Raw genomic sequence first — 72,089 nt, 5'->3', positions numbered from 1 at the left:
TGATAGGTACAAGTGCAACATTCAAGTTGAAATTGATTTTAGAGAACTTGAAATACTCAAACAGAAGGAGAATGAAGGTTTCACTTCTTTCTTCAACAAATGGAGAGAAACCACTGCTAAGATGATTGAAGTATCAAGCGAGAAAGAATCTGTGAGGTTGTTTATCAAGAAAATTCAAGAGAAGTACTCCAAGCATCTCAAATATCAGAATAATCTGCATACCTTCAAGGTCGTCTATGACATTGGAATTAATATTGAAGACAACCTGGCTAAGCTGAAATCTTCTAACAGTAACTCCAACAGTGGTTGGAAAGGCAAGAAGTACGACAATCCTTCTTCTTCCAAAACCACCCACTCAAACAATGTTAGCACCTTTAATTTGAGTGAAGTCCTTGCTATGAATAAGCAAGGACAAAATAAACCATTTAGGAGGAACTTTACTCCTATAGGTATGAGTTATGACACTGCATTTGACCAACTAAATGCAAAAGGTCTTATAACTCCTATTGGACCATTTGGGGACCCACCAGTCGAGAAGAGGACAGCTAACAGGAACCCCAATGCACATTGTAAATATCACCAAGGTAGGGGGCCATCTTACTGAAAATTGTTGGAAGCTTAACGAAGCTATCTAAGATTTAATTGATAATAACAAACTGCCATTACCTCCTACCAGTAAGAAGCCAAGCATTGATAATGGGCCTCTCGCTCATTCCTTAGCCATCTCTGATGAAGGAAATGAGGTTGATCCCTCATCTCTCATTAAACCTATTGAAGAAATTCATGCTACGGAAGAAGAGGAGAAGATATTTTTTGATGCAATGGATGACTTTCCTGAACCAGCAAGCAAAGAGGATGTACAGCTGCTTATATGGTCCATGTGGGAGGGATCAAGCTTGCTACGTGAATGGTTACAAATAAACAACTAGAAGAGCTTTAGAAAAAGTGTGATAAGGGTCCACCCACGAAGAAGAAACCCTTCTCTCTACAAGTAACTGACAGACCCAAGAAGAGTAATAAACTTTATACTCCAATTGGGATTTCATATGCCAAAATGTTAAACATGCTCTCCGAGAGTGGAAAAGTCTAACCTCTCTAACCTAGACCATTTGAATCGCTAAAAAGGACAAATAGGTTCTATTGTCGATACCATCAATCAGGGGGTCACACTATTGAAAACTGTTTTAAATTTATAGATTTAATTCAGAAAATGATTGATGATAAAAAGCTTATCCAAATTCCACAAGAAGAAGACATTAGTATCAATGAGGTTCGGGACAACGCGGTCAAGCTTGGACCTTAAGCAAGCATTTCTCGAGAAGTAACCCGTGCTTTAGATTAGATTTTCATTTGCTTTTTAGAATACATTTTCTCTCATGGAAATGTTTGTGTACCTTTTGCTAGGTACATGACTTGATATACTTTGGTGCTTCGACTTGGATCAAGAATCAAGGAAGTTTGACTCCTATTTTTGCTAGCATATGGAAGGCAAGGTTCAATTATTGAGGAAATTAGTTTTGAAAAATTAATTTGGGTCATTTGCGGGTATTTACACCCACCTAAGTCCGGTAATATCTTTCCTTGCTCTCTCTCTCTCATGGTTGATGCCTTGTTGGACATGTGTTGGTATTGTTAGATAATTCTCCTTGTTTTCCCCTCCCATCAATTATTTGATTTATGTTTGAGTGTAATGTCTCATTCAAGTTTGGGGGAGGGTATTATATCATGTTTGATGGGATGTTGATTTATATATGTCATGCACCTTTGTATATGCTTTTCCATGTTCTTTAATTTTGAAAACTCCAAAAAGATTTTTGTTTCTATCAAGGCAAATTAGCAATGTGTCTTGTTTTGTTCTTGCTTTGGACATAATAACATTTGGACTTGTATACTTGAATGCTTTTCTTCCTAAATGGTAGTGGTGTGCACGGTTTGAGATTACGTTTGGTTGATTCTAGGATAAAGCATGCTAAGGTAGTTATCAAGAACTAGGGGGATCATGAAGCCGAATTCTACTTGTTTGTGGCATGTTCGGTAGTTGCTCCCTATCTTCGATTTGACAACCTTAGTGAGTTTTTGCTACAACCATGTGAGATTCATACTTTTACAAGCTTTCAACATATTCTTGTATGAGCGGCGTGGATCCTTGAATTCACAAACCTAATCTAGAATATTAATGTATGATTCCTAAGACCGAGACCGAACCACCTAGGGAGGACAAAGGCATCTTTCCAGGGAGGTATTTTTCCTTTTTCTAGGATAGTGTCCTTTTTACTTTTGGTTTTTGGGATACATTTGCCTACTTCCTAGCCCTTTAAGCCTTTTTCCCTTCTTTTCATGCCACATCTTTAGATCTTGAGCCTTTTGTTTCATTTTCGTTTTCATCTTTGGGTTTTTGTGAAGCAAATGGTCATCTTTGGAGATTGTGGTATATAAGTTTGGTTATTGGTTCAAAATGAAAGCAAGATCGTGTTTTGTGTATATTTTGTGAATAATGGCAAGTGAATAAATGAAAAAGGCGTCCAAAGTAAAAAAAAAAAAAAAAAAAGGCAAGGACAAAGCAAGTGCAAAGTTGAAAAAGCCGTCCAAAGTTAAAAGAGGCGAGGACAAAGCACTAATAAAGAAAAATGAAAAAATAAGTGAAAAATGCAAAAAAAAAAATTTATGTGAGTATTCTCCCTTTTTTAGCATTGAGGAAAATGCTCCATTTATGCTTGGGGGGAAGCGTTCTCACGCTTTTTGTGTATATGTTTGTGATCTTAGCTTTGAACAAGCTTGGGGGTGTTGGTGCTTTTGTTTGGTGCTTACTTGATTATGGTGATGAGGTTTGATCACCCTTTGCTTCCCTAATTAGAAAAACCACCAAATTTTAAATTTTAGCCTACCTTAACCCTTTTTGCCTTACGTTACAATCTTTGAGAAGACCTTTTGACCTAGGGGTTGAGTCATTTATCGGTGGAGGGAATCATGGGTTATAGCCTAAGGAAAGGGGATGCGAAGTCAAGATGTCGAGTAGACCAAAAATTTGATCTTTTTCCGGTTCCTTCGCGTAATCTATGAGATGCTCACTAAGGGGAGATATGAGATTAGTAGGGGGAACGCGGTAAGACCGCTTGGGATGAAAGTGAAGTGTGATAAATAGTTCTTATGCTTAGCGTATTTATGTTTCAATCAACCTTAGGTATCTTTGAGCGTGCACTCCCTTACTTGCTTAGAAAGATTTGCACTCACTTGTGCTTGTACATTTGCAAAAGCCCTTTCATGAACATTTGCTTGCTTTTCTTGTATTTTGGTTTCTTTTTCATGCTTTGCCTTGTTTGTATTAATATGAGATTTATAGGTTAATCTCTAAGGAAACCTTTACGAGAGCATCACTCGTCCTCTAGGGCGATCTAGGGGTTTAAATGGCTTGTCTTTAGTTGCTAAAATTGACCGTGATTCCTACTAAAGATAGTTAGTGTATATTCCCATCTTCTCTAGTTTTCTTAATTCTTTCATTGCTTGAATAATGTATTAATTTTTCCCTTGGGTTGGATTTGTTTTGCTCGAGGACGAGCAAAAGTTTAGCTTGGGGAAATTTGATCCGTGCCATTTATGGCACCTTTAGGCTAAGTTTTCTTTATATTTTAGGGAATAATGCTTGATTTGCGTGTTTGTGTGTTAGTTTAGAGAAATGCGTGCTTTTAATGATTTTCTTATTATTTTATTAATTTCTCGGCTATTTCCCTCGCTTCTCCGTTTGTTTGACTTGTTTTGTAGGTTTGTCGAGATTTCTGGGATTTAATCATCAAGGATGGAGCTCAAGTGCATTCAAGGAATTTAACGGAGCAAAGTTAGGGAAGCCAAGCACGCAAGTCAAGCCAATCCAAGAAACAAAGGAAAATGAAGGTGTTTTGGGTGTTTTTGTCACTTGGGAGAGTTACAACACGAAGACTGATCCGCAGTTAGTTGTACCTGCAAAACAAACGGAGACACCGGTTGGGTGGTGCTCCGCCTCCGACGCACAAGTCAGTAAATTGAAACGGAATAGAGAGAACGGAAATTTAGGTGGGTATCTGCTCGGATTCCAAGCTCAGGTCTTTCTCTGATGTAAGAGAATAAGGGTGTAATTAATGATTCAATGTGTCCCTCAAAGTGGGGAAATATCTCCCTATTTATAGGGTCGTTGGAAAATGCGCCCCTATCTAGGTCACTTGACCTAGATTTTAGTGGGTTGCACCGTTTTACGGCGTGCTTAGAAATATGGGCCTTTGAAGGCCGCCATTTTGGAAACATATCTGAGGGAGCCAAGTGTCAAGAGGATGTTGGGCCACATGGGCCATCCTAAGCTCGACACGTGGCGACCTCTTATTGGTCCACATGTCTAGGGTAAAAATACCCTAAACATTTGCCCCTCACGGGTCGCACGTGCATGTCACGTGGGGCCTGTGACACGTTTCCACCTTTCATAGGTGAACAGTAACGAGTAAAATTTTGAATTTCAAATCAAAATTTCCCCCCACTTTTACTTTCTATAAATAGAAAGTTACCCCCCTCCTTTTCACTCTTAACGTTCATATTGACTTTTTAGAGAGAGAAAAAGAGAGATTTCTAGAGAGAGAATTTTCTCTGCTCCCGCTTATCATAACAGCAACTTTCAAGCTTCCGAGTGCTAGAAGTTCATCACCCAGCTCACCGGTTGTAGTGGTTTTCAAATTTTCCAGAGTTAAAGCAAGGTAATCGCCTGTACCATTTTAGCTTTTCTCCCTTTCAATTTGCATACCGTTTTTCGCCTGTATACCCGGCTTTCTTAATAGAACATAAATGAGTTCCCAATCCACCCACTCGGCACTGCCTAGGACACTCAGCCGATCCCCAGGAACGGCTGAGTCTAGAACAGGGGGTGCCTCTTCTGGACTGTCGGAACCAATATGCTCATCTCCAAATTCCTCTCTCTCTGTGTCTGTGCAGGACACAATAGCAATAATGAAACAAACGGCCAGGCGGTCTAAGAGCCGGCGCACCATGAGAGTGCGTGCCGATGAGGTTTTCCCGGAAGGGGATCCGAGGAATTTGGAGGAGAGCGGATCTGACGAGGAGGCTCCCTCTACCTCCAGGAGCTAGGGAGTAAGAGAGGTGGTCGGCGAAGGAGCCGCCTCCTCAAATGAAGCCGGCCAGGGATCAAGAGCGGAATCCTCCGGCTCTGACCAAGGAGATTTTGCGGCTGACTATCAGCAACCGCCCAAAGTTGCTGACCATCCCAACCCCAAAAGAACCCGGATGCTGCCGAGTAACATTGCCCTTCTTAATAGAGGGTTCAGGGCTTTTAAAGAGAAACATCCATTTGGAAAGGGTTGGGAAGTTATTGTCCCTCCGGCTGATGCTGTGATGGCCTGGGGGATGACATTGACCATGCAGATGACTACTTCATCTACTATGAGGCGGTAATAGAAGCCGGCCTCCGGTTCCCCCTCCACCCCGGGATTAGGAAAATCCTTAAGGGGTATGATCTGGGGGTTTGGCAGCTCACCCCTAATTCGTGGGTGAACATATTAAGTTACATTGCCGCCTGCGAGTTCCAAAACTTGAACCCCATCTTCTCTGCCTTTGCTCATATGCACTACTTGAGCAAGGCTCCAGGCGGCCATGGGGCATGGTATACGCTAACTACCCTGCCCCAATATCTAATGACTTTGGACAAAGTGTCCAAGTGGTCCGGGTGGAAGGACAAGTTCTATTTGATTTCCTCTCCAACCCTAAGACACAACCGGACACTACGCCGGTACAACACTAAGCCGGCTCTTCTTGGACGTAAATGCCCTCTCCCGGAACTATCTACTAAAGCCCGGGAGCAAATCATGGAGCCGGGATTTTTTGAGACAACAACTAAGCCCATAGGGGATGGGACTCACATCATAGTTCCCCAGAACTGGATCCCCCATCCGGACTTCTTCAAAGATGAGTGCTTCTTGTCCGCCTGCGGGCTGAGTATGATGTTTTCCAGGGGTAGAATACTTCTCATCCGGAATGATTGTCATTTTATTTTTTATTGCAATCTTGCCTTAATTCTTTCTAACTTGACCTTCTTGTTTTTGCAGAAGAAGCCCTGAGGATGGTTGACCAGAATAAGATTCCTGCTAAATCTGCGGCGCTACTGCGCAAGGAGGCGGCCCTTTTCTAAAAGGCAGCCGTCGAGGCTACGAAGAAAGGCGGGGTAAGACCGCTTGACTTTATGTTTGCATTTTTTTTATTTTTTTTTTATATACCGGTTGGGTATACTTATATTTTGCTTCTTTCTCAGGAGTCCGCCAAGAGAATACCTCGATCATTCTCCAAGCTTCTCAAAAGGCAGGGAGATGATCTAGAGAAGGCTCCGGCTGCCAAAGCCGCAAGGAAGGATCCCCCCCAAAAGCAAAGTTCTGCCCAATCTGGTCGTCCAACGACTGGGGGCAAATCCCCTGTTGTTCCTAAGAAACTGAGTGAAAGCTCAGAACAGCAGAAAGCGCCGGAGGCCTCTACGGCTTCGAAGGGTGGCGAGCCACCTAAGGTTGCAGATGGTGCGGCAACCGCTAGGGGGGAGGACAAGCCGGACACCCATCCGGAAGTTCACGGTAAGAAACAAACTGAAATACCTTGGCCACTTAATTTTATGAGAATTAAGACTAAGGTTGATTCTTCAAAAGGGTCAGCCAGCAGCCGGCAACGGATGAATGCCAGCTACGCTGCTTCTATCTCACAAAGACCTACTTTTGATGCAGATCTGCTTCCTAACCCGCCGGATCTCGCCGGCTTCGCGAAGCGGATGGTGAGGACCCTCACCCGGTCTGAGAAGGCCTCCATACCTGATCTGCAGGTCGTGGACTTTGACCGGATAATGGGCTCTCTGGATGAGGTACATGATTTCTCTACCTTGATGTCTTTAATCTTTATTCAGACTAAGTAACTCATAAACCGGCTGTTATTGATTCAGTCCATGGTGAGAGTGGACAGTCTCCGAGGCCCCTTCAGGAGGAAACAGGAAGAGGTAAATGACGCCAAACGGAGGGCCCTAGAAAACCTTAACTTTGCTGAACATTCTGATTATATGTGTAATTTAAAGATTTAAGTAGTAGAGTTGAAAAAGGAGGAGCTGATCCGGAGTTTAACGGCTGCAAACGATGAAGCTAACAGCCGGGCTAATAACCTTGACAAGTAGCTGAAGGATGCCAAGTCTGATCTCAAGGCATTAGAGGATGCTGAGAAAGAGAATGCCCAACTCCGGACGTACAATGACCGCCTGAAGCTCGAGCTCATGACCCTGCGCAACAAGTAGGCGGATGAGCTGGCCAAGGAGCAAACCCGGCTGACCGAGGAGAATGAGCAGGACAACTTGGCCCAGCTGAAGATCACCTGGGGCCTCCTCTACCCAGAAATAGACTTTGAGGTCTATAAGCTGAGGTATGATTATGCCACTAAGGTATATGATGCCCAGCAACTAGGTGATGCTCCTCCGCCTCGCTTCCAAGACTGGGCTGCTGAGCAGGGATATGAAGTCTCGGATGATGAGGAGCCAGCGGATGATCATCAAGAGGGCCAAGCCAGCCAAACTTAGCCGGAGAAGACTCCGCCTCAGCCATAGGCGAGCCTACCACCTTTCTGCGGCAATATGCCAATCAATGTTGTTTACCGGCTTGCATGCCATGTTTTGTTTTATCTTTTTACCAACCATGGGTTTGGATTAACATTTCCACTTTCTTTCTTCACCGGATGTGTCCGGTTAACAATTATTCTGGCCTTTGTGCCATTTTATATGAATGAAGTATTCCGACTTAGTCGGATTTTATATACGTCTTGAGTTTTTTCGATTTGAATTTTTATTACTCTGTTTACAATTCTATAGTATTTTGCCTAACTTAAAAAAGCAGCCGGCAATTTGCAATCCGGGTGCTCTTGCCCCTGGGCGGCTGTGTGATTGGTTTTATGTCAGGCTCATTGATTGGCTTGAAAACACTCGATACTTGGAGAATGATGGAGTGTTTTTAGGCCAATCAATCACAATGGTGATTGCCCCAAACCAAGTGCACAACCGGCCATAAAAGCTGGTGCTCTGAGCTTCTTACCCAGACGGTTATATTCCGTCTGGGGTTAACGCGTAGCCATTACACAATCCTTTGTCCCAATAGGGGAAGTGAGTGCAACTTTGGAATAAATAACCCAAGAATCTCTATCAATGACCGACTGATGCCTATGGGTATCCAGTATCTGGAAACTTATTCGTTCTTTCTAGGTTATTTTGGTCAGACGGCTATGAGTTGACCAATTTGGTCGTTCAATTTTTGTCGTCTGCATGGGTAGAACCGACAAATAGTCCGTTCTCTGTGACGATTGCACCCGGAGGGGTGTCGCCGGACGCCTTTGTCCATGTTGGGACATGCGATTTTATAAAATGAGCAACCATCCGTCCATTTTGGCCTCTGGCCTTGTTTGAGACCGATTGTATAGCCACTAAACGTTTTTGCGCTTATTTTTTAGTCAGAGTATTGAATTTACACTAAGTATTGAACTTAGTTTTTAAAGCAAACGAGTCTGTCTGGGTATTACACAGACAAACTGATTATATTTGATCATACTAAGTATCAAACTTAGTTAGATGAATAGAGAATCCGTCTGAGTATTACCCAGGCGGATAGTCAGGCAGTTGAATAAACAAAGTATTAAACTTAAATAAACAAGAGATCCGAGTATTACCCAGGCGGATAAACAAATGTAACCTTCACTAAGTGTCTAACTCAGTTAGGTAAATGGGGAATCCGCCTGGATATTACCCGGATGGATAATCAAACGATAACTCAATTTTGCAAACAAATTCTGAATCTTCATTAATTGACTCACTGTTTACAAAAAGTTTACATTCTCAGAAGTAGTACTTTTTTAGATTGTCTGCGTTCCAAGTTCTAGGCAGGCGCCTGCCTTCTGGAGTTTCCAGGCGGTAGGTGCCATCCCTTACTTCTTCATAGATCCGGTAGGGGCCTTCCCAATTTGGAGTTAGCTTTCCCAGCTCATTGGCCCTACCGGTTGCCTCCATTTTCTGTAACACTAAGTCGTCAACTTTCAAAGGACGCTTGTGCACTCTCTTGTTATAGGCTCTGGTCATCCTCAGGCGGTATATCTCATGGCGCAGGACAGCATTGCCCCTACGCTCCGGGAGGGAGTCCAATGCCTGCCGCATGGCCTCCCAATTTGCCTCTTCATCATAGAGCAAAACTCTGAGAGTAGGCTCATAATTCTCAATAGGCAAAACGGCTTCAGCACCGTATACCATGAGAAATGGGGTTTCGCCGGTTGCCCCCTTCGCTGTTGTCCGGATGGCCCATAGGACATGGATTAATTCTTCTGCCCATAAGCCACCAGCTCTTTCTATTTTCTTTTTAATGTCGTCTGAGATGAGTTTGTTGAAGGCTTCAACTTGGCCGTTTGCCTGGGGCCGGCCAACAGATGCAAAATAGCTTGACATCCCCTGATCTCCCAACCAAGTTTTTAGCTGAGGCGTCTCAAACTGAGGACCATTATCAAACACCATAGACATAGGTACCCCGTACCGGGTGATAATGTTCTTCCAAATGAAGGAAATTACGTCTGAGGTCTTGATGTTTTTGACCGCCTCAGCCTCCACCCACTTGGTGAAGTAATCCACAGCCACCAAGATGTAGCGCTTTCCGCCTGGAGCAGGCGTGTAAGGACCTAGAATGTCCATTCCCCATTTTGCTAACGGGATTGGGCTGTTGATGGCCGTCAGATCAGTAGCCGGTCGGTGAATAAGTTTGCCAAATTTTTGGCACTTGTCACATTTCTTCACCTACTCTTTTGCGTCTGCCTCAAGAGTGGGCCAAAAGTAATGTCGTCTGGCTCTGACGGCTAGGGACCTTCCGCCTATATGAGAGGCGCAGAATCCCAAGTGTAATTCTTTGAGAACTTCCTTCCCCTTTTCTGGGGTGACACACTTCAACAGGGGTTTAAGAAATCCCGCTTTGAAGAGTTCTCCATTTTTCAACTCGAAGCTTGCGGCTCGCTTTTTCAGGACGGCTGCTTCCTGTGGTGAGTCAGGGAGTGTGCCGTCCGAAAGGTAAGCCCGGATGGCATCCATCCAAGTGGAGCCTCGGTCTAAGGTTCCAATGGGCTCTTCATGTATGCTTCTTTTTTCAAGAACTTCCCAAAAAACCGACCGAGGAGTATCACAGCAGGCGGATGAAGCTAATTTGGACAAGGCATCCTCCTGGTTATTACCTGACCTGGGCACTTGATTAAGACGGAATTCCTCAAGTGCCCCAGCCTCTTCCTTGACTGCCTGCAGATATTTAATCATAGACGGATGAGTTACCTCATATGTTCCCTCATACTGGCTAACGACCAACTGTGAATCAGAATAGGCGTCAATCTTCATTGCCCCTGCCGCCTTACACATGCGGATTCCAGCTAGCAGGGCTTCATATTCTGCCTCATTATTTGAGGCTTGAAACTTAAACCGTAGTGCATATTCAAATTTGTCCCCCTCTAGGGACTCATATATAATTCCTGCACCACAGCCGTTCTTTGTTGAGCTTCCGTCTACATACACTTTCCAAACCCGGTCAAGATTTTCCGGTTGCACCGGTCGAGTCATTTCAACAATGAAGTCAGCAAACGCCTCACCTTTCACTGCTTTCCTAGGTTTAAAAGTGATTTCAAGACTTTGCATTTCAATAGCCTATTTAAACATTCTTCCGGATGACTCCAGGGTAGACATTGGCCGCTTGAGGGGCTGGTCGGTGTAGATTACCATCGGATGGGCCAGGAAGTATGGCTTCAATTTCTAGAAAGTCATATACAGGGCAAGGCTAAATTTTTCTACCATGGGATACCGGAGCTCAGCATTTTTTAAGACATGGCTAATGAAATAGACCGGAAGCTGTACACCGTCTCTCTCAGCAAGGAGAACGGCACTGAGGGCATGGTCCGAGACAGCTAAGTACATGTATAACACCTCCCTAGGCAATGGACTAACAAGTCTTGGCAAAGAGTGGAGGTGTTCTTTCAGCCGTTGAAAGGCCGCCTCAGCCTCATCCCCCCATTCAAATCTGGTTTTCTTCCTGATTGCCTGGAAGAAGTAAAGGCATTTGTCACCTGACCGGCTGAGGAATCTCCCCAGAGCGGCCAGGCAACTAGTTAGTCTTTGTGCTTCCTTGACAGTGCGGGGTGACTACATGTCTATCACCGCCTGTATCTTCTCGGGGTTAGCCTCTATCCCCCTTTGATCAATCAGGAATCCGAGAAACTTCCCAGAATCAACACCAAAGACGCATTTCTTACGATTTAACATGACCTTATGCCGCTTGAGTGTGGTGAAGGTTTCTCGGAGATCAGCAAGGTGATTCGTCTGCTGTTTGGATTTGACTATCATGTCATCAATGTATGCCTCTACATTCCTCCCAATTTGATTAACAAAGACAGTGTTAATCATCCGTTGGAATGTAGCCGGCGCATTTTTCAAGTCAAACGGCATCACCGTGTAACAGAATAGCCCCTGATCAGTGACGAAGGCCGTCTTTTCTTGATCTTTCTTCCACAAGGGTATCTGATGGAAGCCGGAGTAGGCGTCCATGAAACTCATCAAGGCGTGACCGGCTGTAGAATCGACCAGACTGTCGATCTTTGGAAGCGGATAACTGTCCTTTGGACACGCCTTGTTGAGATCTGTGTAATCACCACACATGCGCCAGGTCCCATTCGGTTTCTTAACAAGGACCACATTGGCTACCCAGTCGGGAAAATTACAAGGCCGAATGAACCTGGCGTCTAGCAGCTTTTTTACTTCGGCAGCTACCGCCTGACTTCTTTCCTCGCCGTGGTTTCTTTTATTTTGCCGGATGGGCTTCTTTTTAGGGTCCACGGCGAGTTTATGGACAGCGAGATCCAGGCTGACACCTGGCATCTCTTCCACTTCAAAGGCAAAGATGTCTTTAAATTCCTTCAGCAAAAGGTGCAAGTTTGCACCCAAAGTAGCATGAGCAACCGTCCCAACCTTAACAGTACGTTCTGGACAGCTGTTATCCAGAACGAGATCAATGCTTTCTCCAGCCGGTTGGGGACGGAGCTCATCTGACCGCTCACCGGTCAGTGATTGCTATTTTTTCTCCTTCTTCACCTCCACCAGCAGAGGTGCCTTTCTTTTCTTACCGGCTGCTGGTGGGGCGGGTGCTGGATCGGCATCCTTGACATTGTCAAGGTCTTTTGGTTCCTGGACACTTGGGGTTACAGTGTCCCTGACGGCTGAGAGGTAGCACTCCCGATCCGTCTTATGATCCCCATTCAAGGAACCAACAGTGTCATCATCCTTCTCATACTTGATGAGCATGAGAGATGGGATGATTACTGCCTGGGTACGTTGAGGGTTGGACGGCCTAAAATAATGTTGTAGGCGGTCAGCTCCTTAACGACCAAGAATCTGACGACAATATGTCATCCCTGGCCTTTCTCCTCCAGCCGCATGGGTAAATCAATTCTTCCGGCTGGATAGACCATCCCACCCCCAAAACCAACCAAGGGGTGGGTGACCGGATGCATGCTGCTGATATTGTATTTCAGCTTCTGCAAGCACCGGAGGCTGATGATGTTTGATGAGCTGCCGGTGTCAATAAGGATTCGTCCAACCAGCTGGTTGGCAACCTTACATTCAATGACCACCGGGTCATCATGAGGGCGGCGGACGCTGCCCCTGTCCTTCTCAGTGATTAAAAGACGTCTGGGAAGGAGGAGCTGGCTTCCTCCTGCTCATCATCATCTTTGTCCATCTTTCGAAGATGGCTCTTGGTGCCCCTGATGATAGGGCCACCTCATGAAAACCCGCCTGCTATAGTGTAGACCGGCTCCTTGTCGGTATCCGAACTACTAGCAGGCTGGGGGGTAGTCTTGGAGGACTGACCCTTGTTTTTCTTTTTTGCCCCAGCTGGGGACTTGGAAATATAGGACTTCAGCATCCCCTTGTCAGCCAGACGGTCCAACGTCCACTCTAGGCTGAAGCAGTCGTTGGTGTCATGGCCAACTTCCTCATGATATTGGCAAAATTTATTTTTGTTCCTGGATTGAACGGAACTTTTCATTGGATTCGGCTTCTCAAGGGACAGCCGGTCCTTTATCTCCATGAGGATGGAGTTGCAGTCCTTGTTAAACTCGTACTTTGGGACGTACGGTTTAAATTCTTTCTTCTTCTTCTGGGACGGCTGGTCAGAGTCACTAACCGCCCAGACCTCTTTCCTTTCTTTTTTGCCAGCTGAGAAGGCCGGTTATCTCTCTGCTTGTCAGACTTCTTAGAGTCCGACTGGCTACCAGGCGAGCAGAAGTCGGTCGCTTGAATGTAGCTTTCCGCCTACCTCAGGGCCGCCTGTAGGGTGAAAGCCCCTTTTCTGACTAGGTCGAACTTAAAGGTCGACCCGTCTCTAAGACCTTTAAAAAAGTCTGTAAAAGCTACCTCATCAGACAGTCCCTGAATCTGAATTCTGATCAGGTTGAACCGCCTGACATATGAGCGCAGCCCTTCTCTCTCTCCCTGCTTAAGAGTGCTCAAATCAAGGCTTGTTTTCTTAGCAGGGATGTTCATTGAGAAGTTGGAAGCAAACAGGAAGGCAAGCTTCCTGAAGCTGTCTATGGACCCGGCTGGCAGGTTGCCAAACCATTGTTGGGAAATGCCCTTCAATGTAGCCGGGAAGCATCGACACCAAGTGGCATCATCCAACCCCTGCAGATACATAAGGATGGTGAAAGCCATGAGGTGATCTTCCGGATTGGTGGTACAATCATAGGTACCAACCAACACATTCTTAACCTTGGCCGGCTGAGCTGCCTCGGTTATCTCCCGAGTGAACGCAAAAGGTTGTTCACCCAGGCGCAGCAGGCAAAGCTGCCAGTCCCCCAAAGAAGGCCGGCTGCATGAAGTGAGGAGGATACTGCCTGTAAGCCTGAGTAGGCACATACGGGACGACTCCAATCATAAGAGGGCCAGAATGGACGGTATTACCGCCTGTCTGGCTCTCATGCAAGGAGGGTGCACTCCCTGCAGAGATGTTGTTGAAGCTGTCTGGAAAGTTCGACGTTGAAGCCGACTCAGACATCGATTGGTTTCTCTTCCGGTTAATAATCTCCCGGGCATCAAGAGTTGATTTCTTACTTCTCACCGGCTGCTGAGGCCGGCGAGTGTTACTGGTGTTCCCTCCAGGAAGGAGAATTTTTTACCAATCAATGGTCCCGGCTGCCTTCTCCTTTGGATGGGGAGTAGGCTGCCGGTTTCTGACTGACTTCCCCTTCTCTAGAGGAGTCTTCTTCGTCGATTGACCTTTACTTGGGTTAGCCCTGCTTTTGGTGATCAGCTCTGTAATTTCACCCTTGAAACTCGTCATGAACCTCATGAGTTCGTCTCGAGTGACATGGTCTGATCCAGCTGCCGTTTGGGTTGCCCCTTCCAGCTGCCCAGGGGGTCTGCTTGGACCCGCCTGGGAAGCACCCCGCTCAAGAGTGTCTCTGGGCCGGATGCGTTTAGTTCTGAGAGAGTCGTCTCCGGCTGTAAAAGTTTCAACCTGAGGATCTTCATCCTCATGGTCTGTAAAAACTTCTAGGTCTTCACCCAGACGATTAGGGGGTGGTACAGACTCTTGAACCATCTTCGAGGTACTCTCCCCACAAACGGCGCCAAATTTTTTGGGTGTTTTTGTCCCTTGGGAGAGTTGCAACACGAAGACTAATCCGCAGTGAGTTGTACCTGCAAAAAAAACGGAGACACCGGTTGGGTGGTGCTCCGCCTCCGACGCACAAGTTTGTAACTTGAAACGGAATAGAGAGAATGGAAATTTAGGTGGAGGCAGAGGCGGAGCACCACCCAACCGGTGTCTCCGTTTGTTTTGCAGGTACAGCTCACTACGGATCAGTCTTCGTGTTGTAACTCTCCCAAGGGACAAAAACACCCAAAACATTTGGCACCGTCTGGGTGAAGACCCAGAAGTTTTTACAGACCATGAGGATGAAGATCCTTAGGTCGAAACTTTTACAGCCGGTGAGCCGGGTGATGAACTTCTAGCACTCGGAAGCTTGAAACTTGCTGTTATGACAGGCGGGAGCAGAGAAAATTCTCTCTCTAGAAATCTCTCTTTTTCTCTCTCTAAAAAGTCAATATGAACGTTAAGAGTGAAAAGGAGGGGGGTAACTTTCTATTTATAGAAAGTAAAAGTGGGGGGAAATTTTGATTTGAAATTCAAAATTTTACCCGTTACTGTTCACCTATGAAAGGTGGACACGTGTCACAGGCCCCACGTGACATGCACGTGCGACCTGTGAGGGGCAAATGTTTAGGGTATTTTTACCCTAGACATGTGGACCAATGAGAGGTCGCCACGTGTCGAGCTTAGGATGGCCCATGTGGCCCAACATCCTCTTGACACTTGGCTCCCTCAGATATGTTTCCAAAATGGCGGCCTTCAAAGGCCCAGATTCCTAAGCACGCCGTAAAACGGCGCAGCCCACTAAAATCTAGGTCAAGTGACCTAGATAGGGGCGCATTTTCCAACGACCCTATAAATAGGGAGATATTTCCCCACTTTGAGGGACACATTGAATCATTAATTACACCCTTATTCTCTTACATCAGAGAAAGACCTGAGCTTGGAATCCGAACAGATACCCACCTAAATTTCTGTTCTCTCTATTCCGTTTCAAGTTACTGACTTGTGCGTCGGAGGCGGAGCACCACCCAACTGGTGTCTCCGTTTGTTTTACAGGTACAGCTCACTGCGGATCAGTCTTCGTGTTGTAACTCTCCCAAGGGACAAAAACACCCAAAACATTTTGAAAGTATCAAAAAGGACCTTTGTGTATTGTTTCGGCCATATCTCTATTTCTACAAATTGGATTGAGGTGATTATTGTTGGGTTGAAAACTAGACTTGAATAGCTTTCCAATGATAGGTCACACGCCTTCATACAATTCATAGATTGTGAGTTATATCCTTCCAAAGTTGCCCCTTTAAATCTGTTGCAACCTATTTCTGCCGATTTTAGGCAATAAGTCCCCGAGGGCTGGATGCGGGCTCCCCGCGGGCGCCGATTAGGGCCTCCGGCGCGGCTTTCGGGTGTCCGTTCTCCTCCGCGGGCGCGGCCGATTTTTCCGAGAGCGCGGGCTTCCGGGTCTTTTACGATTTTAAGCTTCTTTTCTCCTTTTGTTTATAGATAGTTTTTGGGGGGTTTTTGATGATTATTCATTCATGTAATTCTTATTCTTCGAATAGTTTTATCTCTCTTAGGTTGAGAGCTTATCTCTCTAGATTAGGCTAAATTTGGAGTAGTTTTAGAGAGAGAAAGTGAAGGATTTCAATGGTGATTGAGAGATTGAAGATACAAGGGTGAAAATTGTGTTCAAGATCTTCTCTATTATTAATGAGCATTCTTAACTCTATCTCACCTTATTGCTTTATTCAATTTCATGTTTGTTTTAATTGATTTTGATTTTTTATGCTTGTTTAGTGTATTTGTTCTTGATATTTTGTAAATTCTTTATTTCTTTAGTTGATTGTTTATTAGATGATGATGTTAAAGTAGTTATTGGCTAGTTATTGGGTGAAACTTGTATGATTGTTTAATTTGGGAATTGTTTTGATTGATTGTTGAGATTAAAGTGATTTATGTAGGTTTGCATGTGTGTAATTCAATTAGGCCTCAAGAATTATGCTTGATTGCATTGTAATTGCAAATGATACGAACAATTGATTTAGTAATTGCAATTATCGATTGGTTTTGATTGTGATTCTCTTAGTTTGTTATTCATAGTGAACCCTAGCTTAACAATTAGGAGATAGCTCTATGATTCCAATTGATTGCTCTTATTATTAGTTTTTCACAACCTTTGATTGACATGCTCTTCTCAAGTTGTTGCAATTGACATGGTTACTTGTTGATCCCTGTTCCTAGTGTTTTATTTTTTGGTTACTTGTTTCGTTAGTTGTTATTGTAACATCTTACCTTCAATTTCGACCTAGCTTAGGCGCTTAATTGAAAGTTCTTGAACATTATCGTTCCTTTGGGTTCAACCCTTGACTTGCATCTATACTCGTATTTAGGTTTGTTAAGTGTTTATAAATTTAATTTGACCGAGGGAAGATTTGATAACGACCTTGTTTTCCACTCGTCAACCCCCTTGTCAAGGAAGTATTGGTTGGGTTCCATGATGTTTTTTTCCGATGATCTCCCCCCCGGTTTGCCACCTATTAGGGGAATTGAGCATCAAATCAATCTTATTCCCGGATCACAACTCCTAATAGACCGGCTTATAGGTGTACCTCCGATGAAGCAAGAGAGCTTCAAAGACAAGTTGGTGAGTTGATTGACAGAGGATTTGTGAGTGAATCCCTTAGCCCTTGTTCGGTTCCGGCTCTTTTTGTTCCTAAAAAGGATGGTACATGGAGGATGTGTGTGGATAGTAGGGCCATCAATAACATCACCATCAATTATCGCTTCCCTATTCCCCGACTTGATGTTATGCTTGATGAGTTATATGGTTCCAAGGTGTTTTCGAAGATTGACTTGAGGATGGGGTACCATCAAATTCGCATGCGTGAAGGAGATGAGTGGAAGACTGCTTTCAAGACAAACCAAGGCTTGTATGAGTGGCTAGTCATGCCATTTGGGCTCTCTAATGCTCCTAGCACTTTTATGAGGCACATGAATGAGGTACTTCGCCCCTTCATTGGTAAATTTGTTGTTATTCATTTTGATGACATACTTGTTTATAGAAAATGTGAACTTGATCATGTTAAACATTTGAGGCAAGTATTTGAAATATTGAGAAGTAGGCGGCTTTTTGCCAAGTTGGAAATGTAAACTTTTATGGTGGATAGTATTGTTTTTCTTGGCTATGTAATTTCAAATGTAGGGATCTCAATGGACCCTAGTAAAGTGGAGGCCATTCAATCTTGGCATACTCCTACTACTCTCAATCAAGTTAGGAGTTTCCATGGACTAGCTTCCTTCTATCGAAGGTTTGTGAAGAATTTTAGCACTATTTTGGCCCCGGTGACCGAATGCATGAAGAAGGGTACTTTTTAGTGGACACCATCGGCTCAAAGGGCTTTTGAGACCCTCAAGAATAAATTGTATGAGGCTCTAATCTTATCTCTTCCGAATTTTGATCAACCCTTTGAAGTTGAATGTGATGCTAGTTGGGTTGGAGTTGGAACGGTTCTTGTGCAAGGAGGGAGGTCGGTTTCCTATTTTAGTGAGAATCTTGGTGGAGCAAGAATGAAGTATAGTACCTATGACAAGGAGTTCTATGCTATTGTGAGGGCTCTTGATCATTGGTCACATTTCTTGAGTCCTAGACCATTTGTACTACACTCCGATCATGAATCTCCCAAGTACATCAATGGTTCTCATAAACTGAATCCAAGGCATGCCAAATGGGTTGAATTCCTCCAATCATTCACTTTATCTTCTAAGTACAAGGAAGGGAAGAGCAATGTTGTTGTCGATGCTCTTTCAAGGAGGCATTGTATGATCACTATTCTTGATGCAAAGTTTTTATGGTTTGAGTTGCTAAAAGAGTTGTATCGCGATGATAAGGATTTTGGTGGGTTGATGAAGAAGTGTGAGGAAGGGGTCGATGGCTCTTTCATGGTGGAAAAGGTTTCCTTTTCAAGGGAAACAAGCTTTGTGTTCCGAAATGCTCTCATCGACAGTTGCTTGTTAAGGAAACTCATCAAGGAGGACTAGCCGAACACTTTCGGGTTGCAAAAACATATGAAATTCTTCGAGAGCACTTTTATTGGCCCAAGATGTTTAGTGATGTGAAAGATGTCGTAGCTCGTTGTTGGGCTTGTCACAAGGCAAAGAGTCAATACCGTGAAGGACTCTACTCTCCTTTTCCGGTCCCTAGTCACCCTTGGTATGATCTTAGTATTGATTTTGTGGTTGCTCTCCCTCGCACTCAAAGGCAAAATGATTCCGTGTTTGTTGTGGTTGATCGTTTTAGCAAGATGGCTCACTTCATTCCTTGCCACAAGACCGATGACGCTTCTCATGTGGCTACCTTGTTCTTTAGAGAAGTGGTGAAGCTTCATGGCATTCAAAAAAGTATTGTGTCGGACCGCGATCCAAAGTTCTTGAGCTACTTTTGGAAGACTTTATGGAAGTTTGTGGGAACCAAGCTCTTGTCTAGTACCTCTAGTCACCCTCAAACTGATGGCCAAACAGAGGTGACTAACTGTACCCTGTCCACCGTTCTCCGAGCTATCATTAGCAAACACATGAAATATTGGGATCTTAAGCTACCTCAAGTTGAATTTGCTTACAACCGGTCTCATTGCATAGCTACCGGGAAGACACCATTTGAAGTAGTGTATGGCTTCTATCCCCGCCTACCACTTGACTTGTTGCCTAGTATCCCTCAAGAGGAGTTGAGCTTTGAGGAAAAAGATAGAGTGGAAACGATGAAAAAGCTTCATGAAGATGTCAAGAAGAGAATTGAGAAGGCAAATGAGAGTTACAAGGCAAGAGCAAACAAATTCAAGAAGCCAAGGGAATTCCATGTAGGTGATCTTGTGTGGCTCCGTCTTTGGAAGGAATGATTCCCGGCTAAGAGAAAGAACAAGATCATGTCAAGATCCGAAGGCCCCTTTGAAGTTGTACAGAGAGTTGGACCTAATGCTTACAAGCTCAAACTACCGGGAGACTTTGGTGCTCATGCTACCATTAATGTTGGTGATCTTGCTCCTTTTCTTTTTGAAGATAATATTTGTGATGATGAACCGGAATTGAGGGCAATTCCTTTTGAAGAAGAGGGGTTTGACGTGGGTGCATGCAACTTAGTGGAAGAAGTGGAAGACTTGCCACTTGTCATGACACGAAGTCGGGCCAAGCTCCTTGGGGGTCACCTTTCGGGACTAACCATCATCACACTTGAAGAAGACAAGAAGAATTAAAGAGCTTCGACCGAACCTAGGAAGTCCGACCGAACCATTTTGCCAGTTTCCAACCTGATTTTCTCAGTTTTGCAGCAGCGGTCGAACTCCAAAGGTTCGACCGAACCAGGAGCAGGACAGTTTGACCGAACTTACCAAGAGTTCGGCCGAACCTACCCCCAAGTTCGACCGAACTTACCCAGAGTTTGGCCGAACCTTTTCCCGTTTTCTTCTCATTTTGTGCGAACTATTTAAGTAGTTTTAAGATGTTTTGTATCTCAATTAATGTTGAACTTTGCTTGATTTTGTAATCAAATAGACTTTCTCTCTTTACCATAATCTTTGTGATTATCTTGCTTTCTTTGTGATTGCTCCCTTGTAATCTTTTTGGTTACACCTTAATCCTAGCTTTACTTGGTGTTAGCTTTGACTAAGATCCCTATTTCATATATCTTGGTGATTGTTGAGATAGGTTTATCTTGTTTTGTTGGTTTGAACTTGTAGTTACTTGATTTCTCCTCCCTTTTTCTTGGGTTTTGTTGGTTATTTCATATCACCTATTGGAGTTAACAATCTCCTGGATTGTTAAGGGGTATAACCTTCCCCCTGTGAATGGTTTACAAGTTCCTAAAACTTGTTGGAGACTCTTTTGCTCTATCTTCCTTCCCTTTGGATGCCACCATGATTTAGTGTATGATCACAGTGGGGTCCAAGTTTGGGGTAATGCTTGAAATATTCCCTCCAACTGTCATTAAAAAACTCACTACCAAAATCAAACAATCCCAAATTTACACAATCACCACCAATTCAAATCAACAATTGCTTTCCAACCATACACCAATCACAATGAAACCAATACCTAATGCTCAACAATATCAATATCACACTACCAAAAATCCAACCTCAACAATTCTCAATAATCATGCCCAATTTATCTACAAAAACATCAAACAACACAATGTGAGGCAATAACAATCACCAACAATGTATATAATCAACCAAAATTCAACATCAATCTTCAAAATCACAAAAATTCATACTACTACTATTCACAACCATCAACAATCTAATACTTGCAACTATATGACATAATTATGAAATTAAGAGTAAAAGAAGATGTTTATACCATACAAGATGCAAGATTGAACAAGTTTTGGCCACCAATTCCCTCAAAAACGAAAAAGCCCCAATTTGCTTCAACAATGGATGAAAGAGATTGAAGGTTGAAATGGATGGAAGTAGTGTATTCTTTGTTGAAAAGGATGGAAAAGTGGGAAGATTTAATGTTTTAGATTGAAAATTGGTTGATTGTGTGATAAAATTTGATGAGAGAGGTTAGGGTTTGTGCGTTTTTGAGAGTGAGATGAGAGGGGATGCGTTTGAGTATGATAGGGAAGAAGGAGAAATGAGGAAAAGAAAGGGGAAAGAAGAAGGTAAAGGCACGGCTACAGGGGTGCGTGCCCGCGCGGCTGGGCTGTGCGCCTGCGCTCGTGTTGCGCGCGGCCACGCCTTCCCCTGGAGTGCCCGCGCCATACAGAGCAACTCGGCTTTTTGCTTCTTTGGTGTGTTCATTTGTAGGCTTATTGTTCAATATCATCTCGGGATTTTCGAACCCATCATAATGATAAGTTTCTAAACATGAAGAATGTGGGTTCAACATCTCTAAAATTTTGATAGCACCCCAATGAACTCACCAAATTCAAATTTTCTTCAAATTTTAGCACAATTTCCCTATCTTACCTCACTAATATTTCTTACCCTTGTTACCTCAAAATATGATAAAATCGAATATACATCACATTGAAAACCGCAAAACACCTATCCATTGCTCGTGCTCAATTTAACTAATCCATTTCCATGAATTTACCATATAATTCCAAAAGAAAAACAAGTGAAAGAAAAGAAAATAAAGGAAATAACATTAAGAAAATAGAAATTAAAAGAAAAAGGTTAGAAATCTCCGGGTTGCCTCCCGGGAAGCGCTTTCTTATGGTCCTAAGCTCGACCCTTCCTCCAAATTATAGAGGGTCAAAGGACACCACCTTACTCAAAGTGGCAGAAAGTACAAACTTCTCTTCAATTTGTAGCAACTCCTCGTTGTTGCTTGATGAAACCTCATTTGCTTGAACTTCAAAAACAACCTTCTCATTCTTCGACTTCAATCTCATTCGCTTCTTCCTAGAAGCCCTTGCCTTCTTCTTGGCCTTGTTCCTTCTTGTAGACAGGTTAACACCATCCACTTCCTTGGAACCATCTTCCTCCTCTTGAGGACAAAGCTCAAACCAATGTGGAATATCAATATTCTCTTCGTCCTTGGCCTTTGAAAGCTTTTCTTCTTCACTAACTTTCATGCCATCAAACTTCACAAGCACATCATCAAAAATCTCATGAACACCGTTAGTTGAAGAATTAATCACACACACATTATCCAATGAACAAAGAAAATTATCATTCATGACTCCTTTTACAAAAGACAAGGATTCATGCATCGGTTTTAGCTTAAAACTTTCTTTTTCATTATCAACTCTCAAAGTGATACGACCTCCTTTAACATCTATTAGAGCACCAGAAGTAGCTAAGAATGGTCTCCCTAGAATAATAGGAATGTGGTCATCCTCTTCAATTTCTAACACAATAAAATCTACGGGAATTGTGAAACCACCTATCCTAAGGGGAACTTCTTCAACTCTTCCTTTTTGGAACGTAATAGATCTATCCGCCAATTGCAAGGTCATGTTTGTAGGAAGAAGTTCTCCTAGTGTAAGCTTCTTGAACAACGAGTAAGGCATAATGCTAACACTAGCACATAAGTCACACAAAGCATTTTCAAATAACTTAATCCTGATTTTGCAAAGAATAGAGAAATTGCCCGGATCTTTCATCTTCTTTGGTAGGTCGTTGTGAATCAATGCACTACAACACTCAACAAGCACTATCGAATCTATCTCATTGCACTCTCTCTTGCCACTCAAAATATCCTTAAGGAATATGGAATATCTAGGCATTTGGGTCATAGCTTCGGTGAGAGGGATAGAAAGATGGACCTCCTTCAACATGTCAAGGAATCTCCCAAATTGTTCATCTAACTTGTTCCTCATAAACTTTTGGGGATATGGAAGGTCGGGTTTTCTTACTTCCTCTTGCACTCTCTAAACACTCTTCTTTTTCTCATGGACTTCCTCTTTGCTCACACTCTTTGACACATCTTTCTCTTTTTCCTTACTTGAATCACAATCACTCTTCTTCTCATCCTCCTCACTATTCCTAGAAACTCTCTCTTCAAGCACTTTTCCACTTCTTGTGGTGATAGAATAAACGAGTTTCTTAGGATCAAATCCTTGAGAGGGTAGTGAAGAAGAGCTAGCACAATCTTTTAAAGTGTTGGCTAGTTGAGTGATTTGGAATTCAAACATGTTGTTGTGTGTCATCATCTCATTGAACTTCTTATCACTCACCGACATGTAGGTGTTTAAAATCTTGGTTTGGTTCTCACTGATCTCCTTTAAGGTAGTCTTGGAAGATGGGGGTTGAGCATAAGAATTATCACCATTGCCTTGAGGTCTTGGAGCAAATCCGGGTGGGGGTCCCCTTTGGTTGTTGTTTTGAAAATTTCCCCTATTTTGATTGTTCCAATTACCTCGACCTTGATTGTTACCAAAATTTTGGTGTTGGCCACAAAAACCATGAGATTGGCCTTGATTCCCATACCCTTGGCTTTGGTTTTGATTATTATAACCTTTGTTTTTATAGTTACCTCGGAAACCTTGATTTCCTTGGTTCCTATATCCATCATTGTTGTAGTTATCAAAGCTACCTTGTTGGTGAGAATTCCTATTCCCAAAATTCCTTGGACCATCAAATATTTGTCCATTGTTATTATTAGAGACAAAATTCTATTTTATTTATTTTATTTTATTTTGTCCATTGTTGGACCATCAAATCTTTGTCCATTGTTGGTGAGAATTTATTTCTATTTTATTTATTTTATTTTATTTTGTCTTGATTTTTCCTCTCGGGTTTGCTTGTATGTAGGTGTGGTTTGGATCGAGGTATGTGTATTAATCTAAAGTAATGTTTGAAGTTTTGGGTCCCAATCAGGGAAACAATTGAGCAAGTAGCCCAAGAAGGAATCACCGAGCAGCCCAGCCGCGGACACGGGGTCTGCATCCGTGGGCACGGGATCGCGTACACCAAAGCAGCCAAAAATCAGGCAGTAAGCCCCCGAGGTCTGGCTGCGGGCTTACCGTGGGCGTGGAAGTCGTGCCCTGTTCCAGCCAATTCTCACTCACACATTTCCTCTGCTCCCGCATTTAACATACTTTTCACCTCCAAGCACCGCCCGCAATAATCACCACCTTCGCACCACCTTCCAGCCACTACCAGCTGTAACAAACACCACCTTTGGACCACCTTTAAACCGCAACTGACGCCTTCAACTAATTCACCACCAATTAGCCTCCAACATCAGATATTCGAAAGCAGCAACAACAACATTAAACTCCAATTGAAGACCCATATGTGCGCTCATCATGAGGGTGGTCAAAACCATTGTTGCTTGCGCACAAGCTAGGTGTAAATTGGTCGTTGATCAATTATAGCTGATGGGGATGAGCAGCTTTGATGGTGCGTGATAGAGGATGTGAGAAGCATGGGATTATTTCCTAACTAAGAGCACCAAAAATTGAAATCCACTGATTTCTTATTTTCGATTCTTTTTTTATTATTATTATTTTCCTTTTGTTTTCTTATTTTCATTTTACTTTCTTTTTCTTTTTCTTATTTATTTTATTTTCATTTATTTTATTTTCCTTTTCCTTTTTTTTTTCTTTTCTCTTTTATTTTTTCTTAACCTTGTAATTATAAATACCCATTTTTGTGTTAGAGAGAAAAACAATTAGAATTAGAATTAGACCACATATTTCTTAGCTAAGTTGAGAGCTTCTCTCTTTAGATCAAGGGTTAGTAATAGGAGTAGATTTTAGAGAAAGAAAGTGAGGAATTTTAATGGTTATTTAAGAGGTTGAAGGTTCAAGATGACAATTGTATTGAAGATCTCCATTATCAATCAATGAGGATTTCTTACTCTCTCTCCTCTTTATTGCATTATTCAATTTCATGTGTTGTTTGAATTGATTTTGATGTTTGATGCTTGATTAGTGTACTTGTTCTTGATATATTGTGAATTCTTTATTTCTTTAGTTATTTGTTGATAGAAGATGATATTTGAGTAGTTATTTGGCTAGGAATTGGGTGAAACTTGTATGATTGATTAATTGTGATTATTTTGGGAATTGTGTTGATTGATCGTTGAGATTAAAGTGATTAGTGAAGGTTTGCATGTGTGTAATTCAATTAGGCCTTGAGAACTATGCTAGATTGCATTGTAATTGCTAATGACACGAACAATTGATTCAGGAATCACAATTATCGATTGGTTTTGATTGCGATTCTCTTAGTTTGTTATTTATAGTGAACCCTAGCTTAACAATTAAGAAATAGCTCTTGATTCAAATTGATTTCTCTTATCATTAGTCTTCACAACCTTTGATTGGCATGTTCTTTCCAAGTTGTTGCAATTGACAAGATTACTTGTTTATCCCTGTTCCTAGTGTTTATTTCCTTTGTTACTTGTTTTGTTACTTGTTATTATTCTCTCTTACCTTCGTCTTCGACCTAGCTTAGGCACCCAAATCGAAAACATTTGAACATTACCGTTCCTTTAAGTTCAACCCTTGACTTGCCTCTATACTCGTATTTAGGTTTGTTAAGTATTTATAAATAAGTTTGACCGAGGGAAGATTAGATAACGACCTAGTTTTCCTCTCGTCACCTACGCCATACAATTTTACGTTGTATGATACGCCTTGCATTTTTACGCTGATGACGCCTTCCATTTTGTTGTGGACGTGAAAAAAGAAGAAAAGTCGGACATTTATAACGTAAGTACAGTAAAATGACAAACCTGTCTATGGGAGCTTTTACGTAAAGCACCACTATGGAACATCTTAAGACACTTTTACGAAAAACGTTCAAAACATATGCTTATGGAAGGCACAAAGCATGGTGTGCATGCAAAATGATGCAAAAATCTATCAAAGAAGAAAACAAATTACAAAATGCGAAGCAAGTAAAAAAAAAACTTTGATAATTTGTGTGCCATTACGTCTAATAACGAGCTAAAATCGTTGGAAAATAATCAAACGGATCAAAATCTGCATTCCAGTCATTTTAGTGACTAGTTTACACGCGCAACTCAGTGGGTCGCTGATATGTCTATTATATATGGTATTTTACCCCCGTCGTATGGTCACAATTAGTATTGTTTTTGGCTGGTTAGAGCCACTTTTATTACTAATTGGTGTTTTCTAGTGTTTTCGTAGTTTTGGTTGAGTTTTGTAGGGAAGTATGCTTTTGGAGCATTTTCCCAGGATTTTATGGAGCAACTACAGACATTGGAGGAGCTCGACATGTGAAATACGAGCATTGGGCCGAATGGTTAAAGCCCTTAAGTGAAAATCCAAAGATGGGTTAAGAAATAGCCCAATCAAAATCCAAGGTTCCAATTTAGGCCGGGCCCGATCGGGCAAGCATTGGCTCGATCGAGCGCGGCTGTTAGAAGCATGCTGCAAAGAAAAAGGTGCGCCCGATCAGGCGGCCCTTCACCCGATCGGGCGCGTGTTTCTGGGGACGCTTCTTCGAAGATTACTTAGTTCTTAATTGGGAATAATTAGAGATTTTTATATAAGTACGATTGAGTAGTTTTAATTTGTTTTACCTCTCTTCTTAGACTTTCTCTCTCTAATTACCCTCTCTCTACAAACTCCATACTTGGTTCTTGATTCAACTCCTTGTTTTCGATAACTTTGGAAACATTTTCCTCTTTATTAGTTTTAGTATTTCAATTTCTTTAATTCATCATGTCTCCTTTAATTGCTTTATTTAGTTTAGATTTAATTATGTGTGAATAGTTTAATTCTAGGGTTTTGGGAATCCGTAATTAATATGAAGGGCTAATTTATTATCATTGATTATTGACATTGCATGATAATTTCTTATTGAATTTTTTTAATTCTTTACAATTAGATTATGAATCGAGCAAATGTGATTTGATTGTAAAAGTATAGCAATATTGAATTAATAAATCGAGCATATGTTAATTTGATATTAAAGGCTAATTTCAATAGGAACTTAGACTTAGTAAATTGCGAGAGCCTGTTAACTCTTTGTTGATTAATAAATAGCGAGAGCCTGTTAATCATGTTACATGTGCAATGTTAATCTTTGGTTGATTTGTTTTATCCCGGATTATTAATTATTGGTGAACCTGTGACCCTAGGCTTCCTTATTATTGATTTGCTCATTAAACTTAATCTCCGTGGTATAGTTTCTTTTTACAACAACAATTTCGTTACTTGATAATTTAGATTATATTGATTAATTATGAATAGTTTCCCTGTGGTTCGACCCTTTTTCCCTATCTACATAGTTAGTGGATTTAGGTATTATCTTAGAATGGGTGATTACGATTTTAGCCTGTTAAAATTTGGCGCTGTTGTCCGGGAAACGGTTATATTTTTATTTTCTGATTATTTTTTTAGTCTAGATTATCCCCTCTTGTCTCAGAGAACGTTAGTTCTTTGAGGCAATTCTCATATTTATCTTTATTTCTTTGTTTTATACCCAGGTGTTCCAGATCAGGTTATATTCCATTCGATCCTGAGATAAATCCTAGCGGGCTTCGAGGACAACAATAATTGAAGAGACCCTCCAACTGATTCCAATGATTCAGAAATCCCTTAAGATTCAGAATCAGAGATGACAGCACCTAAGAAGCTTAGCGATTATTCGCAGCCATCCTTGACCAATTTTCCACACCTTACTCCTACACCGGCCCTTGATAGAGGGCAATTTTTTATCAAACCCTAATTTATCACAATGATAGAGAGGAAGCAATTCAGTGGAGCTAAGGGTGAAGATCCTAATCTTCACATTGCAGATTTCTGCCAGTATTGCAACACCATTAGATAAGTTGGGGTCACGCAACACAAAATCAGGGAGATTCTTTTTCCCTTTTCATTATGTGGAAAAGCTAAATTATAGTTTAATGATTTGAATAGAACTGCACTTGGTATTACTGACTAGGAAACTCTTGCCTTGAATTTTTATAATAAATATTACCCCACAGAGAGAACAACTTTACTAAGGAGCGTTATTCAGAACTTTGCCCAAGAGCCAGATGAAACTCTATATGAGGCTTGGGAGAGGTTCAAGGATCTATAGAGAGAATGACCCCACCATAATTTTACATAATGGCAGTTGATCCAAGCCTTTTACAATGGACTTGGAAATTCATCTAGATCATTTCTAGATTCTACAGCTAGTGGGAGATTCATGAATATTAAAGTGGAAGATGCAGGTCAGGTTATCAAAGATATGGCAATACACAATTCCCAATACAGGAATCTAAGAGGGTTTGCTAACAATGGAAAACATAATGTCGATTCCGTATCCTTTTTGCAACCTCAGTTAACATCTATTTGTCATAAACAAAATAATCTTACCGTTGTTCCTAACTTTGTAGCTAATGTTTCTATTGTTGCTAACAATGAAGCTTTTTGTGAAAATTGTTGAATTGTATGACACTGGGAGCAAGATTGTAGGAGTTCCATAGAGCAAGTTAATGCCTTTCAAACCTATAGGCAAAATAACCCATACTCCAAATCCTATAATCCTGTCCTCCGGAACCACCCATATTTTTTCTACCGGAGTACCAGTGTAAAAAACCCTCCACCTCCACAACAAACACAACAACAACCCCCACCACAGCAAAAATATTACCATCCTAATTTTGGCCAGAAAAACCAATCACAATCCTCCTCATCTTCTGACCCTGCTATGACAGAAATTAGAGCAATGTGTTCAAGCATGCAAAAGCACATGGACAGTAGGGATGCACAAATTAATTCAATTATAGCCTAGAATAAAAACATGGATAATCAAATTGTGCAAATTTCATCTACCCTACAAACCCGTCAGTAGGGAGCTCTACCATCGCAACCAATTCGTCTCACATATCATGCCAATGCAATCACTCTAAGGAGTGGTTCACATTATGATGGACCTCCTATGCCAAAGGAAGATGGATCTGTTCCTGATCCTGATTCCTTTATACCAAATGCTAATCCTATTAACCCTGTAGGGCCATAAAAAGATACTAACCCTTCTAATGTTTCATTGCAAGGTAATTCTCAGGATAAGGGAGGAGATGTGCAGAGCCCAGTTATCAAACTACCATTCCCCAAAATACAATTGAAGAGTAAGTTTGATAAACAATTCGGTATGTTTTTGGAGGTTGTGAAAAACTTGCAGGTAATAGTTCATTTCACTGATTTAATCACTCAGGTTCCTACATATGCTAAATTTATGAAAGATATCATGACTAGGAAAAGGGCCTTTGATGAGGTAGAAAATGTAGCTTTTACAGAGGAATGTAGTGCTTTATTTCAAAATAAATCCCCTCCTAAGTTAAAGGATCCTGGTAGTTTTTTTATCCCCTGTCATATCGGTAATGTATTTGTTGATAAAGCATTGTGTGATTTGGGTGCTACTGTTAGTGTTATGCCATCGTCTGTATGTTCTAAACTTAATATGGGTGATTTAAAAGTTACTAATATGACTTTGCAAATGGCAAATCGTTCTGTTAAGTACCCTTTAGGTATTTTAGAGGATGTCCCTGTCAGTGTAAGTAAATTTTTTATCCCTGTTGATTTTGTTGTTTTAGACGTGGCTGAGGATACACAAATTCCCATTATATTAAGTAGGCCTTTTCTCCATACTGCAGCATCCATTGTTGTGGTTAAAAATGGTAAACTAACCCTTTATGTTGGAGATGATAATATCACATTTGATATAGGGAAAGTTTTGAACGGACCTATGCTAGAGGAAGATTGTTGTTTAATTGATGTGATTGATATAATGGATGATATTTGTGATTAAAGCTTACCACAGGTGCTTGTATGGGATCCCTTGGAGGGAGTTCTTTGTGGAGATATATCTGCAGATAATGCAAGCGTCTGGGGTAATGAGGTGGATGTCATTGAAAAAGCTCTTTCACTAGAAGAGCTAGATCCCAAAGAGACCCTAAAGGTAGTGAAATTAGTTCTGGAATCAAAACCTACAGAGGTTAAGAAACCTGAGTTAAAACCTCTCCCTTCTCATTTAAAATATGTTTTTCTTAATTAGCAGGAACTATATCCTGTGATCATCAGTACTGCACTTAATGACCCACAAACTTCCCAACTTCTGGAGGTTCTTCGAACCCACAAAAGAGAAATTGGGTACAATATTGATGATCTTAAGGGTATTAGCCCTGACTTTTGTATGCAGTGGAGGTTCTTGCCATGGAGGTGGCTATCTAGGATGGATAGGGATGATGATGAGGAGTAGCTACTCCTAGCTACACTCCCAAGTCAACGAGGACATTGCTTTATTTGGCTTGGGGGAGATGATCTTGTACATATGGTAACCCTCTCTCTCTCTTCTGTATTTAATGCTTTCTAGTATAGATTAATTTGCTTTCTAGTGTAGTTTTATTTCTTTCCTATATAAAAAAATAAAAAAAAAAATTAATAAAAAAATACAAAAATACGTTCCAATGAATTGTAAATCATGCTTCCCTGTGCCCCATACTTGAAAAAATATTATTTTGATTCTTGGTATATGATGATGAGCATTGTGGATTTGTTGATCATGATTTGAAGTTTGATTGCTCGGATGCCTAGACATGCATCAATTTTGCCCAACTACTTGTGAATATAGTGCTTGAGTAGTTTATTGGGTTAGGAATTGTGTGATAGTTCCTGGTATGTCAATGAATTTGAGTATTGGTTTGCAACTATGAGTAATGTTTGTATGACTCATTATTATGCCCATTGAGGAGGACGAAGGCGTTCATTCTTTTAGGTAGCCTTCAGATAATTTAGATACATTTGTTCCCTTCTTGTAATCCATGTTGTTTCCTTGACCTTTTTGTTGTTTATTAGTCACATTACAAGCCTATTTTTCCCCATTGGTTACTAGTCCCAACCTTGGATTGGGGGAGCTATTAGTGAGTGAGGTGAGGGAGTTTGTAGTGTGCTTATTATTTTCATAATTTGGGTTGGTTTTGAGAAGTTATTTTGTTCTTGAACGTAGTTTATTTTTTATGAGCTTGATTGTTTAATCTTCTTGAGAAAGAATAAAGTATGATGTTATGAAAAAAAAAAAAGAGAAGTTAAAAAAAAAGTGAAAACAAGTGAACTTCAATAGAAAAAAGAAAAAAAAAGAAAAAAAAAAGTTTAATGTTCAAGTGTTCTAAGTGAATGTTGATTGAAAGAAAGAAAAAAAGTAAGTTTTAATAAAAATTAGAGTTTGGAAAATAAAGTTTGTTTATTCACTCAAGTTCTATATTATTATACTTTTGTGAGCTATACTGTAAGTGTTGGGATTGTTTGTTATGTTTGGTGTATATTTGGTGATCTTTTGTTGGAGTTAAGTATGTTGGAGATGATTGGTCATTATTTATTTTTTACCTTGGTTTTATTAGGATTTGGCTCCCTTTTAGTATGGCTTTTCTCCCACATTTTCCTAAATATTTCCTACCCTTTACCCTAGCCTTACATTACAAGCTTTAAAGACCTTACGACCTTGTGCATAGAGTTGTGTAAATGTGAAAGTGTTTCTTATCAAAGCAAGTTATGATTGGACATAATTCGAGTCGACTAGTGGTTGAGTGCATGTCTTTTGAAACACACGAGAGTGTGAGTTGGGAGGGCATTGTTCACATCAAAGGGGTTGGGATGGAGAGAAATCGAGTACATCTTTTACTCGCCACATAAATGAGAGTTGAGTGTGTTGAGCACAAGTCTTGAATTCTATATGGTCATGTAGTTTTCTCTACTTGACAATTGTTGGGGAGGATGAGTGATTAGATGAATGAGGTTGATTGACGTTGAAGCATGTTTATTAGATTTTCCTTGAATTGTTTGTTCTTGATTTTGATTATTTAGGGTGAGACATGTTTTATGGATTTATTGATGAGATCTTTGCAAAGGGACAAGCAAAGGTTCGGCATGGTGGAGTTTGATATGTCTATTTTATATGGTATTTTACCCCCGTCCCATGGTCACAATTAGTAGTATTGTTTGCTCGTTAGAGTCACTTTTATTTCTAATTGGTGTTTTCTAGTGTTTTTGTAGTTTTGGTTGAGTTTTGTAGGGAAGTACGCTTTTGGAGCATTTTCCCAGGATTTTATGGAGCAACTACGGACATTGGAGGAGCTTGACATGTGAAATACGAGCATTGGGCCAAATGGTTAAAGCCCCTAAGTGGAAATCCGAAGATGGGTTAAGAAATAGACCAATCGAACTCCAAGGTTCCAATTCAGGCCGGGCCTGATCGGGCAAGCATTGGCTCGATCGGGCGCGGCCGTCAGAAGCATGCTGCGAAGAAAAAGGCGCGCCCGATCGGGCTGCCCTTCGCCCGATCGGGCTCTTGTTTCTAGGGAGGCTTCTTGGACGATTACTTAGTTTCTAATTAGGAATAATTAGAGATTTTTGTATAAGTACGATTAAGTAGTTTTAATTTTCTTTAACTCTCTTCTTAGACTTTCTCTCTCTACTTAGTTTATTTCTCTCTCTCTCTCTCTACAAACTCCATACTTTGTTCTTGATTCAACTCCTTGTTTACGATAACTTTGGTGACATTTTCCTCTTTATTAATTTCAGTATTTCTATTTCTTTATTTCATCACATCTCCTTTTATTGCTTTGTTTAGTTTAGATTTAATTATGTGTGAGTAGTTTATTCTGGAGTTTTGGGGAATCCGTAATTAATATGAAGGGCTAATTTATTATCATTAATATTGACATTACATGATAATTTTTTATTGAATTGTTTTAATTCTTTACAATTAGATTATGAATCGAGCAGATGTGATTTGATTGTAAAAGTATAGCAATACTGAATTGATGAATCGAGCAGATGTTAATTTGATATTAAAGGTTATTTTCAATAGGAACTTAGACTAAGTAAATTGCGAGACCCTGTTAAGTCTTTGTTGATTAATAAATTGCGAGAGCCTGTTAATCATGTTATATGTGCAATGTTAATTATTTGTTGATTTTTTTTATCCCGGATTATTACTTATTGGTGAACCTGTGACCCTAGGCTTCCTTATTATTAATTTTCTCCTTAAACTTGATCTCTGTAGTATAGTTTCTTTTTAGAACAACAGTTTCGTTATTTGATAACTTAGGTTATATTGATTAATTAGGAATAAATTAACTCGTTTCCCTGTGGTTTGACCCTTCTTTCCTATCTACATAGTTAGTGGATTTAGGTATTATTTTCGATTGGGTGATTACAATTTTTGCCTGTCAGTCGCACTAGTCAGGCGCGCGCATCATTCTGAGTTGCGCTAGTCGGTCACGCGCAACTAAATTAGTTGACGCGACATTTAAGTCAGCAAAAAGAAATCACTGAGCGCGATTTTCATTTTTCTTTCTTCTTCTTCTTCCTTCGCCATTTTCGTCCCTTTCTCTCTCAAAAAAGCTAAGTTTTTTGTGATTTTCAAGGCCAAAGGAAGCATATGTCACCCTTAATTCACATTTGCCACTAGTAGAAAAATTGTCATTTGTAACAGGTTATTTGAAACGGGCAAAGCTATGCCCGTTACAATAAACATATCCGTAACGGTAAAAATAACAGTCCATTACAAATACATATTATTCGTAACGGGCAACATGGTGCCCGTTACGAAAACTACGTTTTTTGTAACGGACAAGATCTTGCCCATTACGAATAGTTATTTATTTGTAACGGACAAGATTGTTCCTGTTACAAATGTTTTAATTTGGGCCCAGCTGATGAGAAAAGCCCATTTATAACTAGGGTTTCACTCTCCTCAGTTAGTCAGTCCTAAAGCCTTCATTTCCTCATCTTCTTTCCTTTCTCCTCTCTCCTCCAAAAACCTTAACATCCCCAAATTTCCCACTCGATGACATCTTATCAATGGATGTTCAGCTCTTACAAAACCCTAAAATTCCATCCCCAAATCAACCAAATTCCTCAAATTCTCTCAATGTCTTCCTCAGAGTTTTCCCCCTTCCAATTGGTCCTTCCAAAACCTCTAAATCGAAACAACCTAATTCGAAAAAACCCAGTAAGAGTTGTCTTACAATCAATGATGATTCATTCTATTACGATTATTCCCCCGATTTACGATTCTAACAGGTTGAAATTTGAAGTTTACAACGGATTTTCGCATGTTTTTTCTTCAAATTCTTCTTAGGTTTGTTGTTTGAATTTCCCCCCCCCCCCCCGCCCCCCCCCCCCCCCCCCTTTTTAGTTTTCGGGATTTTTTCAATTGATTGATTGCATACTTTTTTAAGTGAATTGTGGTTAAAACTGTGCAGGATGAAGTGTATGATAAGCTCATGAGACCGATGGTTGAGGGATTTATGAGTGGAAAAGGTGGGATTTTGGCTGCTTTAGGGCCTAGTGGTTCTTGGAAAACTAACACCGTTTTCGGATCTGTCAAAGTACCCGGTTTGGTTCCTCGCTCTCTTCGCCACATTTTTGATGCTGAAGCTGGTAAATCATCTATGATGTCGAGGTGATTATGCTCGCAATTTTCCTTTTGAGGTTCAATTAATAGTATTATATATGTGTGAGATGGTAATTCATTTTTTTCTCTATGTTGCTCTTTTAAAGTCTTTGCGGTCCTGTTGGTGAATTGCTCTTGAAGATTCGGTAGATCGAAGCCTCTTCATAAGGTCCTTGGTGGTGGTAAACGTATGTTTCCTCAATTTTTTATTTTTCCCTCTTTTCTTTTATTGAAATGTTGTTTGTATATTCTGAATTTGATTGTTTCCTGTACAATTTGTGCGAATTGATGATTGTTTTTAGCTTGATTATTGTTTATTAATGGAGATCGGGAGTGATTTTGATTGTATTTGTTGCTTTTATTGATTGATTTGTTTGTATGATGGTGTTATTATTACAGATCTGAGTTTTGTTGCAGCCTCCTAAACCTCCTGATGTGTTTTTATTAAAATTATTGCTACTTATTTCTATCAATTCACCCTCCTTTCATATTATTAGCTAGAAAGCTAGGCAGCAACCATATATTATTACTTAGTTGCTTTATACATAATAATCATCACTCCTCTTTGATTTCATTTGTACATTTCATTCATCACTTTCACTTCCAACCATGACTTGCTCTAAGGATCAAAAGGTATTACCTCCATTTCAATCTTGTTTCTTTTTAGTTTGTATATAAATACATTCTAATTAAATTTATTGATTATTTGAATGTATATATGTTGATCGACCAGATAACAACAATGGTGTTGAAGGTTGATCTTGATTGTTGTCAATGCTACAGGAAGGTTAAAAAAGTTCTATGCAAATTCCCTCGTGAGTCTCTTCCTTCTAGCGCAGCTTCAGTTCATTCCTCATTAATAATATCATTATACTGATCGATAATTATCTTCATGATTTAATTAAGTTATACTGGACTAAGTTATGTGATTTGATTTGATTTGATGACAAGAGAAATACGAAACCAAGTGTTCGATGAAAAGAATAACACGGTGACCATCACCGTGGTTTGCTGCAGTCCTGAGAAGATCAGAGACAAGATTTTCTGCAAAGAGGGCTATTACATGGTATATCTTATTTTTGTTTGTCTAATTTCTCAATTAATTGGTAATATAGTCTGATGTTGTTGGACTAATTGCTTTGCAGTAATTTTATTCTTCTTTTATTCAATTTTCTTTGTAAATTTTGTGATATGTTTGTGTAATTGTGTTGTTGGTAGGTGGATCATGGATAGAGTCATGGGTCCTTGGTTAGTATTATCTACATATGCCTGAGATTTAGAGCGAAAAAGTGATGATCGCAGCTTTATGAGAATTTGTTTTGGTCTAATACAATATAAAAGTCCTAATTTTTAATTTGAGGATTAGTTGTCTAATTGATCAAGTATTTCAGTTTCAGTTTAAGTTGGATATTTTATTTCCAACCTTACTTCTTGAGTTTGTTGCATTAAAAATACGTAGCATGAGCTTTTCCATAAGGCACAATGTGTCAATGTCTAATTAATATGGATTATAGAGGTCGTAGGCTTATAAGGTCTTGGCCTAGTGATAAAGGCTAAAAGCTTGTAGTTGTTCAGATTATAGATAATTTATTAATAGTTGTTGTCGCTGGCTACTTTTTTGGGGAGCTATATGTAGAGTGAGAGGGTGGGAGGTGGAGTTTTGGCTTCTACTTAAATTTTTTTCATACTTGATGAATATTACACATGTACATTAGCATTTAGCAGTATATGGAATGCAGTACTCAAATGTGTTAAGAGTCTCTTTTAATGTTATGAAGTACTCTCTGTAAATCTTTTTTTTTTTTGACAAAAGCTTCAAACCTTTTGCTTGAGCTTTAAAAAAGTATCATATCATTAAATTGGACTCATAACGGGTTATTTGTAACGGGCACTTGAAATGTGCGTTACGAATAACGGGTTATTTGTAACGGACACTTGAAATGTCCGTTACGAATAACGGGTTATTCGTAACTGGCACTTGAAATAACCCATTATTCGTAACGGACACTGCCCGTTACGAATAACACTGGCTATCCGTAACGGTGGCATACGTAACGCCCGATGCCCGTTACGGATAGGCCTTTTTTGCCCGTTACGGATAGCTATTTTTCCACTAGTGTGCCATAATCCAATGTAAGTTTTTTATTTAAATTTGTTCGTTTTGGCGGAATTTTGGCCTTTTTGAATCATTAAACCCCGATTATCGAATTTAGGGGTTTTTTTATTCAGACAATTATTCTTGAAATTGTTTATTCCATGTTATTATGCTATGTTTAAGGAGTGTTTTGCAATAAATTTCATGAAACATGGCTGAGTATTGAGCCTTGTATTAGCATTTCTTCGTTTCAGTACGTTTTTTGCACTTTCCGTCAAATTTCGTTTGTTTCTTGTTATTTTGCTTGATCATTTTGACTATACTTATTAATTATGAAGTAATTATAGTATTAAAACTAGTTATATCTTCATAAACAATGTTTTGAGAATTTTGAATCCGAAAATTGGCGTGAAGTGTATACTTAGCTTATTTTTGCCATGTTTGAACTTCAAGATTGTTTGGTAGACGATAATTGCACCATTGTTACTATTATTCGCCTAGGCATAGTTGATTCTTTGAGATTATTAAATATAATCCCTTGAATGCTTAGTTGAAACTGGTATAAGATGTCTTTTATCGGTGTTTGAAGCCCCCATTACTTAGTTTAACAGCAGGTATCGTAGCCCCCTAGCATGGGTGGTGTAGACACCCAAATGTGTCTCCCCAAAACCAAACCCAGTGATAAATACCTTTCATTTCATTTGTTATCTAGAAAAGCGAAATTGTGAAAAGTCTAGTGATGAGGATGTTTTTATTCAAATATCTTTTCTTTCTATTTTTGAAAATATTTCTTTTCTTACCCTATTCATGAAAAACGTGCATTCTAGTTTATTTTAGTCCATGATATGGGTCCAATGATAGTGTAGTTGGATGGGGATTGAAAAAACCTTTTTAACAACATATTATAAGCCCAATTTAGATGAATAATGAGAAATTAATGGCCAAAATACTAAACTGGGCCTAAACCAGGTTTTACATATGACCCAATGATCATGTGGAGTGTCCAAAGGTTTAATCATATTCATAAACTAATTAGGTTTTTTTTAGAAGCTTTTATGTGTTTCTAAAAGATCTTAATTATCCTTTTTGATAATAATGTTTCAAAGAGTTTGAAATGAAATAAAACTACTCCTTTTGAGAATCCTTGTTTTGTATGAAACGAAATATATTCAGATATTATTTTTGTGCCTCATAATCTTTATCCAAATCTTATATGGTTAGATAGATGTTAAAATTATCTTTCCAATGATATATTATAATGTTAATTCCGAGCTATAACGAAAAGGATATGAATGAGATACGAAACTCTATCCAAAACAGACACCCTCCACTATTTCGGCCATATCTTTTATCTACAGAAGATTTTAATCTGATTCCAACTAGGTTGGAAAGTAGACTTCAAGAGCTTTCGAACGACATATATATGACTTATTTGGACTTCTAGATAAAAAGATATGATAAAAACAAAATCCATAAAAACTTTCTTGCATCGCCAAACGACAGGTTTGTCGCCTGAGGTGTGTTTAATCCTTTTTGAACTCTAATTCGTTTCTATCAATTCCAGACTATTTTCTTATAAATAGGGTCCCTGGACCTCCATTTTTTAATAAGTAGAATTCTCTAATTATCTTCTCTCTCTCTAAGCTAAAACTTATTCTCTCTCTCCCTCTTTCTAGCCTAGCGTTTTACAAACACAAATCCTCATACATTAGCACTAGACACACCTAGCCAAGTTCGAAGTTGCCTTTACCCTATACGTGACATGCTTAATATTTCTGAGGGTTTGGTCCCAAATCTCTATTTCAATTATTTAATTTAATTGTTTGATTATTATTTTTCTTGAAGTTACTAACGTGTGTTTTATGTTATTAGAAAGAGGTACGACGCATCCAAGTAAGTGCTTTAATTGTTTAATTGATATTTTGATATAGAAATCATGTTTAGGTTGTTATTTTGATTCCTAGTATCATGTTGAGATGCTTTTCTTAGTATCATGTTAGGATGCTTTTCTTAGTATCATGTCAGGATGCTTTTCTTAGTATCATGTTTAGGGTAATAACTAAAACTTCTAATATCATGTATGATTATGATGATGCTTCCTATTTTCTTTCCTAATATCATGTTAGTATCATTTTAGGGCTAAGATTTGTACTTTATTGTTTAGTGACATGATAGGGTTTGTTATTAATCTTGTTATTATCATGCCTAAGATCTTTCTATTATTATGCTTTATTTTTAACATGAATAGGATTATTTTAATTATGATCATTATGATTGTTATTATCATGATTATTTTTATGTTGCTTGATATTTATTGTTATTGCTTGATCCTGCCTTTTATGCATGTTTAAAGGGAATTTGTACTTGTAATCACGCTTAATAAGATAATTAATAATCTTGTTTAGGGTTAATATGATTATACTTCAAGTGATCCCCAATAATAGTTTTATTTGTGCATTAATATTCAACTAACATAGTTGAACAGGTTTAGTGTTATCCTATTGATTGCATGTTAGTCAGAAAGCGCACATGAATACGATAAGAATAAAGTAGAGGCCTTTTTATTAGGGAAGGTTTAGTCTCTTTTAGGTTGGATTTGTACCTTTTTCCCCGAACACTAGTCATCGTTCCAGACCTATTGGAGTTAACGATCTCATGGATCGTTAAGGGGTGTAACCTTCAACCTGTGAACGGTTTACAAGTACCTAAAACTTGTCGGCAACTCTTTTGCTCTATCTTCTTTCCCTTTGGATGCCACCATGCTTAAGGCTATGATCATAGTGGGGTTCAAGTTTGGGGTAATGCTTGAAGTATTCCCTACAGGTTTTGGCGACTCCGCTGGGGAGGATTTCTATTTTAATTCCTGAAATTTATTTTTGCAATTATTTAAAATGAGTGGATGAGACTCGAAAAGTTCTAACTATTTCATGTGCGTAATTTTGATTAACATTATTTTCATATGCAGAAAAAAGGTTCTCATTGGAAAGACCATCCGTAATGAGTAAAAAACACAGGATTTTTACACGTAGGAAATTTGAGAAATATCTTTCACAACTGAAATCGAAATAATACTGCGAAAACTGGAAAATTCTAAGAACGCCGAAAGCTGCTGAGGCATGTAGGAACTAGCGTCTAGAAAACAGCGATCGTCACTTGAAAAATGGCCTTGTCGCTTGGCGACGGACTCTGTTGTTTAGCCCGTGTTCTTCCAATACCAAGCCAGAAATCTGCCTTCTTGTTTTGACTAGTTCTAGCACTGTTGGCTCGATCCTACTTCCTGATTAAGTTTTTTCTCTCTTTTCTGAAACCCATATGTGTTCTACATATGGACATAACCCTTTGGGAATTCATGCTCCATCTACCCGATTTAACGCTCTGACCAACAAAGTGTACATCCGAGAATGTTGAATTTACCAAACAACGGAAGCGAGTTTAACTTGCGGGGTCCCATCCACACGCGCCAACCCTTCCAAAGGTAAGTCTTCCGCGCGGTGCATCCGTACTCATTACCATGGACCCTCTTGGACTAACCCATATCCTGAACTTTAGAGAACTACAGCCATGGTTAGGTTGCAAACTCATTGCATCATGTTGTGACTACTTGACTACTTGTGCATACTTATTATGTGACTAAACTAACCGTTTTGTTTGACTTTTTTTGTAATAAGTCTTAATAGACTAACCAATGACTAAAGTACTTTGCTTAATTAATTGAAATTAATTTGAGCAATAAAAATATACATTAAATCGAGTCATAGTTCCTTTAAGTCAACCCGGATTTTTATTCCCGTATCCTGCACATGCATCAACTTGGTTGGTCATAGCCGAAGTTATAGGAAGAACTACGAGTCGTAAAAACTATGGATCTGTAGCCCCGAGTTTTATCTTTAATTTGGCGTTGATTTCGTCCCAATCAAAGTAACGGATCAAAAGTTATGACTAAAATACCACAACCTGTCTAGTTTAATGCATATACATGAAGGTTAACTTAGTTTTTGCTTGAGTCTAGTCACATAGTATAGCCACATGTTCATGACACGAGTCTTAACATGTCACCTACAATCACTAGTCTTAGCACACACTTTGTATATGTCAGCATGTCACCATGACCATGTCTTAGGTTTATGCATGAGTCATTTTCCGTCATTCGAGTGGAGGGTTCAATCTATTTCCATTCTCTTCCACATTCTCTTCTATGTTGAATAGAGCTTGAGTCAAAATAAATAATAAAAAACTTATCCCTAATTTCTTTTCCACAGTACTGGGTCAAGGAGAGAAGGGCGATTAATCAAGGACAACACCTTCGTTCAAGTTCAACTTTTAGATAAACACGTTGATCGAAAAAGAAAAGCTAAGAAGATAATGGCAAGTCAAGAAGAAGTCAATGAGCTTAAGAAGAAAATGACAGACGTGACTGAGGTGTTGAAGGATTTAACCCTCCAAATCAATGACCCTGTGAAACAACAACAAATGGAGCTCATACAAGAAAGCTTGAGCAAAATATCCAATGACTATAGATTCCGGGGCATTAGCTCACAAGGGGTCTTAGTGGACAAGGAGCTTCTTCCGCAGAAGATCAATGCCAATGACATCCCTAAGTTCTAGCCAACAAATAATCCTTACTTCCACTTAAGGGAATTTGAGACCATAATGAACATAAAGGGGATTGATAGGAAAGTATTTCATTCCTTGTTTTCTTTATCTCTTGAAACTGTTTGTCAACAATAGTTCTTTTTCCTTGAAAAAGAGAAAACCTCTTCTTGGGTTTTCATAACGAACGATTTTATAGAAGATATAAATACAACATCCAAGATGAAACACACCACAGACAACTTGAGATGTTAAAACAAAAAGAAAACGAAGGGTTAAATTATTTCTTCAACAAATGGAGGGAAACTTCTGCTAATATGGTTAAGGTTCTTACCGAAAAAGAGGTTGTAAGGATATTCATCAAGAACCTTCAAGAAAAATATTCAAAGCACTTAATATACCAACATAACTTGAATATTTTCAAGGCTGTGTATAATATAGGCATTGACATTGAAGATGATCTTCTGAAAGATAATAGTGCGAGAGGAAAGAAGAACGACCATCCTTCTTCTTCATCTCGCATTAACGAAGTACATGCTACGAACACCTCTAAACCACGAATCCAAAGGTCGAAAAGAGTGTTCACTCCACTTGGTATGAGTTATAAAACAAATTTCGAGAAGTTACACCACAAAGGACTAGTCATGCCCGTAGGACCTATCAAAGACCCAGTTCTAGAAGCCAGGCCACCTAAGTGGGATCCTAATAAACACTGCAAGTATCACCAAGGAAAGGGTCACGACACTGAGGAGTGTTGGCAACTCAAATAAGCTATTCAAGACCTGATCGATGACAATAAAACTTCCGAGATTCTAGCCATCGCAGAAGATCTAACATCCTTCGATCCTTCACTCTTTATCGCATCTGTAGGTGAGCCCATGATCGAGATAGCTTATATAACCTCTATTGATAAAGTGGCCATGATTGAGGAGGATGATAGAATTTTCTTAGATAATACCGGGGAAAATTTGTTATGTTTAAAAGAAGACGTTCAAAAACTGCAAGAGGTCATTGCCATGCTTTTGAATGTGGTAAAAGGACTACAAAATCGGATGTTGGTTATCGAAAAAAATTCTCACCAAGGATTTAATGAAGAACTCAATGCTCCTAAGCCACAGGCAAAACAGACCATTCAAAAATAGACACCAATATAAATGACTTATGATGAAGCTTTTGCCTATATTCATGATCAAGGTCTCATTCATCCCGTTGGGCCCAATCAAAACCCACCACCTGAGGAACAATCTCCCGATTGGGATCCAAATTCTTATTGCAAATATCATAGAGGCCATGGTCACACCACCGAAAAGTGTTTTACCCTCAAGGATCGCATTCAAGACCTCATTGATTCAAACCACCTTCATGTTCCTCTAAGTAACAAGAAGGCCAAGAATAGTAACAATAGTAATAGTGACTGGAAAGGAAAGAAGAACGACAATCCTTCTTCTTCCAAAACTACCCACTCTAACAACGTTAGCACGTTTAACTTGGATGAGGTCCTTGCCATAAACAAACGAGATAAAAATAGAACCTTTACACTTATTGGCATAATTTATGACACATCATTCGATCGCCTTCATTCTAAAGGTCTCATAACTCCCATTGATACCTATTCAAGATCATGCACCTAAGAAGAGGTTACCTAGTTGGAATCCAGATGCACATTGCAAATACCATCAAGGTGGGGGTCATACTACTGAGAGTTGTTGGAAGCTAAAAGAAGTCATCCAATATCTAATTGACAATAACAAGCTTCCCTTACCTCTAAACGGCAAGAAGTCCGGGTGATGATAAAGCATAAGACACGAGGAGAGCTTCAACGACAAGATTTCGTGGCCTCTTTTTCTTTTTCTTTTTTTCAATTTTCCTTTCCCCGATAAGTCTAGCCTAGGCACCTTTTATTTTCCTTAGATCTTATTTTTTAGGTTTTTCTTTTTATATCTATTAATAAAAATGAGCATTTATTTTCTTTCATATGATCATTGTATTGAATTAAAAAAAAACATCGCCAAATTAAGAACAAGGTATACCAATGATTGGAGGCACCCTTTGTAGCCATATCATACCTCTCACCCTTCAAATATGTAATCACTTTTTTGATAAACCACTTTGAGCTTCGTCTAACGATAGACCTTTCATTTTTCAATCTACATCTACCTAACCTTGGGAAGGGACGGTGTGTAATTTATGCAATTTCAAAATACAAAAGCTTGAGTAATCTGAAAAGAATAAAATAAAAAATAAAAAATAATAAAAGTGTATAAAAGGGCAAAGGTTCCAATGTCATTGATATGAACATGTCTTTGATATGAACACGTCTCAGATTGCGTTTCTTATCGAGTGCTCGGTACCGTGCCTAAGAAACATGAATGGCAATTGAGTGATAGACCACATGATCGGGATTTCCCACACTTATAAAAATAAAATAAATGCAAAAACTAAAAAAGAGTTAAAAGCCTCAAGCATAAAAATATAAAGATTCAAAAGCAAGGATGCACACCTTGGGGGCTTATCTAGGGTCTTGAGCCTCTATCCCTTTTTTCTTCAACCTTTATCCTAACCACATTACAACCCTTCAAAAGACCTTTTTAAGGTATACACACACTTGTGTGAGGTTCGGCTAGAGCTGCGTTCGGCCTAATTCCTAACGGGCACGTAGGCAACCTCACATCGAGGTGCGGCCGTAATAAAAATGCATTCATATTTACGTTCATAATTGATCATATCAAGGGGATCTCCTATGCTCATCCTTATTCACTTAGAGCTAGACTTGGGGGCTTGATCCTTACATTATTAGCCTACCCAGCCTAAGAGTCACCACCATTTGACTTTTTTCAATATATTTTTCCACACACTTATCTAAACCCTTGTAGCCTAACTTTAGTGTCACTATCACACACATCACAGATACGTGACCAAATATACTTCCTTAGGAACCCTTTTGTCATAATATCATAACAAAATGCTGAAGCATGCCTTGTCTTATCAAGATCAATCATCATTGCATCACAAAGTATGAAGTTCCTAAACACTTTCATTAATGAGTCAACTAAGATATTATAAGATGTTATAATCCTTGTACTATGAAAGACAACGTTAACAGATTAAGATCATTCAACATACACCATCAAACACTTCAATTCTTTTTTCGCGTCCTCTTTTGGGAGAAAGTCGGTACCCTCCACAAAAATAACGAAAATTTTTTAAATTTTTGAATTTTCGCATTTTGAGTCAAGCACATCCACAATACAATCACACGTGTCAATTCACATAGAGTCAACCTCAAGTCAGTCAATAAGTCTTAGGTCAACCCTAAGAAAAGGCATCAAGCCTTAGGTCAAGCCTAAGAAAAGCACCAGCAAAGTCTTTTGGCAATCTTTTGATTTTTACAGGATATAACTATTCAGCAAAGCTCCTGTTCGCAGCCAACTAAACGATCGCAACAAACATTCAAGTATCAAAGCTATTTTGTTCAGAGACCCATGGACATATCATCAAATCTCTTTTGTTCAGAGACGTGTGGACATATCATCAAAGCTCTTTTGTTCAGAGACACATGGAAATATCAAAGCTCTTTTGTTCAGAGACGCGTGGACATATCAAAGCTCTTTGTTCAAAGACGCGTGGAAAAATCAAAAAGCTCTTTTTCTTTGAGACGCGTGAGCATATCATTCAAAGCACTTTATTCAGAGACGCATGGACATGTCTTTCAATTTCTCCTGCTTAGAGACACGTGGATATCCTATTAAAGATCTTCTTTTTTATAGACGCGTGGACATCTCATCAACAAGGCCTTTTGTTCAGAGACGAGTGAACAATCCTAAAAAAGAAGCTCTTTTGTTCAAAGAGGAGTGAACATCAACAACAGCGAGATGACGTTCCCTAGCTTGTGGAAGGTCGTCACCACAAAATGTAGCAAAAAATCAGTTACCCCAGAGACGTGTGCTAGACGGTGCAAGATACGTGTTTCCTAACTCTCTTATCTGTTTTAACTAATGCTAGTTTGCAGGTATCGGCTTTACAAGAATGACTTAGGATTGCAGAACGTTCTTAATCATTCTCCGTCCCAATCGTTACTTTGACTTTTGTTTTTGAAACTTGCGTTTCTCCAAACTCAGTCAAAGTGGGGGCTTCTGTAGACTCCCAAATATGTCTCCCCAAAACAAAAACCAAACCCAGTGATGAATACCTTTCATGTCATTTGTTATCAAAAAAAGAAAAAGTGTGAAAAGTCTAGTGATGAGGATGTTTTTATTAAAATATCTTTTCTTTCGGTTTTAAAAAATATTTCTTTTCTTACCCTATTTATGTAAACGTGCATTCCAGTTTAGTTTGGTCCATGATATGGGTCCAAAAATATTATAGTTGGATGGGGCTAGAAAGTTATGGCCAAAAATATTAAACTAGGCCCAAACCGGATTTTACCTACGACCCAATGATCACGTGGTGGGTCCAAAGGTTTAATCCTATTACTTCACTAATTAGCATTTATTAGAAGATTTTATGAGTTTCTAAAAGATCTTAATTATCCTTTTTGATAATTATGTTTCAAAGAGTTTGAAATGGAATAAAACTACTCCTTTTGAGAATCCTTATTTTGTACGAAATGAAATATATTCAGATATTATTTTTGTGCCACATAATATTTATCCAAATCATATATAGTTGGATAGATCTTAATATTATCTTTCAAATGATATATCATAATGTTAATTATGAGCTATAACATAAACGATATGAATGAGACACGAAACTCTATCCAAAACTGACTCACTTCAACTATTTCGGCAATATCTTTTATCTACAAAAATTTTTAATCTGATTCCAATTGGCTTGGAAAGTAGACTTCATGATCTTTCCAACGACATATTATATGACTTATTTGGACTTCCGGATCAAAAGGTATGAGAAAAAAAAATCTGCAAAAACAAAGTGATGTCGTTGGCGACAGAGGCATGTTTAATCCTTGTCGAACTCTGATTCGTTTTTATCAAATCCGGACTATTTTCTTATAAAATAGATCCCTAGACCTCTGTTTTTTAATTACCAAAATTCTCTAATTCTCTTCTCTCTCTCTAAGATAAAGTTTATTCTCTCTCTCCCTCTTTCTAGCCTAGCCTTTTACAAACATAATTCTTCATACATTAGCACTAGACACACCTAGCCAAGTTCAAAGTTGCCTTCGCCCTAGACATTAAACGTTTGATATTTCTGAGGGTTTGGTCCCAAATATTTATTTCAATTATTTAATTTAATTGTTTGATTATTATTTTTCTTAAAACTACTAATGTGTGTATTTTGTTATTAGAAAGAGGTACGAGGCATCCAAGTAAGTGCTTTAATTGTTTAATTGATATTTTGATATAGAAATCATGTTTAAGTTGTTATTTTGATTCTTAGTATCATGTTAGGATGCTTTTCCTAGTATCATGTTAGGATGCTTTTCTTAGTATCATGTTTAAGGTAATAACTAAAACTTCTAATATCATGTATGATATTGATGATGCTTCCTATTTTCTTTCCTAATATCATGTTAGGGGTAAAGCTTTGTACTTTATTGTTTAGTGACATGCTAGGGTTTGTTATTAATCTTGTTTGTATCATGCCTAGGATCTTGCTATTATTATGCTTTATTTTTAACATGAACATGATTATTTTAATTATGATTATTATGATTGTTATTATCATGATTATTATTATGTTGCTTGACACTTATTGTTATTGTTTGATCACGCCTTCTATGCATGTTTAAAGGGAATTTGTACTTGTAATCACACTTAATAAGATAATTAATAATCTTGTTTAGGGTTAATATGATTCTAATTCAAAATAATAGTTTTATTTTTGCGTTAATATACAACCAACAGAGTTAAACAAGTTTACGGTTAACCTATTAATTGCATGTTAGTTAGAAAGCGCACATGAATAGGAGAAGAATAAAGTAGAGGCCTACTATTAGGGCAGGTTCAGTCTCTTTTCGGTTGGATTTGTATCTTCATCCCCGAATAGCAGTAATGGTTCCATACCTATTGGAGTTAACGATCTCAAGGATGGTTAAGGGGGTGTAACCTTCACCTGTGAACGGTTTACAAGTTCCTAAAACATGTTGGGGACTCTTTTGCTCTAGCTTCTTTCCCTTTGGATGCCACCATGGTTAAGTGTATGATCACAGTGGGATTCAAGTTTGGGGTAATGCTTGAAATATTCCCTACAGGTGGTATTCTATTTTTGTGTTTTGCCCTTTCGGTAGGCGTTATGCTGCCGGAATAGGTCCAAGAAATGTATATTAGCTTAGTTTAGAATATACTAATAAAGAAACTTTTTCCATTCATAGCATGGACTTGCCTCCGTTTGTTAATGCTAAGGAGGTTCTAGGAGATCCCGTGCCTAACAAGGCGATCTACCCTCGAAAGTGGATGACCCGTCCTCGAGAGGAGGTTCGGGAGCAACGCGTCTGAGCTGATCGTCGTCGCCAGGAGGATGTGGTTATTAAGGGTCCAGCAACTGAGACCCGAGGGTCCTAAAATGGGACCTAGACCATCACGTCTCGATCAGGGGTTGGCGAGGTATCATGAGTCTTTTGCACCCTCGTCTTTTTTATTTTTTCTTTAAAACAAGTTTTTTTTACTCTCTTTTGTGCCTTTCCTTTTTTAGAGTGAGCCTAGCGTGCGCCTATACGGTTTTAGTGATCTACGAGGTCGTTTTGAGAGTTTGTCTAAGTTGGCAAAGGAGGTTGTGGAGCTTTCGGGGATCAGCTCCCAGCAGGCAGCTCTTCGGGATTTATCGAGTCAGCCTGCATTGTCAGCTTTCCTTCGTGGATTGTTGGAGTTTTGTTGGGATTCCACCAACACTTTTAACTTTCTATGGGGAGAGATGACAGTTACCCCTTATGATTTCTCTATGATTACCGGTTTTCCTTTCGACGGTGAGCCCGTGGTTATGGAGGTCATTAAGGGGTCAGACGAGAGACTGTGTGACCTCATCGGGGATCGTCTTACGGCGGCCCTTCACATGTATGCGAAGTCTTGTCCGTACTCAGTTCTTGCCATTGACTTGTCGGCTGACGAGGTTGATAGGCAGTGTACACTTGAGCAGCTGGCTCGGATATATATTGCTCACGTTCTTTCCGTCACTATCTTGAGTGATCGGGGAAATTGTTTCACCATTTGGTTACGTATCTGCCTCAGTGATTTAGGGCAGGTAGGTAACTTAAGTTAGGCGGAGGTGTCGTATGCCCGTATGCTTACAACTATAGGCAAGGTGACCTGGGTGATGGATTCCGCGGCAGCTACTGAGGTGCCTCGGATCTCCCTTTCATGGCATGGTCGTATCCTTGAGGTGCGTACTTCTCCTTTATCGCCATTTAAATTTTCTTTTTGTTATTATTTTTGCTTCTTTATATTGGGGATATTCGTACCTACCTTTCTTAGCCCCCAGGCGCATCTTTTGATTATTTTTTTTGTTTATTTTATGATGACTTTTCATGTGGATGTGTTTATAGATCGACCTCCGTCCTTGGAGTTTAATCGTCGGAGTCCTTGAGGCTGTCTGGTCTTGCATGATTCGTTGCCGTTTCCGGGCCCTTTATCAGGGACTTCCAATTCTCCAGAGGACAGACGCTTGGTGTTTAGGGCAGCGTATTCTTTAGCAGTGTGCATCCGAGGAGCCTATGATTCCTGCGGATCCTCCGATCCGGATGTTGCGTCCGGACTTGCTGTCTACCCAGCATCGTTCTCAGGTGATCCTTGGTTATCCAGCGGAGTAGGTGGGGCCGGATGTATCTTACCAGGCTTTCATCGCATCCAGGCTAACTCCTTTTCTAGCTTTTTTTCCGGTTAGTATTTTACCATATGTTTTTATATTTTTCTTTTATTTTCGGAACCTTGATTCTCTTATTGTGTTTTCAGAGAGTCGTGCTGGGTGGTTGGGTGCCTCCTACGGCGGAGGTCACGTATACCGATGCTTTTGGATCGGTAATTCGCGAGATTCTCCCAACAACGGAGGAGGAGGAGGACATACCATATATTCCTGAGACGGTTGACTCGGTATGTTTATTTCGTATATGTATTTATTTTTTATATAAACATTATTTTGTTATTTGTCCTAGTATTTGGAACACGTACCGAGAGAGAACGACATGGTGAGGACTATACGTGGTTTCCGAGCTGCTTATCGGAGAGCCCTCATGGCTTTATCATGCCGTGATTATCAGATGGTCGCGGTAAGTTTATTTCTTTTTCTTTTAACAAAGTTATTACACAGTTTTGTGTATTAATCTTAGTTTGGATTTTGTAGGATGTACAACAGCCGTCTGTGAGTCTGTATATTTATATTTTTTGTACATATGACACATATTTTATATGTCATTATTTTCTTTTGTTACCATGTTTATTTTAAGTAAAGCAAAAAATATCTAGAGGGAGGGAAAGGGTTCCCAACTTACCCCCCTCGAAAAATAACAAAAAGGAACAAAGAAAATAGAACATGAAAAGGAAAAGGAAAGTGAAAAAATAAAATAACGGAAAAAGAAAAAAGAAAGAAGGAGAAAAGGAAAATAAGAAAAAAGTAAGAAAATAAAATAAAGCACACAAAAGTTAACAAAATTTTAGCGTATGATTATTCATAAAATTTCGTCAATATTCCGTTATTATAGAGTTCAAAATACGGAAATAAATCAAAATGACATGTCGCACCAGACCAGGCGCGCGCAACTGGATGGCTTGCGCGCGGATGTCGTGCGCATGTGAATTGGTTGCGCGCAGCTGGCGCTCGCAAGTCTTGAGTTGCGCGCAGCCACATGCGGGTGAACTTTCCTTAGAGCAAAAATTGCCGAAAATTTGCCCCTCTTGAGTCTATTTAAGCGTGGTTTCGTGTAGGCTTTTGATCATCTTGCATTCATTCGCTTAGTAGTGTTATAAATAATTTAAAAAGAACTAATCTCTCTAAATTCTTCCCTCTCCCCTTTTTTTTTTACATTGAGCAATGGCAAAAACCTTTAAACAACGGTTGAAGCAATGGGTCACTTCCCTTTCAACTGACAGAATATACCACCTTGACCCTCTATTGAATTATATGCAACTAGTTATAAAGCTTAGAGTGTTACACAATATGCTATTAGTTTAATTCGAATAAAGTGTAATCACTACTATGTTTTTATATTTTTAAAAAAATTATTAACTAGTTCAATAATGCCTCTTGTTTTTTTTTTTTTAATAGAATAAAATGAGCTTTATTATATATTTTTTTATATGACCTAATCATAAATATTTCCTACGTATTCGTATTAAGAAATCAGGTCTTTGCGTAGTTCTTTGTAATGTTTGTATTATGGTTTTTTTATGTTTTTGTTTCTACCTCTCGTGTAGAAATTGAATGAAAAAATTAATTAAACTTTATTTAATAATATAAATCAAAGCTTAATTTTTTTATTTTCCGAGAATATGTTATATTCAAGAAACGCCCTCTTTTTTTTATCGCAAGTAAAAATCGCAATTTTGTTCTCGCGCAAACATTCTGAGTTCGTAGTGCATCATCAGGTGGTACGCGCAACGTCTAAGGTTGTGCGAGCCTATCGCGCGCAACTGATTCAGTTGCGCATTACATCCGCTTGCAACTAGTTTAATTGCGCGCGACACCTGTGTTACGAGTGTTAAATTTTATTTTTTTTTGTATTATTACCCCCCAAGTGTGACGAGTTTTTCGTGGTGTTTGAAAAAATCTGAACACCTGAATGGCATATGTTTTGTTTATAAATTACCCCCCAAGTGTTATGAACTTTACCGTGTTATTCGGTAAAGTGCGTAACACTTAGAATCTTTTAATTGAATAATGCTCAAACAACTGATTTATTTAATGAATGAACGAGTTTATCCGGATTTCATATGTTATTTTTTTTAAGTGGATCAATGTTTATTAGTTGGTGAATTTCATCACCTCCAATATCCATTAATCTGACAGGTCCTCCTGATAGAATTTCAACTACGCGGTAAGGCCCTATCCAATTAGGTTTGAATTTCCCTCTTGCATCGGTTGGTGGGCCTCTAACCTCTTTTAGTACAAAGTCACCTTCTTTAATATTTCTATGTCATACCCTTTTGTTAAAATGTCGCGCAATGCGTCATTGGTAGACTTGTACATGATGCAAAGCTCTTAATCGTCGTTCATAGAGGAATAACAACTCTTCATACCTCGCTCTTACCCATTCAACTTCCGGTAGCTTACTTTCGAGTACGATGCGTAGGGGTGTTATTTCCCGTTCGGCTTGTTGAACTGCGTCCATTCCAAAAACTAAGGAGTATGGAGTTACTCCTATTGATGTTCATATGGACGTTTTATAACCCCATAGAGCGAAGTGTAGTTTATTCGCTCAGTCTTTATAATTTTCTGCCATTTTCTTAATGATGACTTTTATGTTTTTATTTGCCGATTCTAAAGCTCCATTCATTTGAGGTTTATATGGGGATGAATGATGGTGTTTTACTTTATAACGATTTAAGAGGGTCTCAACTTCAGCTTTGAATTGAGATCCCTGATCCCTAATTAGTTCGTGTGGAACTCCATATCTACAAAATATGTTTCTTTCAAGAAACTTTGCGACATGTTTAGAAGTGACGTTCACGTAAGAAGCGACCTCAATTTACTTAGGGTCTGTTCTCATATGTTGAAATTCAGTTCAGTTCAGCTCCTAATTTCCTTCTCTTATAAAATATTAATTTAAGTTCAGTTCAGTTCAATTCAATTTAGTTCAGTTGAGTTCAGCTCCTAATTTCCTTCTCTTATAAAATATTCATTTTAGTTCAGTTTAGTTCAATTCAGTACAGTTCAGTTCAGCTGAGTTCAGTCAATGAGAACAGACCCTTAGTAAAGTAATCGATGGCTATTAATACGTACTCGTGCCCTCCTGCTCTTGTTAGAGATATTTTTACAATTATGTCAATTCCTCAAGTCGAAAAAGGCCAAGGGGAAGTGAGATTATATAGTTTGGATGGTAGAAGGTGTTGTAAGTTAGAAAACATTTGACACTCTAGACATTTTTTAACATATTGTATGCAATCATGTTCCAGAGTGGACTAATAGTACCCTTGTTGTTAAATTATTTTAGCAAGCATTTTACCATTCATGTGAGGTCCACAAACGCCTTTGTGCGTATTCTCCATAAGGCATGTGGATTCAGGTTGATCTATACACAATAAGCTTTGACCATTAGGCACCTATTTGCATAATTGACCATTCAATAGACCATATTGGGCCGCAAGTGTTCTTAGGGCTCGTTGGTCTTTCGATGAAGTATTTTCAGGATATGTGTCATGGGTAATATATTAGAGGATATGATCATACCAAGGATTGTCTCCTTCAATGTCATTTATTTCCTTTATTGCGTTGCAATATTCTGGTGCTTATCTTCTATCAACACATAATGGCATCATATTTAAATGATTTTGAATGTTGATCATTGAGGCTAATTTTGCTAGCGCATCGGCAAAATGATTATCATCCCTTGGGAGGTTTTTAAAATAAATATATTCAAAATAATCGATGAGTTACTCTAGGTGTGCTTGGTATAATATCATTGTGGAGTTCTTTATTTTTTATTTTTTTAGTATATGGTTTATAATCAAACTAGAATCTCCATATACCTCTAAATTTTGCACACCTATGCTAGCTGCTTCTTCTAGTCCAATAATGCACGCTTCACATTCCGCGGCATTATTAGTAACCTCAAAGTATAGTCTGACAAAGATTGGAGTATGTGATCCCTCTAAACTTATAAGTAATTGTAGGAAATATTTCAATCATTACCCCAAACTTTAACCCCACCGTGATCATACACTTAAGCATGATGGCGTCCAAAGGGAAGGAAGCTAGAGCAAAAGAGTCGCCAACAAGTTTTAGGAACTTGTAAACCGTTCACAAGGTGAAAGGTACACCCCTTAACGATCCAGGAGATCATTAACTCCAATAGGTTTGGAACCATGACTGGAAGTTCGGGGATGAAGGTACAAATCCAATCTAAAAGAGATTGAACCTGCCCTAATAATAGGCCTCTACTTTATTCTTCTCGTATTTATGTGCGCTTTCCCACTAACATGCAATCATTAGGTTAACCCTAAACCTTTTTAATCTATGTTGGTTGAATATTAATGCAAAAATAAATCTATTATTGCCGATCACTTGAATTATAATCAAATTAACCCTAAACAAGATTATTAATCATCTTATTAAGCGTGATTACAAGTACCAATTCCCTTTAAACATGCATAAAAAGCGTGATCAAGCAATAACAAAATATATATCAAGCAACATAATATTAACAAACATCATAATAATAATAATAATAATAATAATAATAATAATAATAATAATAATAATAATATTGATCTGTATGAGATTATTACTTAGACAACAAATGAACCTATTGGCTTACCAAAAAAAAATAGTAATAATAATCCGAATTAAAATAATCATGTTAAATCATAATAATAGCAAGATCCTAGGCATGATACTAACAAGACTAATAACAAACCCTAGCATGTCACTAAACATCAAAGATTAAAGTTTTAGCCCTAACATGATACTAACATGCTATTAAGAAAGATAATAGGAAGCATCATGGAAATCATAATTGATATTAGAAACTTAATTAACCCTAAACATGATACTAAGAAAAGCATCCTAACATGATACTAGGAATCAAAATAACAACCTAAACATGATTTCTATATCAAAATATCATTTAAACAATAAAAGTACTTACTTGGATGCCTCGTACCTCTTTCACGTCTAGGGCGAAGGCAACTTCGAACTTGGCTAGGTGTCTAGTGCTAATTTATGAAGAATTGTGTTTGTAAGAGGTTAGGCTAGAAAGAGGGAGAAAGAGAATAAGCTTTAGCTTAGAGAGAGAAGAATAAGAGAATTCTAGTTTATTCCAAAAACGGAGGTCCAGGGACCCTATTTATAAGAAAATAGTCCAGAATCGATAGAAATGAATCAGAGTTTAAAAGGAATAAAACATGCTTCAGTCGCCAACGCCATGGCTTCTCGCCAAGCGAAAAAATTGTCGCTAGGCGACAGGGTTTGTCGCCAAGAAACCAACCCGTCGTTTGGTGATGTAGAAGGTTTTCCACGCGTCTTCAATGCGGAATCTACTTTTTAATAAAATCAAGTCGTAAAGTCGAACGAAGGGTAAAATCGTAATTTCATTTTAAACACCTCTTTTATTCCAAATAAAACCCATAAAATAAAATTATCAATCTTAGTCCCATTAGGATTCAAAAGAAACTTCTAGAAGATTCTAGAAAACTATAATCAATCCTAACTGTATTAGGAATGATAATTCATAATTGGCCCTCCTTTAGATCATTGGGCTGCATATAAGAACCAAATTGTGCCCAGTTTAGTATTTTGGTCATAACTTCCTCATTATACATCGGAATTGGGCATATAATATATTTTTGGAAAGCTCTTTTCGAGCCCAATTTAACTACACTATTATTGGACCCTTTTGTAAAACCAAACTAAACTGGATTGACTATTTTCATAAAATAGAGTAGGATTTTAAAAACAGAGAGAAAGATTATTGTTCAAAACTAACCACAACATTATACTTTCCACATTTTCACTTCATTCGATTATGATTCAACGCAAAAAATATTCATCACCTGGTTTGGTTTTGGGGAGACACAAATTGGTGTCTACAGAAGCACCCACTTTGACTATGTTTGGAGAAACTTATGTTTCAAAAACAAAAGTCAAAGTAACGATAGGGATAATGAATTATTCAAAATGTTTTGTGATCCTAAATCATTCTTGTAACGCCGATACCTACAAACTAGCGTTAGTTAAAACAGATAAGAGAGTTAAGAAACGCATATCTTGCACCGTCGAGCACACGTCTCTGAAGGTAACCGATTTCGTTGTGACGATCTTCCTCAAGCTAGGGGATACTGCCTAAAGTTTGCTACGCTTGTAACTGCCTCCAATTTCCTCTGTGATAGTCTTCTGCAAGCCAGAGAACAATATCGAAGACTTCTTCGCTTGAAATGATCTCCATTTTCCTTGTGACCATCTTCCGCAAGCTTGGAAACTTGATTGAAGATAACTTCACTTGAAATCACCTCCAGTTGTTTATGACAACCCTCCGCAAGCTAGGAAACGCTGTTGAAGATATCTTCGCTTGAAGTCATCCTCATTAGTTGCGATAATATTCCAAAGAACATAACCAAAGATCAACACTTGTCCACCTTTAAAGCTCGCTTGAACTTTGCTTCCGACATGCCAGTACGTCGGCGCTTTTGCTAATTGTGAACCATTATGTCGGTGCCTTTGCAATGTGACAAAGTTTAGGCGCTTTAAGCTAAGTGAGACTATCATTTACCAGGTCGATCACTTAATGTGATTGTAATCGAGTCGATTACTAAATCATGTCAAGTTGCTTAGAGGGGCTAACTTGCGTACCAAGGAACCCAAACTACTGCACGAGGTCCACATAACCATATTATGGGGCCACACACTTTGTCGCCGCACTAGCGCCTGCTGGAAGTTGTTGTCGCCGCACATTCTTCTTATCTCCAAATGACAGACTTTTTCTCTAGGCGACAAATTTGTCGCTTGGCGCTGCACTCGGGATTTTTGAATAAATCCCCTTTCTTCTTCATTTCCCTGTTGCTGCTGTTTTTTTGTTCGCGATTCGCTTCTTACTTCAATTCACTCATTCTCGCTCATTTCTCAACCAAATACGGACAAAAGTTTTGCAAATCAAAGCTTACTTCATCTAGTTTCTTGATCTATGTAAGTTTTCTTAAAACTCACTCGAATTTTGCTGAATTTTCGCACGTTATTTCACGAATTTTCTGAAAATTCAAAAATTACTTTTCTCAATTTGCTTTATATGTTTAATTGTATTCCATGAAATTGCTTGATTATGCTTTTATATTTCCTTGGGAGTATTTTGAGACTTGTTTGACTCAATTTGGTGGAGAAACGAACGATTTACCATTGTTGAACCCCCTAAGGTCGTGTGAACAATACAGCTTGTTCTTCGCGTTTTTTGCTAGCTATTCTTGTTCAATTTGTCACAATAATTGTCATAGTATTGCAATAAATGGTTTAATTGCTTGAAAATACCATATATGCTTGAATTAAATTCGTGCTCTGTTTTAGTACTACATAATATCTTGCGGCTAGGCGAAACTTAGACACTATAAAGCCTTAATTTTTGTTATTTTGCATAATGTAGAATGGCTAGACAACACGGTTCTGGTTCTTGGTCTAGAGACACCCGACGGGAGCACGAGCCCGTTGGTGAGGGTGAGGAGCCATCCACCTCTCTAGGACCCTTCCCTGAGTGGGATGAGCGGACCTTGTTTTTCCCTCCTGAGCACCACATCTCTGAGCGGGTGCGTCGCGGGATCGTTAGCGAGAGGACTCGTAGCCAAAACTCTAGCAACGAAACCATTGGCTATTTGTTGGACAAATATTATCGCAACGATGAGGAGTTGCGACGGCTCTGGGAGTCTTGCGAGCTGACCGCCTTGCTTCGGGCCACTCAGGCTATGTACCCTTTCAACCCGAGCCACCACATGGTTCGAGCTTTGGTGGAGTTCTTTTGGGACACCACCAACACCTTTCACTTTCTCTGGGGCGAAAATACTGTCACCCCTGCTGACTTCAGTCTTATCTTGGGACTAGAGTTCCACTCTACTACGCTACCATTTGACATTAGGATTATAGTAGGAGCTGTTGGGTCCGATTACTATTTGGGCCCGTGCCGAGGTTGAGCCTGCATGACTTAGTGCTCGGTGTATCCGTTGGTCTACTCCTGCAATGGCCACTACAACATAAACGACCAAATGCAATGGTCTTAAGCAACGGTTAAAGAGTATTGCAACGATTGAGTGCAACGACCTAAGCTAATACAACAGTTATTGCAACGGTTATAGATAATACAACCGTTTGTAGCAACGGTCTTTGCTAATGCTACGGTTTTTTGCAACGGTTTAAAAATTAGCCATGGCATTAGGTCTTTAACCGTTGCATTATATGATTGTAAGACCTGATAAAATAAAATAGGAGTATAAAAGTTTTGGAGTTGCGCGCTATACCCTGGACTTTTTGTGCGCTTTTTTTCCCCAAAATTTCAAAACCCTCATTTCTTTTAGTCTCAAATTCTTAAGTCTCTAGTACATTACTCCCGATTTACCAAACTTCAGCTATATTCTAGAGAATTCCCATTACCAAACTCTTTTCAAAACCCCCAATACAGAACGAAGTCGACATTGGCGCTCCGGCATCCATTTGGAGATTAATTATCAGGTAATTTCAAACTCTCTTTGTACTGTGCTTCTAATTAAGTATGCAGGTTTCAATTTTTCTTTAACATTATATTTTGTTTGCAAATTTTCATGCTCAATTGACCTAGAATTTTCAATTGATTGAAGTTTTTGTTAATTAAAATTATCTAAATCTTCAACCTTTTGTTCTTTTTACTGTATAAACAATCTTGTTGTTTTATATTACTTAATTATTGATAAGAAGAACATCTGACCCAAATTATAGTAGATTAGAGGTCTATTAATTAGGGAATTATAGTCAAAGTAGCCTTTAAATTGAGGATTTGGTAAAGATACAAGAGGTGGAGTTTGTATTTTAGTAAAAATAATGGTGGGCTGGTTTTTTTTTAGTATTGAAGATTTGCGTAGGCTTCAAACTTGAGCCTTTTCAAGTTGAGCTTTTTAGTTCTTATTGTTGTGCTTTTATTTTTATATTTTTTTTTTATTTACGACCTCAATAGTTGAGAATTGTCAAGTTGTTATATATGTATATATGCATGTTTCTACACTTAATCAATTCTCAATTTTTTCTACTCTTAATCAATTCTCAATTTTTGAAACTTAGAGTTATTAAATCCATGTACTCTGACCTTGACGAGGTTGTGGGATAGTATCTTATCTTTTATTCTCATTTGAACAAATTGATGTTGTATTATTTTGCAAGTTTCTTTGGGAATTTGAGACTTATTTTCTTTAGCAAAATGCTTTCCTCACAAATTATCAAGTTTGGTGTGCATTAAAGAGTCTCTCTATATTTGAAATTATCAGGGATGAGAAATTTCACTCATTCAAGGTGAATTATTATTTGACTTATCAATTACTTCCGTTTATATATTTTTTAATTATGGTGTCCAAGTTATGTCTTCTATTTTATTTTTATTACCTCCCTATTATTGTTCCTTTTAAAATGGTTTAGACAAGACTTTAAACTCTAGTAGGATACAAATGCCCATGAGATGGTTTTTTTCTATTGATTTGCGTGGAAGGGGAATTGGATAACGAAAATTACGATGAGTGTGTATTGATTCTATATATTAATTTGACAATTTTTTTAAACAAATTGTATGCATATTGAATTTATGTTTTCTATTGACTTTATTAGGAGTAAAGCAGTACCTCAGTTTCGGTATTTGCAGCACTACACTCCCTCAGTTGGCCTAGGTAACTATCTAATAGTTTGGGTTTAATCCATTGAGTAATAGTATGGAGTATAGAATATATTTGATCTTGTGATTAGTATCATGTTTAGGACATGAAATTGGGTTATGCATATATCTGCATGTTAATATTGGATACTCTTGTACTAGTCTTGGTTAGCAACCTTATTTTGTATCATTGGTAATTCATTCTCCAAATCATTTATGCAATATTACTTTTATTTGTAAACATTTGAGTATTGTTATTGTTTCATATATACTATGTATTGATTCTAGCATGAAGGTTTGGGTTGTGGTGGAATTAGATGCATAATTATGTATTTAATTAAATAGTTGACTTTAGATTTATTAAATTACGCATTAGTATTTGGACCAACTCTTAGTTCTTACTTCTTGTTTGACTTATACTTTTATAATCATAGTGTGACTTTCTCTTATTGTTTCATGTATTGCATGATTTTACATATACGATTATTTCTGGTGGTTGTTCTCCCTCACTTGCTTTTTTTATATTTATATTATATTTAATATATATTTATTGGAATAAAAAAATGATAAGCAAATAACCGTTAGTAGGGTGAATTTTGTATTTATATTTTTGTAATTGGCTATATATAATAATAGAATATCTATTTTTTCTTTCTTGCCTTTAACTAGAGTAATGGATAAAGTAAATACAAAGTGGTGGACATTTTCTAGATGGAGTGATGAATATGAAAATGGAGTTGATAATTATATAGAAAAGACTTTTGCATCCAGCTCACAAGGAGATCAAATTTGTTGTCCATGTGAAATTTGTCACTATCGTTATTGGCATAATAGGAATGTTATTAAAGAGCATATGATTTGCAACGGTTTTGTCCCTAGATCAGACATATTGTTAGATGTAAGGGAGGACATCGAAAGAAAAGATGTAGTAGTTGATTCTGATGTACCCCAATACATAAATGATGTGAATGATGACATAGAAGGTTTGTTAAGTGATACCTTCAAAGAGGGGCCAAATGAAGATGCAAAGAAGTTTTTTAAACTTATTGAAGAAGGGCAACAAGAATTGTATCCAGGTTGTAAGAAAATGACAAAACTTGCCTTTACAATTCGACTATTAATTTTCAAGTGTGATTATAAGGTTAGCAATGTTGCAGTTGGTGCTTTATTAGCGTTTCTTAAGGATATATTGCCTGATGATGCAAAGCTACCTTCTTCTTTTAATGATGCAAAAAATACTTTAAAAGTATTGGGCTTGGATTATGAGAAGATAGATGCATGCCCTAATGATTGCATGTTGTATTGGGTGGAAAATAAAAATGCAACAAGTTGCCATGTTTGTAAGACTTCAAGATGGAAATCAAATGAAGAGGATCAGGTAAATGAAAAGGCCCATAAAATACCTGCCAAAATTCTAAGATATTTTCCCATCAATAAAAGGTTGCAAAGGCTATTTATGTGCCAAGAGACAGCAAGGTACATGACATGGCACGCAAATGGACGTGAAACTGATGGACTTTTATAGCATCCTGCTGATGGTCAAGCATGGAAGGACTTTGATAAGTTGTATCCAAAGTTTTCTGAAGATCCACGTAAAGTTAGACTATGTATGGCTACTGATGGATTTAACCCATTTCACACGATGAGCATCGTACATAGTACCTGGCCAGTTATCTTGATAAATTATAACTTACCTCCCTGGCTGGTTACAAATCACGAGTTTTTAATGTTAACATTACTTATTCCTGCCCCTTCATCCCCGGGCAATGATATTGATATCTATCTACAACCGCTAATAAAAGATCTAAAAGAGCTATGGGAGGTTGGGCTGGAAACATATGATGCTTCAACTGATAAGAGGTTTATGATGCATGCAGCTTTATTGTCTACGATCAGTGATTTTCCAGCTTATGCAATGTTGTCTGGTTGGAGCACAAAGGGGAAAAGGGCTTGTCCTTGCTGCCATTATGATACGGAATCACAATGGTTGGACCATAGCCGTAAATTTTGCTATTGGCATCATCGTATATTTTTGGATTCAACCCACCCTTAGCGCCATGATAAGAGAACTTTTGGAGAAATTGAGGAGAGAACTGAACCTTTTAGATTGAAAGGTACTGAAATTGAAGATTTACTACAAGATTTTCCCAATGACTTTGGAAAGATGAACAAAAAAAAGCACGATGATGATGTTCCATGGAGAAGTTGTCAATTTTGTTTAGCCTTCCTTATTGGAAGCATTGTACAAATCGACATAATCTTGACGTGATGCACATAGAAAAAAATATATTTGATAATATCATTGGAACATTGTTTGATATATCTAAGAAAACCAAGGACAATGTGTGTGCTCGTCGTGATCTGAAAGTTCTTAAAATTTTGACAGAACTTCAGCCTATTGAAATAGATGACCTTCGTGAAGAGATCCCAAGGTCACGCTTCTGGATGACATTAGAGAAGAAGCGCTTGTTTTGCCGAACCATAAAAAATGCAAAGTTGCCTCAAGGGTATGCTTCTAATATTGCTCGTTGTGTGCAAGTTAATGAGGGGAAGATAACAGGATATAAGAGCCATGATGCTCATTTTTGTATGCATTACTTGCTTCCAATTGCAATAAAGGAAACTTTACCTAAGGAAGTTGCAACTCCGCTGATTAGACTTTGTCAGTTTTTTAAAGGCATATGGGGTAAAACCATTGACCCAAAAGACCTTGACAATCTTCATTCTCAGATACTTGAATTACTTTGTCAATTAGAAATGATTTTTCCACCTGCTTTTTTCACTGTAATGGTCCATTTACCAGTTCATTTGGTGGAAGAAATCAGGCTTGGAGGTCCTATTTGTAATAGATGCATGTATGCAATTGAGAGGTTTCTTCATGAGTTGAAGGATGATGTTCGGAACAAAGCTTGCCCCGAGGGCTCAATGGCAGAAGCATATTGGGCTAAAGAGTGTCTTCGATTTTGTGCTAGATACATAAATCGACCAAAGACTCCTTCAACTAGTGGTAAGTCAAAAACCGCACAACCATTCCTTCCTAATATTGGTCGACCGACTAGGGAGAAAGGAAAGCCCACAAAGAAGAATCAATATGGATTTATGATTGATCACATTACATGGGACCAAGCCCATCAATATGTGTTATTCAACTTTGATTGCAAGGAAGTTGAGAGATACATCAGGTAAAATTATTCATAAAAAAATCTCAATATCATATTTACAAATATATAGACTCAATCTTCATCTTTTCATTAATTACAATACTAATATGTGTGTAGTTTTATTAATATTTCAGTGAACACATGGCAACTTTAAGCTCCCATAGGAAACGAAAATGGGATACTGTTCAGAATCATAGTAAGGAGTTTATGGCTTGGTTTAAGGAGAAAGTTGCCTGCATGATTCAGCAAGGTGTTGTAGCACCAGACCACTTGAAATGGTTATCAAAAGGTCCTTCTTATGTGGCAAAAAGGTACACTGGGTACTCTGTGAATGGATTTCACTTTCACACTATGAAGCGTGATGCAAATTCTATATCACAAAACCATGGAGTAACTTTAAACGCTCTAACACCTAGATTTTCTAGTAGCAAAGATCAAAATCCTATAATGGGAAGTGTTATTATGGTTCAATAGAAGATATCATTGAGCTATCATACCATGGCCAATTTAGCATTGTCTTATTTAGATGTGTGTGGTTTTACTCAGAAATGAATGATGAATTTATTTTGGTTAATAAGAATAGAACCATTGGTGGGGGAGAACCATTTATTTTAGCATCTCAGGCACGACAAGTTTTCTATGTGGAAGACTTAACCAAGAATGGTTGGTTTTATGTTGTTCACAACCTTCCTACAGAACTCTCTGATGGTAGGATGTTATGTCTTGTTTTTCTAAAAAAAAAAATTATAATATGTAATGTTGATTGATACATTAAATTACTTTATCAGTTGTTTCCTTTTCTTATGGCTTGTTCTTTTTTTTTCTCTTGTAACATACAAGTTTAAATATTTTTTTTAATAAGATAAATTTATTTTCATATGTGTAGATGAAGGGGATTAAGGCTAAATCCATCCCTCAAAAAAAAGTGATAACAGATTATGAAAGGCAAAGACTAGAGCAACTAAAGCGTAACGCGGACATAATGGCAGCTTCTAGAAAAGGAACTTTGGCATCACAAATTTATGATAAATCTCGAGCCTTTTCATATGCCCTTAATGCTATCAGCACATGGGATGACAATAATTTGTTTTCAGATGAAGATGATGAAAATGATGATGAGTACATACCTGAATATGAGGGTAACCAGGATGAAATTGACTCTAGTACTATAACAAGCAAGTGTAAGGTTAGTCTCATAAATACATGTATACAGATTATTTTTGACATCTCCCCCCCCCCCTATTTTTTTTTTTTTACTTATGTAACATTGTAATTCCGTCATAAACTCCCTTAGTTTGATTTATCCATATAAATTATAAATAAACCTATTTTTTTAGGCTGTTGTGAGTGGGAAATTTTGTGGAGGGTCAACAAGAGGCATGTCACCGCTTTCATATCTGCCACATGTCAAGGATATTGCTACCAAAAAGGCTGCTCGCAAGGTATGTATGTGTCATCTTCAGTCTTATTCAGTCGCCTTAGTGTTTGGACCAACTCTTATTCAGTCGCCTTCATATTCTAATATTTTCTTATGTGCAATTAAACACAGGGCTCTTCAAACAAGTCGGGCTCAATGGCTGCATTTGTTCAGAACACCACAAAACATGGTGTGGAAAACCATACCGAGCTACCTCCAGTCAATTCAATAGGCAAGTTTCAACAAAGAGATCACCAAAATGGAAATAACCCATCAGGAAAACAAGCTCTCCAGCCACAAAAGAAACACCAACAAAAGACTTTTTGTTGTCCTGGATCATTGACTGCCTTTCGTGAGCTACGAAAAAAGCAATCAGAGAATATGATTCAAGACAATGAAACAAACAGTACTTCCAACCTTGAAGTGGCATATGAAGGCCAGTTGATCTCTAGTAGTGCAAATGACTTTGTAAATGAACAACCTGTAGATGCATGATGGCAACAATGTAATTGAAGATATAACTGAAGCGATAGACGAGGACTCTCGATTGAGAACTAAAAGCCCACAAGAAGGTACAACACTTTTTTTCGATTGTGGAAAGTTTTTTTGTCATTTGATAAATCTTTTTGTTACAACATTGTATTAACTTACAACTTTTTCCTTCACAGTTCCTGCAAAAAAGAAGCATCGAGGTCCAAAAAAATTGGTTAAGGTTCATGGTCGTCCTAGGGAGGAACGCCCTTACCTTATCTTGAATATTTATGGGCAACCAGTTGGACCTACTGATGAAGTAGTCGATGAATTTACTCAATTTTTGGGAACTGTTGCTAGAAATTCTGAACTAGCCCCACTTAATTATGTTGAATGGCCAAGCCTTCCCACACATAACAAAATATGGGATTATGTCCAGGTTTGTCAATCGATAAAGTATTTCATTCTTATCCTTTAATTTTTTTTGAGGTCATTTTATTATCCTTTAATTAATTATTATTAGTTTGTACAAGTGTATATATATATATATATATATATATATATGTAAATGCTTTTTTTGTGTAGGAGAAATATTTGGTTCCTGAAGAAGGAAGAAAATGGGTAATGGAAACTGTCAATTATGCTTGGCGTATGCACAAGTGTAGGACAAAAAAGAAGCATTTTTATGCATTTGATACTGATGAACAAAGAATGATAGAACGTCTAAAGACAATGCCAAAAACTCATTTTGAAGATCTGTTAAAGTATTGGCATTTGACAACAACTGAGGTACTTGGTGTTTAACTTATCTATTTTAGAACCAAGAAAAGTTGCACATTTTTGTGTGTTTCGAATAAAAAATTCTAGATTCATTATATACGTTAAGTTAATTTTTTTACAGGAAGAAAGTCAGACCAACAAAAAGAATCGTCAAAAGGCAGAAGACATCCGTACTATGGGTCCAAAATCATATGCTAGGTTACGTCATAAGCTGGTAGTATATATTTGTACAAATCTTTAATTTTCACCTAAATATGTTTTTTTAGCTAGTCATTTACAAATTCATTTAGCTCATAAGCACCTATCTTATAAACTCTTTGTATAGAAACAAGAGGACCCTAACAAAAAAGAACCCTCTTAAGCAAAGGTGTACAAAGAATCAAGGAAAAGGAATCCCAATAAGACATACAAAACCAGCTTTGGGAAAACGAAGAATAATATAGTGAGTTTAAACTACTATACCAATTTTTTAATATTTTTTTTATGTGAAAAACTAAGCTATACATACATAACCTCTAATTATTCATGTATATAGGAACAAATTGAAGCTCTGGAATCTCAAGAACATGAACATGGCCCTAACACTATTGATCCATACTATCAAGTGATTAAAAAACCAGAGCATAATGGTCGTGTACGCCTCTATGGGAAAGGTGTGACCATGTCTGATTTGAAGAAGAAAAAGGATCTAAATCTGAGTACAAAATTCCTCAAGAGTTTCTACAGAGTATTCATGCAACATTGCTCGAACAACTCCAAGAGGCTAATCTTGGAATAAATCTTGTAGTTCCTGAAATCTCAACTACAGAGTCGCCTATTCCAAGAAATGCAACTAACGACACATTACAAGTGAATGAGGCTGCTGGTGATGAGCATTCTTCTCCTAGAACAGAACCTTCTAATCAGGTAATGTACATATATGTGGCTATATTTAAAATTGCAGAGTACTTTACTCTTAGTACTTGTTCTTTAGATAATTTATCATACTATTTTTATATTGCTTAGAAACTTTTGCCATTAATGTTAAGGCTATGTGTTGGTTAGGATAAGAGAGAAATAAGGAAAAAAAAGTTATTACAGGGCAAGTGATTTGATTCATGGAAATGTTGGGCGAAATAGCAGTAGAGTTAATTGAGGAGTGAGTGTATGCATTTTGATGAACACTTTCTATATATAATCCAACTTTATTTTGCTTAATGTACTTGCTAAGCAACAATTTGCAGTTGTGTATTTTTTGTGCTCAATTCGTCAGCTTTTTGTCATATTATTTTTTTTTTCATGGGAATTGTTGTTCTATTGTTCCTTTTTTTCTATCAATTGAGAACTAAACCTTAAAATTATGTATGTAGATACCAAATATTTTAGTTGCTTACTATTATGACTCTTATATTCCATACTTATAACTGTTTAAATTATGCATTTTGAATTTGCAGATTGTTGAAGAAAATTTGGATTAGAGAAGGATGCATGAATTATAACATTTTGGTGGTGGCATATCTTGTATAAATTGTCATATATGTAGTGACAGCTTTTGTGGCCGTAAATATCATTGTGATCACAAATCAAACATCTGTTTTGGTAAATGTTTTTGTGATCTAACTAATGTAAATTGTGACTTGCTTTTATCTTTTGGGCTAGCTAGTTGACAAGTACAACAAAGTACTTCATCATTTTGTATTTTGCCAAACAATTGGGTGACTAATATATATATATATATATATATATATATATATATATATAATATATATATATATAAGATCGAGATTGATGATTTTATGGTTAATATTATTATTTATTATTTTGTACGCATATAATAAATTTAATTAAATATAAATAGGGAAGATTAATATTAATTTAATTTTCACTATTATTTATTATTTATTATTCCTATATAATTAAATCGTTGCATTAGTACATCACAATGATTGGTAAACCTACTGCAACGGTTTAAGTAAAGGCCAAGGAATGTTGCATTAGGAACATACAAGTGTTGCTTTAGAAATAATGCAACGGGTCATGGAGTATTGCAAGCACTGTTGCATTAGATCATATTGACCTTTGCATTAGACCCTAATGCAACGGTCAAAGGTAGATGTTATAAGACCGTTGCATTAGCTTAAATAACCGTCGCATTATACCTAGTGCAATGGCCGCAACAGCAACGGTTTATGAACCGTAACAATAGGTCTAAATCAACGGTTTTTTGCCCTATGGCAACGGTTATTTGGGGTTGCATTAGCTCGTTTATGTAGTAGTGGGCTTTTGAGGATGATGCGAACACCAGTAAGCAACGGGTGCGCATCTTCGTTCTTATCTTACTGTCAGGGAATTTTTCACCTGACAAAGGTAGCCGAATACCTCTCTACCACCTTCCTGCTCTCCGCGACCTTCAGCTGGTTGGGATCTATGACTGGGCCAGCTTGGCCTGTGCTGATTTCTTGCTGGGCTTACGACGCTCCTGTCGTCACAGAGCTTTCATAGGATATATCGCACTCTTCAGCTTCTGGAGAATTGTAGAGGCATAAATTACCCCTTTCTAAAGTTAGCTCTAGATTCTTACTAGAATTCGCTGATCTTCTTCTGTTTTTGTAGATTTGGTTCTACGAGTATTTTCCGTCGCTAGCGCCGGCGAGACCTTCTCCTCCCGAGCTCCCTATTAGCAGCTGTTGGGGAGGTCGCATCAGTGATCAGGCCACTACTGCCCATGTCCAAGAGTTGATCCTCTCGGTATGTTATTTTTGGACGCTAGTCCTTTTTGTATTGCCTTTTAATAGACTTATATCTCACAGACATGTTTTGCAGGAGCCTGATGTAGTGTATCGGCCATGGGGCGATCTGGCTATTCTTGCGCTGGTTGCGCAGTACACCATTGAGCGTCGCTACTTTCAGGGGACGTACGAAGTCGTGATGTACCCCGGTGAGGGGGTGGCTTTTCAGCACTCTTCGGATATTTTTGTCGTCCCTACTCCTCCGCCTCGACACATGTTTCATGAGGCGATGCTGATAAACCTAGCGGAGAGGTCGCTTGTTGGTACCCCTTAGCGATCTCATGCTCATCCAGGGCGGTGTTACGAGGTGGATTTGCCGCCAGTACTAGCTCCAGCCCCTGTTTTATCCGAGGAGGCGGCGATATGCTTTTTATCTTTTGTTTTTTGTTAGATAGCCCCCAAGTGGACTTTAATCACTTATATTTGCTTTTTTGCCAGGCTGGGCCTGCTAAGTTCGTTCCTTCTTTGATGTCCATCAGTTACTAGGGGACATATGGCCCCGTTGAGGAGATGATTCCTCCAGCTTCTAAGGATTAGCGCTTCGTCGAGCTATCTATTCCTTGTCACCAGACTTGGGTAAGTTACTTGTTTGCTAATTATTTATACTTGTCTTGTATTGTTACTAACTTTGTTTTTTGACAGTTCTCTCGCGAGGTGGTGTCAACGATGGCGAGGTGCATAGACGCCTTTCGGAGTCAGCTAGTGAGGATGAGGAACGTAGCTTCCTGTCGTCGCGACGACGTTGCTGAGTATGTATCTTTTTTTCTTTTATTTTATATTTTTTATCCTCCTGTTTTCTTTGCATCTGACTTGATTTAATTTTGCAGGGACAACCTATTCCTTCATCTACTCGGACGAGACTCGAGCCTAGGAGGGAGTCGTCTAGGTCAGGCTCGAGGCGTTGTCCCACTACTTCTGGTGGCCGGGATAGCCCATAAGATGCTGCTTGGACCAAGATATTGGAGGGTTCGGGTTCTTCATTCGAGGGCGTACAGACTGGGCCAGTGGGCCAAGGAGTGGCGACATCGGCTCCTTCGGTGGGTGGTGGGACGTGCGAGTTTGGCTCGTCGTCGCAGCAGCCTCAGGCTTTGTCGATTCAGTACCTAGGTGAGCCTGGGTGGACTGGCCCTGAGTTGAGGTTCCCGCCTCCTGGCTAGTCTGGAGCTGGTGAGGAGCATACTCCTTGGTCTGCGATGTTCTTCGATATGATGAACATTCCTCATCATCTACGTCCTCCGACACCATAGTTGTACCTGTGTTTTTATTTATTGTATCTTTGTAGGACTTTGCTGATTTTTATTATTTCACTCTTATTTTATATACAAACTATTATCTATTATGACTATGTTATCTTTGCATTTTTATTTTTCATTTTATGTGCATATGTGTGTGCTATTAATTTTGCGCAAAAATTTCCCTCGTTTTTATTATTGATGGAGGGTATCAGACATTCTACCCCGAAAAGAAAAAAAAAAATAGTTTGGACTAAAATAAGCCTAAATTTAATTAAGCTCGAATAAATCCAAGAAAAAGGAAAACTATATTGAATTTTGTGTATAGGGTGATTGAACAAAAGGGCAAATTTATAGTCATTGTACGAATTTGAATCATATTCAGAAAAACGTGGTTTACATAGCACGTCGAGCTGGATTACAGCGTCATTCGTCGCGACGCGCTACATTTTTTCGCTAAGCGCTGTTTTCGTCGCTAGGCGATAGACTTTATCGTCAGGTAACAAATTTGTTGTCTTGCGCTGCAGTGCGTTGCCTCCGAATCCTTTCTGGAATCGAACTGCACTAGTTTTGGGCATAAATAGCCCCCTAATCTGCAGATTTTCTGTATAATTCGAACAAATTAATCAATTATTATAATCATAGCTTCTCAACAAGTAATCATGTCATTAGTCACTAAGAGTTTTAGCGATTTTACTCGTGAGTGGTGTCGGTCTTCGACTACTAAAGAGAGAAAAGAACTTGACTTTTTTCACATGGGAGGTACTTATGGTATAAAGGGGGTAGATCTTGACGTAGATTTTATTCATACCGCCTTAGAATATTGGGATACAGACACACATTGCTTTAGACTAGGCTATGATGAAATTAGCCCTTTACCAGAAGAATTTGGTGCCATTTTAGGCTTCCCTTCATTAGATCTTGCGGTGATTCCTAGAGTGAATGAGTATTATTATAAAGATTTCGAGTGCTTCTTTAATTTAAAAGACAGAGATCCAACAAATATTGTAGATGGTAGCGTAGTTAATCTAAAAGAATTTGCACGCCACTATTTTGATAGACCGTATTCTAAGTCTTTTAATGTTTATAGAAGAAGGGCTTTTCTCTTTTATATGCTTAACCAATATCTTCTCACTAGTGGTAGAAGTAATGAGGGCAAGCAATTATAATATATGTCTTTAAAAAATTTGAATCTGGAAGTAATCCAATGCCATTAATTGTTAGAGAGACTATGCTTAGTCTAGATGAATTTTTAAAAAAAATCCAAAAGCACCTTTTAGGGCTCTTCAATTTTATTACATGTAAAAAAATAATATTTTTAATTACAGAAATAAAAAAAACATATTTTTGTATAGCCATACATATTATTTGCATTGAATTTTTGCAGATGTGGTTAATGGAGAGACTAGAATTAATTAGTCCTCCTAAAAATATTGAAAAATACACTCCAAACTGCTTTGTAAGGCGATATAAGCGTTTCTCTACAATAGGTCGCCATAAGTGGAGTAAAATATTTGCCTCTTGTAACTATGCTATCAAGTGGATCGTCCCATGGTGGAAAATTGAGAGGATGGTTGGTGTCAACAAGCAACAATCCTGCCGTCTTCCAAACTTAAACAAGATTGAATGTAGGTCTTCTAAAGGATGCCTACTATCTAAAGTCATGGATGATGAAGAAGACACTGACAAAAATTGGAAAAGTGCAACGAAAGAGAAGAAAGATTGAAGCATTGCTTCACTTTCAATTTATTAGACTAGTTTAATTTTTACGCCAATTTATTTTATTAAGCATTTATTTAAATTCCATCAATAATGTAATTTTACTGTATTTTATTAATGCAATTTCAGCTTTTTAATTAAATCAACTTCTACATTTTATTTATTAAAGCAATGAAAACAACTTAAATTTTTTTCCAGAACATTTATCGAGTACAGAAGTCAAAAAATTTCCGAAATACACCAAAATTTGCCCGGATATTCGCAGAAAAACGACTTCGCGATTTTAAGTCTGTCGCCAGACGTTGCTTTTGTCGCCAGGCGACAGGCTTTGTCGCCTTGCGCTGTAGAATTTTTCCTTTTGCGTTGATGCTGCGTCGAATTTTTGTTGATGCTGGGATGCGAGATTTTCAAAAATTAAAGAGGGTTGACTACGTATCTTTTCCTAAGGAATCAGGCCAAACGTAGCTCTCTTGAGTGTCCTACTCAAGTAATTATGGGTAGTACTTTTTAAATTGGTCATGGTTTTTCATGTTTGAGAACTCATTACCATCCATGTCAATTAATTTTGCTGCACCTTTTGACAAGATGGTTTTGACGATATATGTTCCGGACCAATTAGGCCTGAATTTGCCTCTTAGATCCAAAACATTTTTCCTTAGCGCTTTTAACACCAAGTCTCCTAATTTGATGTTTCTTGTTTTCACCTTCTTATTAAAGTGTCTAGTCATACGGGTTTGATAGCATTGAGTATGATGTAGAGCTTCTAGTCGCTTTTCATCGAGTAGAATTAGCTCTTCATATCTTTCCCTAGTCCATTCAACTTCATCGAGTTTACATTCCAATGCAATGCGCAGGGAAGGTATCTCTAGCTCTAAAGGTTGTACGACATCCATTCCATAAAACAAGGAAAATGTCGTATTTCGTGTTGATGTAAGAATTGACGCGCGATAACCCCAAAGTTCGAAATGGAGTTTGTCAGGCCTATCCTTGTAAATTTTTGTCATTTTCTCGATAATAGTCTTTAGATTTTTGTTAGCTGCCTCAACTGCTCCATTTCCTTGAGGTTTATAAGGAGAGAAATGATGGTGTAGAATACCATATTTTTGTAGCAATTCTTCTCATTTTGCTTGAAAGTGAGTTCCGTTGTCACTGATCATCTCATGTGGGACTTCGTACTAACAAATAATGTTCCTTTCGATAAAGAGTATTATATGTTTTGTAGTGAGTTTAGCAGATGAATGCGCTTCAACCTACTTTGTGAAGTAATCATTTGCTACTAGAATGTATTCGTGACCTCCTGCCCCAGGAGGGGTAATTTTACCGATGATAGCAATTCCCCATGTTGAAAATGGCCATGGTGATGTGTAGGTGTAGAGTAGAGATGGAGGAACATGTTTCAAGTTAGCGTATATTTGGCATTTAGGGCATCATTATATGTATTGATGACAGTCCCTATTCATGGTAGTCCAATAATATCCTTCTCGCATTATGTTTTGGACTAGCATTTTTCAATTAACATGAGTTCCACAAATGCCTTCGTGGACTATCCTCATAGGTCTTTGGGCTTCCTTTTTCCCTACACATAAGAGAGCTCGACACTTAGGTACCCTTTCTTGTAACTCGTTGTCTATGAGTATATATTGGGAAGCCAAGAGTCTTAATGCTTGTTTTGCTCTTTTGTCAGCATGAGGAGGATATTCTCCTTTGGTGACATAGTTGAGTATATCTATATACCATGGTTCTTCTTCTTCTTCTTCTTCTTGGACCACTTCATCGTCTTCTATGGCTTGAATGTAAGCCGGTTTATGCCTTT

At 38.5% G+C, this 72,089-nt stretch overlaps 3 protein-coding genes and 1 long non-coding RNA gene across 14 annotated transcripts; 2 read left to right on the top strand and 2 right to left on the bottom strand.

Annotated features, from left to right (window-relative positions):
- Positions 1–21,945: 21,945 nt before the first annotated feature.
- Positions 21,946–23,025, bottom strand: LOC110701655. Its single transcript, XM_021879268.1, has one exon. It carries the CDS (start codon positions 23,023–23,025, stop codon positions 21,946–21,948), a length of 1,080 nt encoding a protein of 359 aa, XP_021734960.1.
- A 51-nt stretch (positions 23,026–23,076) lies between these two features.
- On the bottom strand, positions 23,077–24,443 carry LOC110701654 (putative uncharacterized protein DDB_G0286901). The gene is made up of 2 exons (XM_021879267.1): positions 24,373–24,443; positions 23,077–23,773 (listed from the first exon to the last, which is right to left on the bottom strand). Exons 1-2 carry the CDS (start codon positions 24,441–24,443, stop codon positions 23,077–23,079), a joined length of 768 nt encoding a protein of 255 aa, XP_021734959.1.
- A 9,361-nt stretch (positions 24,444–33,804) lies between these two features.
- Positions 33,805–37,459, top strand: LOC110701681. Of its 2 annotated transcripts, XR_002507372.1 has the most exons (6): positions 33,807–34,255; positions 34,380–34,579; positions 34,678–35,203; positions 35,304–35,385; positions 35,524–35,636; positions 35,789–37,459. It is a non-coding gene; the product is annotated as an uncharacterized LOC110701681 (long non-coding RNA). The 2 variants fall into 2 exon arrangements; XR_002507371.1 differs by having other exon boundaries at positions 33,805–34,255; positions 35,524–37,459.
- A 9,964-nt stretch (positions 37,460–47,423) lies between these two features.
- On the top strand, positions 47,424–66,227 carry LOC110701680. Of its 10 annotated transcripts, XM_021879300.1 has the most exons (8): positions 47,424–47,821; positions 47,910–48,593; positions 48,757–49,089; positions 49,163–49,476; positions 62,776–63,075; positions 63,227–63,331; positions 63,439–63,878; positions 63,975–64,216. In XM_021879300.1, the coding sequence occupies exons 4-7, from the start codon at positions 49,393–49,395 to the stop codon at positions 63,799–63,801; spliced, it is 852 nt and encodes a 283-aa protein (XP_021734992.1). In that variant the 5' UTR covers positions 47,424–47,821; positions 47,910–48,593; positions 48,757–49,089; positions 49,163–49,392; the 3' UTR covers positions 63,802–63,878; positions 63,975–64,216. The 10 variants fall into 10 exon arrangements, with proteins under 10 accessions (XP_021734992.1, XP_021734993.1, XP_021734990.1 ...); XM_021879301.1 differs by having other exon boundaries at positions 47,424–48,593; positions 48,757–48,993; XM_021879298.1 differs by having other exon boundaries at positions 47,424–48,593.
- Positions 66,228–72,089: the final 5,862 nt, after the last annotated feature.

This window comes from Chenopodium quinoa, unplaced genomic scaffold (genome assembly GCF_001683475.1).
Source record: "Chenopodium quinoa cultivar QQ74 unplaced genomic scaffold, ASM168347v1, whole genome shotgun sequence".
In the NCBI taxonomy this organism is placed as follows: domain Eukaryota; kingdom Viridiplantae; phylum Streptophyta; class Magnoliopsida; order Caryophyllales; family Amaranthaceae; genus Chenopodium; species Chenopodium quinoa.
Note: the sequence above shows the minus strand (reverse complement) of the source record. Positions and strands in the feature narration are given on the sequence as shown.

Coding starts and splice junctions, on each gene's coding strand:
- LOC110701655 (XM_021879268.1), bottom strand. CDS start 23,025: ATGAGGAACAAGTTAGATGAACAATTTGGGAGATTCCTTGACATGTTG.
- LOC110701654 (XM_021879267.1), bottom strand. CDS start 24,443: ATGGGTCTTCAATTGGAGTTTAATGTTGTTGTTGCTGCTTTCGAATAT. Junction 23,774..24,372: donor ATGTTGGAGGCTAATTGGTG/GTGAATTAGTTG, acceptor TGATGGTCCAAG/GAATTTTGGGAATAGGAATT.
- LOC110701680 (XM_021879297.1), top strand. CDS start 60,925: ATGGAGAAGTTGTCAATTTTGTTTAGCCTTCCTTATTGGAAGCATTGT. Junction 61,911..62,023: donor GAAGTTGAGAGATACATCAG/GTAAAATTATTC, acceptor TTAATATTTCAG/TGAACACATGGCAACTTTAA.